Source organism: Benincasa hispida, chromosome 7, assembly GCF_009727055.1.
Source record: "Benincasa hispida cultivar B227 chromosome 7, ASM972705v1, whole genome shotgun sequence".
NCBI lineage: Eukaryota > Viridiplantae > Streptophyta > Magnoliopsida > Cucurbitales > Cucurbitaceae > Benincasa > Benincasa hispida.
The window spans coordinates 45,084,036-45,148,325 of record NC_052355.1 but is presented as its reverse complement, the minus strand read 5'-3'; the positions used below and the strand labels follow the sequence as shown (position 1 = coordinate 45,148,325).

General features: G+C 33.4%; 2 protein-coding genes across 3 annotated transcripts; both read right to left on the bottom strand.

The window, feature by feature from the left end:
* Positions 1 to 4,825: 4,825 nt before the first annotated feature.
* Positions 4,826 to 7,246, bottom strand: LOC120082031 (HVA22-like protein c). Of its 2 annotated transcripts, none has more exons than XM_039037244.1 (5): positions 7,103 to 7,246; positions 6,974 to 7,000; positions 6,731 to 6,853; positions 5,203 to 5,449; positions 4,826 to 5,108 (listed from the first exon to the last, which is right to left on the bottom strand). In XM_039037244.1, the coding sequence occupies exons 1-5, from the start codon at positions 7,156 to 7,158 to the stop codon at positions 5,040 to 5,042; spliced, it is 522 nt and encodes a 173-aa protein (XP_038893172.1). In that variant the 5' UTR covers positions 7,159 to 7,246; the 3' UTR covers positions 4,826 to 5,039. The 2 variants fall into 2 exon arrangements, with proteins under 2 accessions (XP_038893172.1, XP_038893173.1); XM_039037245.1 differs by having other exon boundaries at positions 4,826 to 5,105.
* A 1,516-nt stretch (positions 7,247 to 8,762) lies between these two features.
* Positions 8,763 to 10,526, bottom strand: LOC120082121 (transcription factor TCP15). The gene is given in 2 exon segments (XM_039037358.1): positions 8,763 to 9,273; positions 9,275 to 10,526. Coding segments are annotated over 2 exon segments (1,044 nt in total). The 5' UTR covers positions 10,150 to 10,526; the 3' UTR covers positions 8,763 to 9,104.
* Positions 10,527 to 64,290: the final 53,764 nt, after the last annotated feature.

Here is a 64,290-nt window from a genome sequence, read left to right as displayed (position 1 = left end):
TTTAAACAGAAAGCCATAAATAGAGATTACTACCCCAAAACATCCATCAACAACCATCCACATACATTTACCATTTAAATGCAATGCAGAAATTAAAACCCACCACTATTGTAAACGATTTCAATACAGAAATGGAATTTGGAATCAGAACTACAACCTGGCTCTGATACCAATTGAAGGAACTTATTTTATAGAAATCCTTGAGCGGAAGCGGATCGTCCAAATTCCATTTTAATTGAAAACTAAATTTACAGTAAACATACAAGATATGCATTCAATGTAAATTACAACATGCCTTTTATAAAGAAAAAAGGTTCAATAGATACTACATTTGAAGAACTTTTCTTCTTGTAAATCCCTCGAACAGTCACAAACCTCAAACTCAACAAAAACTTGAAGACCTCTTCAAAAATTCTCGAACCAACAAGAGACACAACCATTGGGAGGCTTTGGTATTCTCAGAGTGAGAGTTCAAGAGTGGTGGGCTCTGACTATTTTGGTTTTGAGGGTTTGTTTAAGTTTGGAGAAGGAAGAAGATTGAGAATTCAGAAAGTTTCTATTCTTCAATCGTATAGTGCTCTATGTTATTCTTGTCAGGAAGAAGAGAAACAAAATTTCTTTTATTCCTTTTGTCATAAAAAACAAATTAACCACCCACTAAGATGGTTGTAGAGAAATTAGGAATTATTATCCAAAATAATATAATTAATATAAATAAATATGATAACTAACTTATCATATCTTATTTATATTAAACTATATAGTATATAAAATATAATACATAACCTATAGTTTTAATATTGTATCATATACAATATAAACTATAGTTCCTTATCTCTATTTTATGGCATTTAATATAAATCATATTTATATTAAATTTAACAACTATGAATCACGTTCATAGTAAATATATTTGAATTCCATTCAAATATTTATTTTCATTAATTAAACTATAATGTATCAAATACATTATAACAAGTATATCATATATAATTGAATCAATTTAATTATATCATATATAATTAAATTCTCTCTTATTAATTTGAACCATTCAAATTAACTCAAAAACTGATTCTTAACTAAATCTTTTTAAGCTACCAAGGGGACCTTATAGACCTGTAGTTTGAAGCTCCAACAGTACGTGAATAATTAATTAAACTCTTTAATTACATTATTCACCATCCGTTAACTATCGAACACTCCACTAAAGACCGACAGCTACACTTTTCGCACTACATATATATTTTTGTGTTCATTGGATATAACCAATCAATAGTACGAAGATTCTTCACAAATTGCTTGTAATTACAACTGGGCCAAACTGTTTTGCCCCTGTAGTTACATCTAACTCCTTAAGTACCACTGATTCCTCTAATGAACAATAAGTCATAGTCCCATTATGACTGGGTCCTCTCTTCACAAGAGAGGGTGTGGTCACTATGTTCAAGACCTGGAATCAGTCCTTAAATGAGCAATTTATCTACTTATCCCTGCTTCGGGGAAGGAGTGAATTCTGTCTTGTGTAGCTGAGTTCCCAGCTCTCCAATTAGACGAATCCCCAAAATGGTAGGTTTGTTGAGTTGCCAATCTGGCCACTCTCACCCATACAAATCAAAGAACCGCCCTCATAGACAGGAGTTCACAACTCACTCAGGATTCAGGTCATGTTACCTACGGTCATCCTGGTGAAATGAAAGTCTCTATTATGAACAGTGTTATGTAATGAGACTAAACATTTTGTGGCCCGGTCTTATACAACCTCCTTTGTATAGAATATCCCCACTCATATGTCTAATATATAAATGATCAGGATCAGATCATTTGTAGCACTTTACAATAATTGTAACACCTACAAAACGGGCCATATTCGTAGTGTCACCAAGATAAGGTACCCAATCTTATCTATATACTACAGACCATTTAGGTTATCACTTAAACATGATCCACCTATATGTCTCCACATACATGTTTAAGTTACAACGATAACCTTGGATGTTAGTTTATTGGTTTGTGGTTAATGCAACTAAAATATCACATATTTTTTAGACAAAGTGAATAAAAATATCATATATTGTTAATCACATAAAAGTTTGTTCATACAAAGTTTACAAACTTTAGGACCCTACGAGATTTCGGGCATCAATCCCAACATAAATTATATAAAATAACCTAGGATCTTAGTTTATTGGATTGAGTGTATGCTCATAAAATAAGAATTATTTTTATTAATAACAATTTGTTTATACAAAGTTTACAAAATACAAGAAGACAAGAGAGATTTAGGACACCAATTCCAACAATCTCCTACTTGTCCTAAAGCTTAGGGAGCCAAATATACAATACAAATAAAGTACAAAATACAATAAACAAGGGCATACACTATACCCAAGTAACATTATGATCATTGAAAGACAACAATGCAAGCTGAACTTAATGCCATGGAACACAACTATACTTGGATTGTTGTCCCTTACCTTCTCAAAAGAATTGGTTCAAAGTGGGTTTACAAAATAAAATACAAAGTCAATGGTTCCATTGATCGCTACAAAGTATGTTTGGTTACAAAAGGCTATACATAACAAGAAGGATTAGATTCTATTGGGACATTTTCTTCCAGTGCCAAAATGGTCACCGTTCGGGTATTGTTAACTTTGGCAGTATCTTCTAATTGGCCTCTTGTTCCATTAAATGTTAACAATGCCTTTCTTCATGGAAATTTAGTTGAAGAGGTTTACAAGGATCTCCCTCTAGGTTATAAGCCGTCTATTAAGGTTCCGAGTAAGGGGAAGCGTCTTGTTTTCTGATTAAATAAATTCATTTATGGTTTGAAGCAAGCCTCGCGCCAATGATTTGCCAAGTTCTTGAATGCTATTTTTCATTTGGTTTTAGGCAATCTAAAGCTTGTTACTCTTTGTTCATTTGAGGTACTGGAACTAATTTTGTGGCATTGTTGGTTTATGTTGATGATATCATCATCACTAGTATTAATTCGTCGGATATTAAGCAATTAAAAGTGCTTCTTAACGAGCATTTTTAGTTGAAAGATCTTGGTTGTTTGCGGTATTTTTTGGGGCTTGAACTTGCGAGGTCTTCTAAAGGCCTCACTATATCTCAACGTCACTACACTCTTCAAGTTCTTGAATATTCAGGCCTTTTAGCTACTCGCCTTGAAGTAGTTCCTATGGATCCTTTGCTCAAATTGAAACATTCTGATGTTGACTTACTATTGGATCCTATTATGTATAGACGACTTATTGGCCGTCTTTTGTATCTTATGATTTCTAGGCTCAAGATTACGTTTGCAGTAAATAAGTCGAGTAAATTTGTTTCCAAGCCTAATAAGTCTCATTTAGTAGAATATCACCTTCTTCATTATCTAAAGGCTAAACCAAGACAAGTTATTTTTTTACCTATAACGACTTCTTTTCAACTCAAGGCATTTGTTGATTCATATTGGGCAGCTTGTCTTGATACAAGGCGTTCAACTACTGATTTTTGTGTTTTTCTTGGCTTTTCTTTAGTCTCATGGAAATTCAAGAAAGAATAACTGTCTCACGTTCATCGGCAGAGGCAGAATATTGTGCTTTGGGATTGGTTACTTGTGAATAACTTTGGTTTTCGTACTTAATGATCTTTAATTTCTTTTTAGAAACCTGCCATTTTGTTTTATGACGATCAGGCTGCAAATTATATAACTTCTAATCCCATTTTTCATGAACGTACAAAGCATATTGAGTTGGATTACCACTTTGTTCGAGAAGGTTTATGATGTTTTGTAAAGTTGTTGCTAGTACGATCAGATTTGCAGCTTGTTGATGCCTTCAACAAGTCTTTGTCGGCAACCCATTTAATTCCTTTAATCATCAAGATGGGAATTCTAAATATTTTATCTCCATCTGGAGGGGGAGTATTAGTTTGTTATTAAGCAGTTATACATTTGTTATATTAATTTGTTATATTAGTTTGTTATTAGGCAGTTACATATTTGTTATATTAGTTTGTTCTTAGACAGTTATTGTTATTTATTAGTGTTGTGAAATATGTCACTTACACCACACAAGTTTAAAGTATAACGGGATTTGACAGTAATATAAAAACATTTGTTATATTAGTTTGTTATTAGATAGTTATTGTTATTTATTAGTCAGACAACAAGAGCGTCGTTCAATTGGCATAGTGTTCATATTATCACTCTCACTCTCATGGTTTATGAGAATCGTATTATTCTCTTAAAGTGTGCAGTTTTTACACTACTGTCAAATCCCGTTATACTTTAAACTTAGTTTAAATGAAATACGTCACTTACACCACACAAATTTATACTTTTACCAAAACCTTTTCTTTTTCAAATTAAAGAGTGAAATGACAATCTTATCCTTGCAATTTTGAAATCTCGCATATTGTTCTTGATTCAAAATTTACTTTCATCATTTGACACAATTTTCTTTCCTTCGATGACAAAAGGAAAACCCGTTGGAAAGAGATCTAGGTGGTTGGAGGAAATTTGAAGAGAAAATTGAGAAAGAGGCTATGTATTATTAAGCAATTCTAATTTTTTTTTTTTTTTTTGGCTTGATACAAACGTTAAGACATATCTCCTATTTATATTAGTTGCCTCCCCTAAATCTATGGCTAGAATTTTGCCAACAGGTCACAAATGTTTATCCGGACTATTCTCGACAATTACTTATCTCCTACTTTCTAGAGAATCCTACAAAATGCTCTAACATTTCCTACATGTAATTTTTCTAGAATATTCTAATGTTTGATATTTCTAGAACTTGGGCTTTTGTTTGGATTAGGCCCAATTACTTTTAACCCAAAATCAAGTTTATATTTCAACAAAAACCTAATAGGTCCTTACAAATTGAATGCATAAACAATCAAACTAAAGATCGAGAGTACATATTTGAATAAAAAAAAAGGGTGAGTTTAAATTTAACACGTCTTGTTCAATGGACGCTAATCTTTTGATATACTAAATCAAAATTAGACGCAATTATTTAGTAGTAGATTATAAATAGATATAGATCGAGAGTTCAATATGCATAATCATCATCGAAAATCATGTAATTGTTGTTCCTCCTCGATCTCTCCCTTTCAGCCTGCTAAAGTTCACAAATAATAATGATATCAGGATCATATTCTAAGAGTTATATATGGACTATAATATAAAAGTATTATTCATTAATTTAGACTGACCTTATACATAAGCCTTTCGAAAGCTTCAGTTCCATGTTCTTCCATGTACTTTTCAGCAGCCGTTAACACATCATCTGGAGTACTGAAAATATCTTTGGTCTTTCGAGGGATGTACCATAGCGTAGAAGTTTGAGGGTTCATATAATGTGGCCTAATGAAGTTTTTGTAAACGTGTGCTGCTCCATTGAAATGTGGTAGAACTAGCCAACTCATTATTATTAGTTTCACATATGGCCAAATGGCAACCCTACAAAACATTTGCATAAACACAAATATAAGGGTCAAATAACATAAGTTTCATGTTAAATAATCAAGTAACCCAACTCATTCTAATCAATCCAAAAACTTATGCACACGAGTCATGTCATGGAAAATTTTAGTTATACAAATATTTGAAATTTTTTTCACTTGTGAATTTAAAAATTTATAAAAAATCTAACTAATAGCTAGAAATCAATATTAATGAAGAGATAAAATAACATTATTGGAGTTTAAACATAAGACCTCTTATTTCTGATACCATGTTAAATAATCAATCAACCCAAAAATATAAGTCGATGAGTGATGGTAAATTTAATTATATCAAACATATCTTAATTAGTGTTATACATAAAACCAAACAATATGACTTAAGTATTATTTGATTTATGTAGGCTCTGTTTGGTAATTATTTTGTTTTTAATTTTTAATTTTAAACTTAAGTTTATAAACATTATTCCTATGATCTATTAGTTTATATGTTTTGTTACCCAGATAAGGCTGTTTTTAAAATTAAAATAAAAAATTGAAAACTAAAAAATGTAGGCCCCGTTTGGTAACCATTTTGTTTTTTTTTTTTGTTTTGATTTTTGAAAACTAAACCTATTTCTTCCCAATTTTTTAAAGTGATTTGTATCTTTCTTAAGCACAATGATCGAATTTTTAGCCAAATTCCAAAAATAAAAATAAAAATTGAAAAACTAATTTTTTTAGTTTTTAAAATTTGACCTGATTTTTTAAACCATAGGTAAAAAGTAGATAATAAAAGAAAAAAAAATTGGAAGTGAAAGTAGTGTCTATAGACTTAATTTTCAAAAACAAAAAATAAAAATCAAATAGTTAACAAACGGGATCGTAATTTTCAAAAACTTGTTTTTGTGGAGTTGACCAAGAATTCAAATATTTATATAGTAAATATGAAAACTATAAGTAAAAAAACAAAATAAAAAGTAAAATGATTATCAAAAAAGACTTTACTCATTCAACTTTGGTTCATTACGTATTTATACTTTTAAGGTAGGAAGTTTACTTTTTTTTGTTTTTTTTTTTTTAATAAAAGGCAGAAGATTTAAAGTAGAGATATCTTATTGGTCACTCACATTAATTCACTATATTTACCAAACAAATAAAAAGTTTTAGATATTTTAAATACTACATGGACTAGAGTAGAATAAGCTTAGAATTCAATTTAGCTAGATTTAATATAATAAAATTTGTTCATATTTGAATGGTTCATGGTTGAAAACATAGCAAGATTAGAACCACTTACACTTCAAGTATTTTGGCAAATGTGAGCTCAAAAAGAGTCATGAGAGAGTACAAAACCCAGTAAGTGAGCCATTGCTGGTCGTCCACTATTGACTTCGTCTCTATAGCCTTGATCGAAGCATAGCTATATATATTATTTTCAAACAAAAAACCAACATCCCCAAATCAAAATTCCATAAAATAATCACCCAATTAAAACACATTTAATGCTTTAGTTAACAATCTAATATTATTTCTCACTTACAGAGGATACACCAACGAAACCACAGGCCTGCAAACGAAAATCAATTAAGAAGGCAAAATAGTAATAATAATGTATTTCATAAATATAATTAAAGATCATAATGAAAGGAACAATCACTAAAATTATTACAGAGCAAGCACATCGAAGTTGTTAGCCACGACTTGAAGAAAATTCCCCGAACCCATAACTTGAAATTCAACTTCTCTATACTACTCTTGGTTTTTGAATGGTAAGGGAAAATAAAAAAAGAAAGAGAAGAGCAAAGTTTGTCAAAAAGCAATTTTTGAGGGACTATCGGCTAATTCTCCGATAATTATGGTACACGATAAAAGAGGCACCGATTTTCATTGGGTTCTAATCTCCTACGCCAATGTACAACTCATTACCCTACACACTCTCTCTCTTTTTGTTCAATTGATTCTCCACTACCAGAAATTAGCCTGAATTTGAGTTGTTTTTTCCAGGTGGTATTTAATTGGTAATTGGTCATATGGTTTTGTTGGTGAATAAATGCTTGATTAAATTATCTATGGAAATAATATGGTCCATCGTCAATATTATTATATATTCAATTTATATAATAGATCTTCAAATGTATAGATGCTTGCAAGGACTTGGGAGTGGGATCGAAATATCTACCTGGTCAATGGTCAACGATATATAATGATGAAGAATTTGTGGCGATGATGACGCCATATATGCGTAAGCAAATGTTAGAGAATGATCGAGACACGAATGCCTAATTAGGGCATACAAATAATGATTGGCAAAGTTTAGCAAAACGTAAACCTTATATTTGCCGCTGCTTAATACTATTTGGAGATTCTAATTTCACCATATTTACACCATCAATTATCATGATAAAAAAATAATAATAATAATATTGAATTAATTGAATAACCGATTTTAAGCTGAAATATAGTCAAGTACTTATGGAATTCCTGAAAATTGCCTAGGTTAAAATAAATCAACTTTTTTTAATCAATAATATGATATTATCCACTTTGAATCCAATCTCACATAATTTAACTTTTCAACAAGTTTTAGCAGAAAAAAAATCATCAAAAGGAAGGATAGAAGAGTTTGAGAAAGAAAAAACTTTTTTCATCAAGTACAATTATTTATAGTACCCCCTTTCCACTTTACAACTTTGAGTTGCTTAAATAACTTCAAAACCAATAGAAATGTATTTACTTTATATATCATAGATCATTTTTTAAACAAGATAGGAAGATAATACATCTAGGTATCTCAAATAGGTTGATATGTCTTTTAGTGTCTTCATCACACTTCTCATCCAAAAATGCTGCATTGATATACATATGTCATAAGTCATCAATCCACTATTTTCATGATGTCAAACAGCTATGAGCCATTTTCATTAGCAATGTAATTAACTTGACTTAAATCTAAATGTAATTCAATTAGTTATAATATTATATATTGATGTGAGCATGGCTTCTATGTTCTACACAAATGAGAACTTAAATTCATCCAATCTTGAGGAAATGTAATATGAGACATAGAAAAATTAATAGAAAGATATAGCAGCAAATATGAATGCAGGATTTATCAGTTAAGTTATGTCGGTGTCTTTCTATCTTGAAGTTGAAAGTTCAAACATTTATATATATTTTTTCTGTATTACCCAATCATATATAGATATATAGATAGATAATTCAAAAACTAAAGTTAGCAATGCAATTTCATTGATATGATATTCATTTATGTTGAAAACATGGCCAGTTGCCTGCTGGTTCTCATGGGGGGTCTCATTCACTTGAGAGGGAAAATACAAAGCCAAATCCAAGCCTTTTTTCATGTTTTCGCTTCTCAAAAGCTTTAATTACTTACCAAATCCATCCATACTACTATAACACTAAAAAAAATTGCACTTTTAAATGGAAACTCAATACACAAACTGCAATAAAAAATAAAAATCACTCCTTTTTTTTTTTCTTCTCAATAACATACCTGTAATCCTATTGTGGTAAAATTGCATAACTCATATTTAATATGATATGTATATTTAGTGAGAAAATGAATGAGTAGAGAAAAAAAAAAAAGAAAGTATAATATTAGGATTGGAAATTCAGCAAGCATACAGATTGTTGAGATGTTGTTGTTGGGTCTATGATTGATTAGGATTATTAGAAGTTGGCGATTCTGAAATGGACAATCCCGGCATCGTTGTTCTATAAGCACTTAGAGCCGCCAACATCCCCAAGTGGCTCTCCGTCGCCGGACCACCGCCACTCCCGATCCCTGTCCCCAACTGTTGCCCACTTGGCAAAGTGCCATTGTGGTGGCAGATTCATGAAATGAAACCCTCCGCCGCCGCCCCGCCAGCCCGCCCCTCTCAACATGCTGCTGTTACCCACCGACGGAAATGTCCACATCGGATCACTCCCCTGATTGCTCGGATTCGTTACCATCCAAAATGTCGCTGGTAACGCACTGCTTTGACTGGCCGGAATCGACCCGGTACTGGTTTGAACTAAATAATTCTCTGACGACGATTCCAACTGCTCCGACCGCCGTTTTTTTCCCGCTTCCATGACGTCAATTCCACCTTGATCTTGCTTGAAGGCGCTCGCATAATTATGAGAGTTGAAATTCAAGAATGTAGACGAATCTTCGATGAGAGTATGATTATGATTGTTGTTTCTATCCCAAAGATCGGATATTGTTCTGACGGCGAATTGGGTGGGACTGAAATAACTCGTCCGTAGATGAGAAGGAGCGGAGATGGTGGAGCCAGAGCTACGAAGAGAGATATTAAGCGAAGTGAAATTAGCTGGAATGGTGCCGGTACCGGTGGCAGCGATAACGGCAGGCTCAGCCTGTTGTAGAAGCCACTCGATGGTTTCGCCGTCGGATTTGTGACCGAGCTCTCTAGTGAGTTGAAAAACCCTAGCAGCACAAAGGGCAGGCATCCGAATCCGACGGCCACGACCGTCAACTTTCGTGTGACGGTCTTTGGTGGTGGCCCTTTTGGGAGGTGGCTTCGAAATTTGAAGATTTGGATTTGGAGTTGTTGTTATTGCCATCGTTGTTGTTTCTCCGTTGTTTGCGGAGGAGGAACATGGCTGTTGTGGTTGTTCTTCCTTTTTCTTCTCCAACAATTGTAATGGAAAATTAGGTCTTCGGATCCCATTTTCACCATCCATGATCATATGTGTAGACAATCTTTTGTCTTTTTTTTTTTTTTCCCCTTCTAGTAGTACATGATCTGTAGTAGCTGACCCTTGGATGGTATCACATAGTGGGTCTCTTTCTTCTCTCTCATATATGGGAATTTCCTTTCAGATGGGAGTTGCCAATTGCCATAGCCTCTGTCTCTCAAAAACTTTTCTCCTTTTCATATCCACGCACAACATAAGGGGATGTGGGCAAGCAAGGCTTTAAGCAACAAAAATAATGAGTGGTATTTCTATCAATAACCCAAAAACAATATTTTTTTTCTTTTCTTTCTTTTTTTTTTTTCCCTTAAAGGGACTTAAATTAGGGTTTTGTCTGAATATATGTGGACTTTTTTTTAGTGTTTGTGTAATTTCAAAGGATTAGAGGGATTAGTTTCTTTTCTTTTTTTGCTAGATTTTAATTTGAAGGCATAAAGATAGGGTGAGAGGTGGGTCCCAACCAACCAAGTCAAAAAATAATAATAATAGAGAGGGACTGACTGGTAAAAGGAAGATCATGAATTATATATAATAAATAAAATAAATTAAACATGATGCATGTGGCTCCCATATCATTCCTATCATCATTGATATAATTTGCGTTTGATACCCTTTTTCCCTTTTCACTTTGCCACACTAGGGCTTCAGCTTTCTCGAAATTCCGCCCCCTTCCCCTTCTCTTTGTTTTCTTTCCCTCCCTTTCCCTTTCCCTGATCCCCAAAAAACATGACAATTGACCCCCCTAGTTCAATGTTTTTTTTTTTTTTTTTTTTAACTGTTTTGTTTTTAACTATGTCCACACAGTCAAAGATGAATATGTAAATATCTCAAGTTAAATCTAATCATTTATCTATCTTAACTTGGGAGAAAATATGTGGAAAGTAAATATATTGTAATTAAAGTTATTCTTGCTCCTTTATCCGATCAATTAGATGTGAAAATAGCTCACTTTTGATAAAAGTGATTTGTTTTAAAGAATCAAGAGAGAGAAATAGGTTCATGATTAAAGTTTTGAATGAGATTGGCTTTTTATTTTTCAATTTTATGTTGTATTAGTCTGCTAGAACATCATTTAAACACTGACTGACAACTAAATCTAAAAGTTTAAGTTGATGTAAAGTCTACGAGACTATGAGAGTATATTTTCTCACATTCATATAGATTAACAAGTGGCAGTAACATAGTTTGGGGAATCAAACAAAGTGCATGCAGTAGAATCAAAAGGGGATGGGACAGGATAATCCTACAGCTCTCTCTTTTTTAATTTTCCAAAAGAAAATAAACATAAAATAAAATTTATCTCTTTTACTTTTTAGCCATACCCCAAAGTGGGCTTTTCCCCGAGCCACCTCTCCACCATCCAATTTGCCTTCTCCTTTTTCAGTGATTCAAAGGGGTTTCCCAGTCTCCACTGTTTTTCCATGTACTTCTTTTTATTTATTATCATAACTCTTTATTTTTACAAATTATTACAATTTTCAATTAATTAATTGATTCCTATTTTCATCTATTCGACAAAATTAATGAAGCCTTAATCATTATGGTTGGCTGCTTTGTTTTAGAAATATTTCATTAATTACATTAAAAATAATAATAATAAAAAAGTTCAATTTTTTAAGGTCTCTATCTTGGAAGCGAGGCACTGTGTAGGAGAGTTATTGTTATGTGGTCCTCAAAAATATCTTAAATGCTTTACGTGCAAAATGTTAAGTTTTTATTACTTTACCTTTTTAATGAAGGGGTTTTTTTTTTTCCTTGTTTATCTTTGCTAATTCAATTCATTATATTTTAATATCTATCGGTTTGAAACTTATACCAAAGTCAGCAAAATTCTTGGGCAGAACACTTCTCTTTTCTTTTTCTTTTTCACTCTACACGTATTTTTACTATGCATATATTGATTTGCAGCTTTGGATATGGGGATATGTGGGAATCATAACAAATACTTCACTACCTTTGAATTCAGTTTCATCATCAGCTTTTTATTTTTAAATGTATTCATACAGTATCTTTGCTTAGATCTGATGATATATTATATTTCCAATACTATACAAACACATTATTTAAAGCTTTAACAAGATATCAATTTAAAATATAGTTTGCATTATTTGACTACGTACTATAGCAATCTGTTCAAATTTTGACTGGAAATTGGAACATGGAATATGTTGATATCCAAGATTCGACGAGGGCAAAACTTATGTAACACCTTTATGTGACAACAATTGTAAATTTGTAATTCGGTGAAAAACATAACTTGCAAAATAGAAAAGTCTGCATACCGACCAATGTTTATCACATAGACTCATATAGACTCTGATGCTTGAATTAAAAAGTGATTAAGTGCAACAAGTTGAGAATTAAGTGTCAAAATGGACTTACCTACTTTCCCTAAAGCTATCATGATGTATTTATATGTGTATAATTGATTTAAGTCCTTCCCAATAGGATTTTGGAGTTACATTAGGATTTTCCTTTAACTCATTGATTAGGTTGGAGCATGGGAGATGGATGTATTCCATTTGGCATTTTAACCAAGTTGGTCGCGGCCAAGCACCTTTCTTTAGGCCTATTAATTTGGTCCTTGTGCATTCCTATATATAGACGCATGCCCCATTAGGTACTTTTTTAGGCTTGACTTTGGTCTTGGTTGAGGTCAAGCAAGCCTAGCTCGGGCCAAGACAACCCTCTTTTTTAGGTGCGATTTGGTCTTAGGGTGCCACTTTCGGTCCTAATCTTGTTATCTCCTTAGTTTTGTTATTTATATTCTTGTTTTTGATGTCGATTATGCTTTTTGATCCAAAATCCCTCTTGATTAAATGAATGTCGATTTGGTCTAATGATTTTATGCACCAAAAGTGATTTTGAAAATTATTTAAAAGAAAAAAATAGTGTTAGAAATGACTCAAAATTCGATCCAACGGCCAACACACAGAAGGTAAAGCCCCATGTGCTTAATATTCTCAAATGTAACTTAAAAGGAGACACATATAAAAGGGCTAAACGAGAGAGAGATATGAAGTGACATTGGTAATATAACATTCCAACAACTAGCAATTAATTAATCATGCCCCAACCCAATGATGAGTGTAGTTTATTATTTTGAAGTCAAATTTACACAAACTAATCATAAGATTAACGGATTTCATTAAGGAAAACTGTACACTGGAAGTACACATTTGTGAGGATATTAATTGAAGTTGAAGAAACACTTTACTAACCTTATTGGGGTTGGTTTTGTTTTTGTTTTGTACTAAACTAAGTTAGTTAGTGTTGTCCTAGAGTTAAGATAGAAGAGATATAATGTGTACTTTGAAGAAAGATGTGATGTTTATTAGACATCACAAAAACTTAGGGTTATAAGATTTGATATATATATAATTTAGGAGTTATTGTAAGGTGAGTAATACCAAAAGCTTTGTCTCATGCATTGTCACTATAGCCAACGACATAATCACGTTGGCTCTGGATACAAACCTAAAAAGGACTCATCACAATCATGCTGTCTGTGAAAAAACCAGCTACTTCCTCCTTCATATATTTTTAGAATCGTGGGTGAGAAGACGTTTCTTTTTCCTTTTTTGAAAAAGCTGCCTTCTGGTACACATTATTTCATTTTTTTTCTTCTTAATTTTATTATATCAATTTCGGAAATTAATTAATATTTCGTTATAGTGATGTGTAAAGAAGAGTAGAACCTCGTTTAGGAGTATAAAAGATTCAGTCAAGAAGATTATTAAATATCTACAAAATTATGCTGATCATTACTTGAATTTTTAGTTTTCAGGAAGAAGTGTGTTCAATTTAGTAAAATTTAATTATTTTCTCCTTCTCTATCTTCCGACTTCTCCTTCTTCCTCTTCTCTCTTTTCCTCATCTTCTTCTTCTTCTCTAGTTAATTACAGTTTTGTTGCTAGTTCAAAACTGTTAATTAGAATGACAATGATAGACGATGGAAGGCCAAATTATAGATCAAGTGATAGTAGATTTTGATAGTTTTGTTGCTAGTTCCAAAATGTAATTAAAATGATAATCATAGACAATGAAAGGTCAAGCGATAGACTACTACCAATTGTCTATCAATAAATAATCATTTTGTTGTTGCTAGTTATTGGTAGTTTTTTTACTTTTAGATAGTTTATGATACATACATTAGACATTATTATCGAAAAATTTGTTCATTTTAGATAGTTGTGATATATATTGTTATCAATGATAGACATTGTTATAGAAATGGATAGAAATTTATCACTGATAGATACCTTAGAGTCTATCGATGTCTATCAGTGATAGAAACTGATAGAAATCTATCATTAATACTATCAGTGATAAAAACTGATACAAGTCTATCATTGATAGAGGTTGATAGAAGTTTATAAGTATAAATCAATATTGTTTTTTTTTGCTATTTCTGTAAATAATTTGATATTTTTTCTATCAGTGAAAATTTCTCTTGAATATTCATTATACCCTATTCTAAAGTTTACTTTTTCAAAGCCTTTCCATTAGAAAAAGAAGACAAATTACAAAACCACCCTTGAATTACAATAGTAGTTATAATTATACTCTTAATTTAATGGTGTTAAAATTAGACTCCTAAACATACAGTAGTTGAAGAAATTGGACATCCAAATGATAAAAATTGAACTCTCATACTTATACAATTGTTCCAATTTCTAAAATTATATAAATTTGATGGTTCAATTCAAACACTTGTATAAGCTTAACGGTTCAAGTTTTGTAACCGAAAGTTTGAGAGCCCATCTTCTTTTAGGTGGTTTTTGCAATTAACCAAAAAAGTGTTTAGAGATTATAATAAACTTGAAATTCGATTTTTTTTGGGGAGAGGGGGTGGAAACGAAAAATTTAAGTTAATCTAGTGAATAAAATATTCATTATTATTGCAAAAATTGACAATTCGATCTTTCACTAAATACTTGCTAAGTTAAAAAAAAAACTTAGAATGAAGTAAATAAAATGGGAAAGAAACACAATAATGTACTAAAGTTGACAGCCAAGAGAATTGGAGAGAGTGTTTGATGTGTGGATTAGAACTTAGAAGATCAAATTTGATTTCCAAGAAATCACGTGCAATGTTGTCAATCTAAATATCTTGAACACGATGGCTTACCTTACATGCATTATGCATTAAAAAAAATCAATTAAAAAAAGTTAAATTTATTTAATTTTGTGGGAATGTTGGTGGTTAACAGGCCATAAATATATCATTTTTCGTACTGTTTTTAGTCAAGTCCACTAACTCCAATCCTTTTTTTTTTCTTCCTATTTATATAGAAAAATCCCAAATCTGTTTTTCTAATTTCTTGTTTTGTAGACTATTTTAATATGAAAGATACTTATGTATCAGTTTAGAAATTCGTTACTATGATTAGGAGAATATTTAGCGTATGATTATTGCTTTTAGATATATTATGATAGAAATTGGAATGACAGGCTGGCAGCCTAACAAGGGCCACAAACGTAAAGAGATTCACAGCTTGTTTTTATTTATTTATTTATTTTCTTTTTCTTTATGGATATCAACATCATTGTTTATTAATTTAATAGACAAGATAATAATAAAAATGTATATTATATTATATTGTCTTTTTTAATTTTTATTTCTTAAATTTAAATATTTGTGGCGTCGATTGCAGCCGACGAACCTTCGCCGGTGATGGTATCTAGTTGAGAAAATTCAATGAGAATTTTCAAACACCTTTCTCTTTCTAATTCCATACCTAATAAGTCAATGTGAAAATAAATAGTTAATTTGTTTGGTCAAATATTATTATTTATTTATCTTATAAATGCCATTTTTTAATATAATATTATTTTAATAAGTAATGATAAAAATAATATTGACAGAAAAACAATGACAAAAATAAGGTTGAAGAATCGTGAACTCGGTATACGAGAATCTAAGTCACATACCAGGTCCATGATTTTAAGCTCCACATGACTTCCACATTCCAAATTTTGCCAGATATTGGAAATTGTGGATAGGGTCCAAGAGTTCCATGTTAGACATTTGCCAAGTTCCACGAGTTCGTGGTCAATCCCAAAACTTCACTCCGCCCCTTAGATCTGTTTCACTGGGTACTCCCTTGCAATTTTCTCTCTAATTCCTTCCGCTCTAGCCACTGTCACCGCTGAGAAGCTTGTCGCATGAGAGGCACGTCTTACAAAAAGACTAGTAGATATAAAATGGAAGAACCACGAGTTTCAAACATAATATGAAAAATTATTAATAGAATTATATTTAAGTAAACGATGGATTATTAATAGAATTATACTTAAGTAAACGATGGGTTTGATATGCTTGTAAACGACGGGTTTGTTGTAGATACAATTGTATTGAATTAGTAGGACAAAGATCCATAATCAACAATGGAATATTATAACCATAAATTAACTACAAAATTAATAAATATTGTGGTTCGATTCAACCACAAAAATCTGATAGTATGTCAAACAATAAAAATTCAAACCATCACTTTTCATTTAACATCCGTGTTTTGAGTGGCGAGCCATCTTATAGCTTTTTCAATCTCAAAAGTAATTGATATGTTATATAGATTGTGATGTCGTCTTCTTCTTGTTATATATATTTTTTAATGTAGAATTTCAAGGAGAATATAGTTCAATCTATTTAAAGAAATAAAAGGGTGAAATGAATATAAATGTGTGTGTGAATGATAAATTGATATCAACTTCAGATTAAGCAAAAATTGACTAACGAACGGACGAAGAAAATTGTCGAGGGAATCGCGAAAATATTAAGGTGTGTCCGAAGCAGCACCATGCATATCCAAATCTATCTTCAAAGGCTTTTGAAATTGACTTCCACTATCTAACAAATTTCATTAATTATCGTCAACTATTTATGGGCTGGAATTATTTCAAACCCAATAATTAATAAATTTTATATATNTATATTTATATTTATTTATTTATTTATTTCATTGACAACTGAGAGTAACAGAGTACAAAATATTTTTTTTCTAAAATAAACCTAAAATAAAATAACATTTCACTATGGTCGTTAATGAACAAAATTCAATTGATATAAAATTTAGTCTATCAACTTTGAGACTATACGTTTGATTCTCCTGTAAGAATTACAAACAAAGGCTGATAATAAAGTCTTAAGAATTTCTTTGTCAATTAGACTCTCAAGTAATCTACCATTTGAAATAAAAAAAATTTGTAACCACTTTTTGATTGTTAATTGTCATTCATTCATTACATTGCTGGCCGAGTACTATATTTTTTATACATTGCTTATCTCCCACTGATATGAAATTGGCAATTTGATGATATATGAAATTATTGAAAAGTATTTACTTCTGTAATATAAATTTAGAAAGTTAAAAGATGATGAAGAAAAATCTAGATACGTGAGTGAATAAATTGACTTCTGGTAATATATTGAACTAGAAAAACTATACTTTCTCACTTAGATTTATATAGAATTCTAATATTTGATTAAAAAAATGGTAAAATAAAAATTAGACTAAATTATAAAAAATATCTATGAAATTTCAAAAGTTTCAAAAATACCTATGAAATTTCAAAAGTTTCATAAATACCTCTAAACTTACAAAATGAGTTAAAAAAAATACTCTTTGCCATTAGTTTTGGATGGAAACCGTTAAAATTTTATTTCAAAAATACCTTTGAGCTTTCAAAAGTTAATGCCCTAAACTTAACAAAAAAAGTTAAAAATAGCCTTCATGTTATATGAATTGGAATCTTTAATATCGTCTTATCTCTCTATTTTTCATCTTTTTCTCCCCCTCCTTTTTTCATTACACTCTTATTCCCCTTTTTGTTATCTAATTGACACTTGTTTATCTAAAATAAATAAATAAAATTGCACACTTTAATTAAGGTATATGAATTATAATATGAAGAAAGATAGTAAAGAAAACACCAAATGATTTTAAGACTTGCATATTTTAACAAAATTGTACGAGAGTAATTGTGTGTTAGTAGCCAAATAATTTTCTTATTTGACTATTACCGTTTTGGTATATTTTAAGAAGAAATTTTTTGTTTTTGAGTTTTATGAAATTTTGTGGGATTTTATGTTTTAACTTAAAATTGTGGTTTTTATTTTGTTGTTGAGAAAATTGGTGTAAACTAAAAATTGGTAAATTAAGAGAAATATGAGAGTATCTATATGAAAAAATGAGGATATCTATATAATTTGTTTTAAATTTGGTTTTTCGAACTTAGGATAACTTTAAACAAATTGATCACCATATTAATGGTAGGAGCATTTTTTTAACTTTTGTTTTAATTTGTAAAGTTATTTTTCTAGAAATTAAGAGTTTCTGTTCAAATACTAAAAAGATATTTTTGAACTTTTATTAAGTTAAGAGTATTTTTTAAACATTTGAAAGTTCAAAGGTATTTTTGAAATAAAACTTTAATGATTTCCATTCAAAACTAACAACAAGGATATTTTTGAATTATTTTTTAAGGTTTAAAGATATTTTTGAAACTTTTGAAATTGTGAAATACTTTTGATACAAAGTATAATATTAGGGATATTTTTTATAATTTAACCTAAAAATTAATAGCCTAAAACCATTAGGAAGCAAATTACATATATAATATAATTTTGGGGGCCATGGCCCTCTTAGTCTACAAGTACCTCTGATTTATAGATAGTCATTTCGTTTACAATGTTCAATATATTAGCCAATGCTTGTTGAAAAATATATTTCAATTCTAAGCTAAAATTTAATTTAAAAAAATTTAAATTAATTAAAGTGCTGTTGAATAACTCATTTGCATTTTCGTTTTTTATAAAAAATTAACAGATTTATTCCATAAATAATTAATTATTTTCGGTTTTGGAAACTCGAAAACGTACTTTTCTAAAATTTGGATTTAGAAAATGAAAGACGACAAAAAAAAAAAATAAATTTTGGATCTAGTTTTATTTGGTCTCTAAGTTTAAAATATTACACAGATGGTTTTAAGTTTTGAGTTTTGTTTCAATATAATTATGAGAAGGGGTCATCCGAGCGTATTTAAATAGATACTATGTTTACATATGGATCCCTACGTCCTTACATTCCATTTAGGATTAGGAATAGGTGTAATCAGACCTGTTTTTTACATATCTCTGGTTATTTGGGACCCTATTCATCTCTTTGGGCTTCTATTGAATCGAGAAATAGGTTTGTAAATAATCCAAGGAACATAACTGGTATAGGAACTACTAAAGGGCCTATATTTCTTGGTTTCAATAGGACTCCTTACGAGCGTTGTTTCTATCTACTATTATCTAGTTTCTAAGTTTCAAAATGTTAAATTTTATTCAAGAGATTTGAGTTTTGTTTCAATTTGGTCTCTCGACTTCAAGATTTTATATTTTTAACCTCAATTTTCATTAAATACACACATTCAATCATTGATATCAATTTCTATTAATTATTATAAATAATTATGAAATGAAAATTTAAATTTTAATAAGTGATAAAAAGTAGTAAAAACTAATTAATTATAATCTTTTTAATGATTTTTAATTTATTAACATAAATTAACATTAAAGATGGAAATAAGTATTTAGTGAATAATCAAACTTAAAAGTGTAAATCTTAAAATATAGAGATCAAATTGAAGCAAAACTCAAATGTTAAGGGTAAAATTGTAATATTTTATGAAACCTAAAAACTAAATTGAAACCAAACTAAAAATTTAAGAACTAAATATATAACATTTTGAAACCTAGAGATTAAATAGAAACTAAATCCAAAATCTAGGGACAAAAAAGTATTTTACATTAAAAGAAAGAAATCGTTCCCGATTTTCATGACTGATCACGCCTCTTGTTTTCACCCTCTCACATTGGCCATGTTTTTTTTTTTTTTGGTGTTATTTGTGTAGCGTCACACTTTTTTGTGTTTTTGTTTATTTTGAAAGAAAAAAAAAAACAATTTACACTTCTTTTAGACAATCAATTTGCACATAAGAGTGTGTTAAAATGAACCTAACTTAACTAGTATAGTATGTTGAAGTATAAGTATGAAGGGTCAAAGGGTACGTGCCCCCCTCAGTTTATCTGTCTTTTGTATTTTTAATATAAATTATATAGGGTAATTCTAATAAGTAGAAAAATAACCAAAGTATTTACAGTCTCTAGCAAAAAAAGTGTCTCACGCTAATCAGGTTTTCCTTTTTTAAAATTTCCTAAAATATCCTTCAAATTTGAACTCCGCGCGCATTTCTTCTTCTTCGTCTATGGTTTCTTCCTCGTCCATGATGTTCTTCCTCGACCACGGCTACAGTTTCTTCCTCGATTTTCTTCTTCTATTTTCTGCGTCACAACGTTCTTCCTTGACCGACTACATCTTCTTCCTCGATTTTCTTCTTCGATTTTCTGTGCACATTGGTCTATGGCTTCTTCCTCGTTCATGGTGTCATCGTTCCTCGACCACACTCTCCTTCGTCGATAAGGGATTCTTTGCTCGTCCACGATTTATTTTCTTTTATCTAGCGACTTCATCATCGGTATGTTTTCATTCTTATTCTTCTCTTCTCTTCTTGGTATGATATAGGCTTTCTTCTTCTTTTTCTTCTCCTTTTCTTTTAGGTTTTCAAAATCTTAGAATTCTATCACTGTCTATCATTGATAGATTGTGATAGAACTCTATCTCTTCTCTAAAATTTGCTTGTTGTATTTGTGTTCTTTTCAATTTTTTCTTAATTTTTATTCTTCTTTGTTTTTTATTTGTTGTTGTGTAGATAGTTTTTGGTGTGAATATGTATGGATGTGAATATTCCTTTACTACTGATAGATAGTGATAAAGCTTTATCACTGTCCATCTGTGATAGACAGTGATTGAGTTCTATCATTGTCTATCACTGATAAAGCTTAATCATTGATAGATTGTGATTGAGCTCAATCACTGTCTATCACTTATATATAGTTATAGAGCTATATACATATTTTCACTATTAGTTTCTTATATAATCTTCTTTTCCTTTATTTTCCTGCAGTAACTTGATACCATGGTTAATGTTCCTGTAGTTGTTTTTTACGATGGACAGTGGACTCACTACAATTCTTATGAGAATTATAGTGTTGCTAGAATTTTAGTTGATGATATGATAGACTTTAATGGTCTAGTTAGTTTGATATTGGGTGAAATTTAGTTGGGTGTTTCTATAGCTTTATAAGTAGCATTGGATTTTGGTCAAATTAATAGTCAATCTGTGTTCCAAATAAAACATGATAAGGATGTTACTTTGTATCTATCTTTGGCTAAAGATTTAGGGTTAGGCATCCTTTAGTTGCTCATGTTAGTCATCATTTTGTAGAAGGATCTTGTAGTGGTATGAATGGTGGAGGTGGTGATAGATTGTTATGTTTAGGTTCTTCTAGTTCTTCTTTGAATGATCAAGTTATACGAGATATTGGTTTTAACGTTGACTTGAAGGAAAAAGTTGTATTTGGAAGTAAAGAAATATTTTCCAAGTGTTTTTATATAATAGCAGTAAATAAGATTTTTCAATTCAGAACTATACGATGAAAGTTGAGATGTGGTGCGTTGGAAAAGGAGAGGAAAATAATATGCATCTTATGTTATTCATTGATCTCCATGCGTTTATGGTCATGCGTTGGACTATAAAATATACAATATGCGTTTAAGCATGTATGCGATGACCATACGTTCCTGCCACAAGTTTTCTCACTTTCTTGCCAAGTATAACGAGAAGACAAGTTTTCCGGGATGATCTAATGTTGAACACAGGGACTTGTAACTCGATGTTTGTGAAGTAATGCGTTTGAGGCAATGAATAAAAGTAAAAAGAAAAAAAAGTAAAGGATTATGCGCTACTCCTACTCCTACTCCTAACTAAATAGATTGAGCAATGGAAGTTTAACTATGAGAATTGATAGAGATGCAGCAGTCGTTAACGCATAATAATGTTCATTATGTTAGGTCACTCGAGTAATCCCAGCTCGCCACACTAATGTTGGGTTTTATGTCCTAAAACTCATAGTTTGTAAAATGATAAACATTTTCTATTATTAATATATTTGTTATTGATCTCATAAATTGTATGAAAGTCTAAATCCAATAAACTAAGACCCATGACTATTGTATGAATATTTGAACTTTATGTGGAGACATAAGAGTAGATCGGGTTCGAGTAAATAGCCAAAATGATCTATGGTACATGAATGAGATTAGATACCTTATTCTGGTAACACCACTGGATGCGGCCTACTCTGTAGTTGTTACAAAGAGTTGTAAAGTGCTACGTACGATATGATCCTAATTCGTACATGCTATGACATGAGGAGTGGGGGCGTCCTATGCAATGAGTTTGCATAAGATCAGGACCAAAAAATAAATCACTCTTATTTTATAACGCTGTTTACTGTTTAAGACTGACTATTTCACTTAGATGACCTAGGTAAGTTGATCTTAATCCTGAGCTAACTATGAATTCCTGTTTATTTGGGATTGCTCTTAGATTTGCATAGTTGAGAGTTGGCTCAACAGCGCCGGCTCAATAAGACTCCCATTTCAAAGGTAAGACCAGATAGATAGCTGGGGACCTAGGGTGCAAGACGGAGTTCACGCCTACCCGATTTAGGAATAGGAGAAAGGTTGTTCTTTCAAGTACTGAATCCAGGTCTTGAACAAAGAGCCCCACCCTCTCACTGGGCTGAGAGAGTTTGGTTTGGTGATTGGATCACAAGCCAGTTGTTCATTAGAGGATTAGTAGGAACTTCAGGAATAAGACGTAATCTCGCGGGTAAAACAAATATTTGACCCAACCGTTATTAGGAACAACCTGTGAAGGGTCGACTTGCTGATTATGGTTAAATCATGTGGACTTAATATATCTATAGTGAGAGGAGTGCAACTATGGGTTTTAGTGGAATGACCCATTAGTTAACAAATAGAGATTAGTTTGGTTTAATGAATTTAGCCAATTAATCTCGAATCATTGGAGCCCATGATCTGTAGGTCTGCGAGGTTCTTCTACTAGCTCGTAATGGACTAGCTCTAGAATAACGTGATAAGTTAATTTGAAACGTTCAAATTAGAATTAAGGGAATTAGTAATTATATAAGATATAATTATGTTTAATTTTAGAATTAAACAGAATAGGGAAGAATTTATTATATTTAAATATGATTTAAATATATAAAAGATGGATATGTGTTAAAATTAATTTAATATTTGATATTAAATTAATTAAATTTAATTAATTAATTTATTTATGAAATTAATTAATTTTTATTTTTTTAAAATCAAATAGTTTTTTTTTAATCAAAATTTGATTTTTGGATAAAATTGAAAAATTGGAAAACTAAAATACTTAAATGGAAAAATAGTTTTTTCCATTATCCATCTTTGAACTAGCTCACACATGAAGCAATATATTTGCCTTGTCTTCTCCAAGCATGAGCTGCATCACATGCAACTCTTCTCTTTGCATGTTGATCTACAATATAATGAGAAGATTAGAGTGAAAATCGGGCATGCAATCTACAGAATTTTGAGAGAAAATTTGGTTTGAGAAAAGGTTCTTCAACAAAGGTTGCTATAGTGAGTTTTTCTCCTTTATCCCTTGATTCAAGCTTGTTTTGAGTCCCACAACTCAATTTAGAGTAACAAGAGAATAGTGAGGAATATCTTGAGGTGGTCTACAACAAGATATGCAGAAGATTGTAGCTGGAGAAGGGGCTTTGAAGAAGTTCTACAAGAGGTATGTCTCGAAACCCATTTTTCTGCAGAAACATGCTTTATATTATGCCAAAATTAGTGAATTTGAGTGCTTAGATGATCCTTGTGCTTCCACTACTGTTGATACAATCCTACAACTAATGCATCATACACCTCTCGATGGTTAGCCGCATGCTTATATCTCTATAATGCATGGTTGTGTCGAGCATAAGATCGCCTATCTTTAGGAACAATAAATACTTTGCTTTAGTGTGTTCCACTACTCACCCTCTCAGACTATTAGTTGCGACTAATCTGCTCATAGACAAGTATTGCAACAACCCATAGACAAGCGTTGCTACAGCCTCACACCAAGCGAAAAAGATTAACTCACTATACTCGCATAGCGCACACCTCTCAGTGGGTTGCTACATGTGTCCTATCTCTAGGTTACATGATTGAGTATACGACCACCTTTAATAACTAAACGATAAAGGTAAACGATGACAAAGATGAAGAAGATGACGAAGATGGCGTTGAAGGAATTAAGATATGCATTGATTACAAAATATATTAATGTCTTAAGCCAAAATGTAATACAATACAGAGACAAGAGGAGAAATGAAAGGCTAGATGAAAACAATCTCTTGCTTTTCATCCGAAATGCATCAAGGTTGCTGGTGGCGCCATGGATGGATGATGGAGAAGTATCTCTCGAGCTCTATCTCCGGTGAAAACTCCGGTCGTCACTCGGAATGGGTTGTGGATGTGAATAATCCTCAAAGAAAATCTCGCTCATGCTCTCATCTGTGATCATAAGGATTTGCCTTAAGGCAGAAGCTCAGATGCCTTGAATTTGGGCTCTAAGCCTCTATTTATAGAGCTTAATCGTTGACAGCATTGGTGTTCCCGCTCTGAATCACTGCCATTTTTAACGCGGTATGCGAAATGTCAACATCATCTTATCCTTTTTGATACTCCTAAGGTATGTGTTCATTCTTGTTTTTCTGAAGTACCAATGCATTCCACCCACCTTGCGATCAATCCTCTATCACGGTTATTACTCTATAGCCGCAACATCCATGTGATGAATGCATGCGATCGACTTTACGATGGTCTGGGATTCAACGCATGCGACCGATTCCCGTGATAGCAACAAAAATAGACATTTTGACGCATCATAATGCTAATATTGGGTTAGCAGAGATTTTTAGTGCTGATCGACGCAAGCTCATTTTTCACATGAATTCTTAGTATTATCAACGCATATTCTACTTGTTAGCCCTCATAAATCTAAATAAAAGTGTAACAATCCCACCTCCTAGGACTACTAAAAAGGATATCGCTACTGCATGCATGCATAAATATTCTCATTTAGGAAAGATAAAGTAAATTAAAATAGAATAATCATGATTTTTAACTGCTTTAGGTATATAAGAAAATGTTCTGACATCATCTCAAAATCTTAAATCGTTCAACCCGGGCATCCTTTTTAACAAGAAATAAATTATATAAAAAGAATTAAATTAAATTATAATAAAACCATGAATGAAATAAAAAAAAAACATGCGAAAATATAAAGGGTCAAATGCAGAAGCGAAGTTTTGGTTCCTTTAACACTGTCACGGATTCCTCTTGTCAGTTGCCCGATTGTCCTTACCCTTATCTGAAAAAAAATAAAGATAAAGGTTGAGTATAAAATACTCAGTAAGTGATCCCATTACCGGGATCAGACTATGTATCCACGAGCAAAGAAAGATAGCCCGTGGTTTATACAGTTACATCGGTTTTTTATGATTAAAGAAAAACCCAAAGACGTACTATCTTGCATTGAAACGTATGTCTAGTGGCCCGTAAGCACATCGTCAAACATGATAATAACATGAAAGTAAACCCGTCGACCCACGAATGTCTAGCGGCCCGTAGGCACACCATCAAACATAATAATAATATGAAAGTGAACCAATCGACTCACGCATGTCTAGCGGCCCGTAGGCACACCGTCAAACATGATAATAACATGAACGTTAACCTGTCGGTTCACGCATGTCTAGCGGCCCGTAGGCACACCGTCAAAACATGAAACATGAAAATAAAAGTAACATGAACGTAAACCTGTCAGCTCACGCATGTCTGGTGGCCCGTAGGCACACCGTCAAACATGATAATAACATGAATGTTAACCTGTCGGTTCACGCATGTCTAGCGTCCTGTAGGCACATCGTCAAACATAATAATAACATACGTCAAGGTGAGACAATAAACCGCTCTACTGGTCTATTCATGCATCGCATACATAATATCAGTACTGATTTGAAATTTTAACATGCTCATAATACTTGTAACTACCATGCAACTAGCAAAACATAATGTCAATCAAATTCAGGCTCCAGAGTCCACCAAGTAACTTGATAGGTCTAATCTAGGTCGTCTGGCACGAAGGCATCGGTAATAGTATCACTTACCTCAACTTGGTCTCAAAAGTCTGCACAAATAACTCCTTAATAGCCCTTGAATAAAACTCCAATCAACCCTAAGACATAACCACAAGTTTAGTTTAAAACTATGGCCTACGAAGTGAGTCAAAATTAAGTAAATCCTCGGGGTCCAAGTCTGAAGGATAACCAACCAACTTACACAAAACTTACCCAAACTAAAACACTCCGCTGAAGAGAATGGTCTTTTCTTTGATAGGAATGCCCTGAAGTCTTCAAAAAAAAAAAAAAAAAAATCCAAATCCTGAAAGTTGACACAATGGGTAATAACTACAATTGTTTCCAACACCAAAAGACACTTTAAAAAGACTCAAACACCAAACCTTGCCCAAAATAATCCATCTCTTACCCAAACTCCAAAAAGGCAGTGGCGGCGAACGGTGAGGCTAGCAGTACTGCTCACGGTGGCGATAGAACGGCGAAGCTGGCGACACTGATCGTGGCGATGACGGGAGACGAAGCTGGCAGCGCTGCTCGCGGCGACGAGGTGCTGGTGGCGGTTGGGGTTGGAAGGAAAAGAAGAAGAAAAAGAGAAAAAGGGGGGGCTGCGCGTGCGTGGTTGAGGGGAGAGAGAAAAAATAAATTTTATTTTTTTCTTTTTTCTTTTCTCTTTTCTTTAACCCTTTCCATAAATATATATAACAAAATTAAACTCTTCTTTTCCCTTTTTTAAAAAAAAATAATCCTTAATTATCTCCCAAAATATATATACTTATATATATATTTTTCCTTTTCCTCTTAAAAAAAGAATCTAATATACACATTTAATTATCTCCATAGACAATCAAATCTCCCAAAATATATGCCAAAATAAACTCAAATTATTCCAAATAATTAAATCACATTTTAGCTTAAAGCCAAAACATAAATCTCTATATTTATCCAAGTAGCTTAACAATGAAAAGAAAAAAAACTTAATTATAATAGCTTGTTTTCTACCAGCTATCAAGATGTTTGTAAGAAAGGTTGTCAGTGTATGTTCGGGATCTCGGTATAAAGAAGAGTGAGTTTGTGGATGCTTTTGGAAGTACATTTTTTTACCATAATTGTTCAATAAATACAACTCAAAGTTGTCAATAGGCAAGCTTCTTGTTAAGGGTTGATGCCCTAAAGTCCTCGTGTCTATAGTGTAAAACAGTTTGTACGAACGCTTGTGTTGTTAATATATGATATTTATTCACATCTTGTATTTTTTGCTTAGTTACTTGTTTTATTTGCTTTACTATAAACCAAATAACATAAAATCCCTGGTTATCTGTATGTGACTCAAGCATGTATGTGGTGAACATACAAGTGGATCATGTCTTGAGAGATAACCAAAATGGTCTGTAGTAATGGATATAGGAGCGAAACCCTATCCTGGTAATGCTACGGATGCGGCCCCGCTTGTAGAATGGTCATAATTGTTTGTGAACTTGTCACAGATCATTCGTGTTGGGGACATACGAGCGGGGGCGTCTTATACAAAAAGTTTGTATAAGACCTGATCACGAAGTGTTAACGTCTCGTTATATAAAACCATTCATGACAGAGACTTCACTTCACTAGAATGACCATAAGGTAACATGACCTTAATCCTGATGAGTTGGGAACTCCTGCCATTGAGGGTGGTTTTCTTTGATTTGTATGGGTACGAGTGGCCACGTCGCTGATTCAAACCTACCATTTTAGGGATTCGTCTGATTTGGGAGCTGGGAACTCAGCTACACAAGATGGAATTCATTTCTTCCCCGAGGCAGGGGTAAGTAGATAGATAACTCTCTTAAGGGCTTGATTCCGAGGCTTGAACGATGTGCGCCACACACTTTCTCTTGGCCCGAGAGGTGTTCACACATAGTTGGACTATGTTGTATTGTTCATTAGAGGAATCAGTGGCACTTAAGGAGTGAGATGTAACTACAGGGGCAAAATGGTAATTTGACCCAGCTGTACTTACGAGCATCTGTGAAGGATCATCGTACTCATGATTGGTTATATCCGATGGACACAAAAATATATTCTGTGGTAAGAAGAATTCAGCTGTTTGTCTTTAGTGGAATGCCTGACAGTTAACGGATGGTGGACCTCGTAGCTAAAGAGTTTAGTCAGCTATTCACGGACCGTTGGAGCTTCGAGTCATAGGTCCATTAGGTCCCTTGGGTAGCTTGAATAAAGTTGAGAACCAGTATTTGGGTTAATTTAAAAGGTTCAAATTGACAAGTGGAAGTTTGTTTATATATGATATAATTGGACTGGTTAATTATATATGATATAATTGGCTAAATGTATGAGATACATTATTTTGGAAGAAATTAGATATAAATATGATTTATATCAAATAGAGGAGAAATACTATAGTAGATATGTGATATCAAACAATAGGATAAAAATATAATATAATTATATTAATTAATTGGTTAATTATATGATAATTAAGCTAATTTTCAGGTTCGGACGTGGGTTACTGGGGAATGTCGGTTAACGTAACCGATGAATGAAAATGAAAAAGGTTTTCATTTTGATCGTCTGTCGTCAGATCGCCTACAAAGAATTCGTAAAGGTTCACGTTGGTAGAATTCTAAGCGATCGCTTAAGAAAATCGAGAGACTATACGATAACACTCTCCGCCTAAACGATCGTCTACCTTGCGGCTAAACGATTGCACACTGTCGCCTACACGATCGCTTCGCTTCTCTAAATGATCGTATATTGTGCCATTTATACTATATGATCGTGTACCTTTTCCTAAACGATCGTTCAGTAAATCTTACACGATCGTGTAGCTCCTCCTAAACGATAAGCATTTCTGCTATGCGATAGCGTTTTTTTCCTCCCATTTGCTTATTGCCTACACGATTCATGTTTCCTCCTTCCTCTACCAAATTCACCAAATACCACATTTTGGGTTTTCACTCCGAGAATACTCGGGGCTCTTTAGTGGTGGTGTCGTCCCTGTTGCGGTTGTTCGTTTGCGTTGTTCGTACTGCTGAAGTCGACGTTTCCACTGGGCGTTGGTAGATCGCTTGGAGGGTTCCGCTGCATTAGAGTTCTGAGGTGTGAAGAACGTCTTCAACTAGTATAGAACTCTCTCACTTGTTATATACCTTTGTCTTAGCATGCCGATAATTAATGTTTGTTTGCATAACTGTATGTGTTGAATGTATATTGTTGTATTTCAGTCACTGTGAGATCGGAGCGATCCGAACGCGCTCATGGAACTCTTAGATATGAGATCCTTCAATTGGTATCAGAGCCAGGTTCTGATACTCCGATTTCATCTGTTGCAACGAAATAAGATTTACATTCATGGTGGGTGCATTTCTACACTAATTTAATGGTTAAATTTTGTTGTGGATGTGTGGATTAATGGATGTTTTTGGGATGATTAGCCTCGGTTTGATTTAAATCCTTTTACATTTGTGGTTGTTTGTAAAGGCCCCTGTATTTTTGGGCATTAATAATCAAAATCGAGTCTGTATTCAAAGTTTGTTTGAAGTTTTGAGTCGTTCGTCGAAGAGCAGATCTGTGCAAGCGTTGCATATGAGTGGTACGCGATCTGGGCAAGCATTGCAGTTTTTTGTAGAAGGAGGCAATCTAGGGTTGATCGCATTGTGCAGAAGATGTTCTACGCAATCGCTGTTGATCGCATCGTAAAGATGAAGGAATACGCGATCGTTGTTGAATGCATCGGTTAAACGATGGGGTATGCGATCACAAGTTGATCGGGTACGCGATCGTTGAGTATTGCATCGTGTAGATGATGAGATGTTCGCGGATCGCTTAATGCGCGCGCACTAGACGATCATTTAGGTCAGCAAGCTTCATTGCTTAGTAACTGACTAAACAATCGCTTAGTATCGCAAGGTAAATCATTTACCTGGTTGCACGCATCATGTAGACGATAAGATGCTCGCATATCGTTTAAAGCGTGCGCGCTAGACAATCATTTAGGTCAGCAAGGTTCATCGCTTAGTAACTTACTAAACGATCACTTAGTAACGCGAGGTAAATCGTTTACCTGTCGTCACGCTACACGATCGCATAGACGATCAGGCATCATAGCCTCGTCGTCGTCTACACGATCGTTTACTAATGCTTCTATCGTCTAGTGTGCGTTGAACGACTGTCTACCTACTGAAGTTTACTACACGATGAAGACCTCCTGCGGTTCAAGACCCGGTTCGTCTGTGAATCGGTTTGCTCGATGAAAAATGTAATAGATAGGGTTTTTTTTTTCATTCCGGTTTTTGTAAAGGCTCATTTCGGTCCATTAATCCTTTATTTATTATATGCGATGTATGTTTTTTTATGTCATATGGTATGCACATATAGTAAATCCCATCTTAAGTTATGCAATGGTCATGCATCATCTCTTTATTGTAATTGTTATAATTTAGAGAAGCATGAGTTAATTATGTAAGAGCATGCTCATGAATCATATAATATAAGAGTTATATTTATGCATGCATAAAAAGCATTGATATGCATCATCTTTATATTATAATTGTTATAGTATAAGGGTGAATGATAACATGTTTGCTTGGTTGTTACGCGTTATATAAAAGTTATATGTAGTAATGACCGGACAATGCATGAAGCATGACACATAGGTTATTTTATAAACGTTATAAACGTCTCGTTGTGCGCAATGGTTTTAGTTGTTTCTTTTTAAAAGTTAAAGAGAAATTAGAACTAAAAGGAATAAGAAAGACATGCATGCTGACTTAGGTTTAATTCATGGTTTTAAAGTGTTTAAAACTTGGATCACATAGACCTAAGATCACGGTTCTAATACGATTAGCAACCCTAAGGCTTTAATCTTTTAATCAGTTTAATAGGATTAAATTGGTTAATAAAAGGTTAAAGTGTAGCGAATCTATCTATAAGGGACCTTTTGTCTAAGGTGAGTTTTGTCTGGGCTGGGGTATTTAAGTTGACGGAAACATAACACCTCTACTTGAGAACTTACCTTGAAAGGTGAATTAGATAGATTTGATGCATGCATGGAAGTTAAGGACAGTCCATTAAAGGTTTTAAATGTGACTACTTGAACCTGTTCATATTTCATAGACAAACATTGTTTATGAGCAGAGTTTAAAATGACGACTTAGACTAAAATCAGTAGCCGAATTGTCTAGATTAATAAACCCTTAGGTAAAACATTCAGTGGGAGGTACTTGGACCAGAAGACACTTCACTAAAACCTTTCACGTTTCTTCTATATAGTCCACATCGTGAGATCTATCCTCGGCCTTAAGACACCTTTGACGTGTCCCCCCAACGTATGGTGTTTGGGTAGGTCAATATCAAGGTGGATGGAGAGAGTGTTCATAGTAAGTGGGAGCGGGAAGTCCGACAACATATCCCTCGGTCTCACTCGTTCGGTTGAATAATGTTACTGTGTATCGCCTTGAGGCACACTGGGAGTGTCCCCTTAAAGGATGACAATTTTGTGCGTTTCTTTATTTGATCTCCTGTAAGAGGATAAGGTAAATTAGTCTCTTGTCCTAATCTGCTTCTTCCCTACGATGGGCTCATTAGGGCGGGACTCTGGCACCAAAAGAAAGGGGTAACATTTACGTGGAATAATTAAAGGTTAACGATTCTGGACCGAAAAATGGTGGCTGTCACGTTCAGTTCCAAAAGGTGGTTCTGCCTAATGGTTGAGAATGTCTCATCTCAGCGAAGAGGCAACTGATCATCCCACCGATGGCGTTTGTCCTGCCTCACTGGGGCATCATTGCAAAATAAAAGTCTATAACTTAGGATACTTGAATCTGTTTCGCAAAACTGATTGGTTTAAAAGTGGTTTAGCAAAATTCCAATAAAGTTTTGTTCGTATTTTCAGCAACATTTTCAAAATGGCAACAACCACGTTAGCATTGCTAAGCCCTGAAAAACTTATTGGCGATAACTTCGCAATATGGAAACATATGATCACAACGATCCTGATTATCGAGGATCTCATGTTCGCTCTCACGGAGGCTTGTCCTCCTATTCTAGCTCCGAATGCCACTCGAAATGTTCGGGAGGCATACGAGTGATGGACAAGGGCGAATGAGAAGGCCCGAGCGTACATCTTGGCTATTCTTTCTAAAGTCTTGGCCAAGAAATATGAGTCTATGGTCTCAGCGCGTCAGATCATGGAGTCCCTGTAGGGGATGTTTGGACAACCGTCTGAACAACTTATGCATGAGGCTCTTAAATACATATTCAATTCCAAAATGGAAGAAGGTACCTCTGTTCGTGAACATGTGCTTAACATGATTGTCACTTTAATGTGGTAGAGTTGAATGGGTCTACCATCGATGAGGGCAGCCAGGTTAGCATAATCCTACATTCTTTGTCGGAGAGCTTCCTGCACTTTGTTAGCGATGTGATTCTTAACAAAGTGAAATATAACCTTACAACTCTCCTCAACGAGTTGCAGACATACCAATATTTACTGAAAAGTAAGTGGAGGCAGAACGATGAGGAAAATGTTGTTTCATCCTCCAAGGCGTTCCATAGAGGTTTGACTTCAGGAAAGAAGTCTGCACCTTCTACTTCTAACTCTGTAAAGAGAAAGAAGAAGAAAGGTGGTAAGGGAAAATGGAAGACACCTGTTAACCCACCGACTATCGCCCCAAAGAGGCGTCCATAAGTTGGTAAAGAAAAATGTTTCCACTGCAACCAAGATGGACAATAGAAGAGGAACTGTCCTTAGTACCTGAAAGAGAAGAAAGCAACCAAGACTAAGGCCAAGATCGATAAAGGTAAATATGATTTACTTGTGTTTGAAACTTGTTTAGTGGAGAATGATGATTCTGCCTGGATAATTGATTTGGGCGCCACTAATCATTTTTGTTCTTCTTTTCAGGGGATTAGATCTTGTGAACAGCTGAAGTCTGGAGAGATGACGATGCGAGTGGGCACCGGGCACGTCGTCTCAGTTGTGGCAGTGGAAGGACTCCAGTTAGCTTTACAGATTAGGTTTCTTGTTTTAAATGATGTATATATAATTCTTGAACTAAAGAAGATCCTTATTTTTGTAAAGTGTTTATTGCAATGTAAATATACTATCTGTTTTAATGTGGATAAAGCATTTATTTATAAAGATGGTGTTTTTATTTACACAGCAAATATGGAATCGAATTTATATGTGTTAAGGCCGTTAGCCATTAATTCCCTCCATAATACTGAATTGTTCGGAACTGCTGTAACTCAATCAAAACGTCGACGTATTTTTCCAAAGGAAAATGTCCAACTTTGGCATCTTCGTCTAGGGCACATCAATCTCAATAGGATTGAGAGATTGGTGAAGAATGGACTTCTAAATGAGTTAGAAGAAAATTCTTTACCATGTGTGAATCTTGCCTTGAGGGTAAGATGACTAAACGACCTTTTACTGGAAAAGGTTATAGAGCCAAGGAGCCTCTTGAATTAGTACATTCTGACCTTTGTGATCCTATGAATGTGAGAGCCCGAGGTGACTATGAGTATTTTATCAATTTTACTGATGATTACTCCAGGTACAGGTATGTTTATCTTATGCAACGGAAGTCCGAATCTTTTGAAAAGTTGAAAGAGTTCAAGGCTGAAGTTGAAAATGCATTGGATAGATGGATTAAAACACATCGATTGGATCGAGGTGGAGAGTTTTTGGACTTGGCATTCCAGGCCTATTTGATAGTACATGGAATCGTTCCCAACTCTCAGCGCTGGGTACAGCTCAGCAGAATGGTGTAGTGGAAAGTAGAAATAGGCCCTTTTTAAACATGGTTCGCTAGATGATGAGTTATACTTCCTTACCGGACTCCTTGGGGTTTTGCAGTGGAAACTGTAGTATACATACTCAACTGTGTTCTCTCCAAGAGTGTTGCAAGAACACCTCTGGATTTGTGGAAGGGGCGTAAAGCTAGTTTACGTCACTTCCACATTTGGGGTTGCCCTGTACATGTGCTTAAGGCTAATCCCAAGAAGTTGGATCCACGGTCGAGGTTATGCCTCTTTGTAGGCTACCTCAAAAGTACACGAGGGTTTTTTTTTTTTTTTATGATTTGATGGAAAATAGGGTGTTTGTTTCAACAAATGCTACTTTCCTAGAGGAGGATCATATAAGGGAGCACATTCCATGAAGCAAAGTCGTGTTGCGTGAGGTTTCCAATGAAACTACTGAAACTTCAACAAGAGTTGTTGAAGAGCCTGCTACATCAGCAAGAGTTGTTGATCGGAGTTCATCCAATAGGTCAGTTCTACCTCAAGAGTTGAGGGAACCTGAACGTAGTGGGAGGGTTGCGAACCTACCCGTTCGCTAGCTAGGTTTCATGGAAATCCTTGCTATGGTAACAGAAGGCGACGTTGAGGATCCGTTGCCTTATAAGAAGCCAATGGAGGATGTTGACCAGGATGGCGACGTTGATGAACCTTGTGTTTACAAGAAGATCATCAACGCTTCAGTAGTTTTCTTCGTGTTGTATGTAAACGTTATCCTACTCATTTGGAATGATGTAGGTCTACTGACTGCAGTTAAAACTGGCTAGCGATCCACTTCCAAATGCAATATTTTGGAGAAGCTCAGTTTGTTCTAGGTATACAGATCTTTCGAGATCGTAAGAACAAAGTGCTAGCACTGTCTCAGGCATCGTACATTGACAAGTTGTTGCTCAAGTACTCGATGCAGGACTCCAGGAGGGGCCTACTGCTGTTCAGGCATGGAGTCACTTTGTTTAAGGAAATATGTCCTAAGACGCCTTAAGAGGTCGAGGAGATGAGATAGATCAGTCTAACCCAGGTTATTTTAATGTTGCTGACCCGTTTACGAAGACTCTCACGGCTACAGTGTTTGAGGGTCACCTACAGAGCATGGGTATACAGGATATCCCGCGATTGGACTAGGGCAAGTGAGAGATTTTATTGTACTGGGCTTTTATTCCCTATTTTATTGTTTTGTACTAAGTTTTTTGTACACCCTATTCGCTCTAGGACAAGTGAGAGATTTTTGGGGTTGATTCCCTAAAGTCTCGTGTCTTGTAGTTTGCAAAAAGTTCGTACGAACGTTTGTGTTATTAATATATGATATTTACTTCAAATCTTGCATTTTTTCTCAGTTACTTGTTTTAATTGCTTTACCACAAACCAATAAACATAAAATCTCTGGTTATCTGTATGTGACTTAAGCATGTATGTGGTGACATACAAGTGGATCATGTCTTAAGAGATAACCAAAATGGTCTGTAGTATATGGATATAGGAGGGAACTTTATCCTGGTAACATTACAGATGCGGCCCGCTTTATGGAATGGTCACAAGTGTTGTGACTTATCACAGATGGTCTGATCCTAATCATTCGTTTTAGGGACATGCGAGCAGGGGCGTCCTATACAAAAAAGTTTGTATAAGACCTGACCACGAAGTGTTAACATCTCGTTATATAACACCGTTCATGACAGAGACTTCACTTCACTAGGATGACCATAGGTAACATGACCTCAATCCTGAGTGAGTTGGGAACTCCTGCCATTGAGTATGGTCCTTTGATTTGTATGGGTACGAGTGGCCAGGTCGCCGATTGAAACCTACCATTTTAGGGATTCGTCTGATTTGGGAGCTGGGAACTCAGCTACACAAGATGGAATTCACTTCTTCTCCGAGGTAGGGGTAAGTAGATAGATAGCTCCCTTAAAGGCTGATTATATTAATTAATTGATTAATTATATGATAATTAAGCCAATTTTCACGTTCGGACGTGGGTTAGTGGGGAGCATCGGTTAATGTAACCGATGAATTAAAATGAAAAAGGATTGTCTGCGTTGGTTAAGGTTTTCATTTTAATTGTCTGTCATCAGATCGCCTGCAAAGAATTCGTAAAGGCTCGCGTTGGTAGAATGCTAAGCGATCGCTTAAGAGAATCGAGAGACTATATGATAGCACTCTCTGCCTAAACGATCGTCTACCTTGCACCTAAACGATTGCACACTGTCGCCTACACGATTGTGTAGCTTCTGTAACAATCGTATAGTGTGCCGATTTTACTAAACGATCGTGTACCTTTTTTAAAATGATTGTTCAATTAATTCTACACGATCGTATAGCTTCTCCTAAACGATAAGCAATTCTGCTATGCGATAGCGTTTTTTTCCTCCCATTTGCTTATAGCCTACACGATTCATGTTTCCTCCTTTCTCTACCAAACTCACCAAAGACCACCCTTTGGGTTTTCACTCCGAGAATACTCGGGGCCCTTTAGTGGTAGTGTCGTCCCTGTTGTGGTCGTGAGTTCATGTTGTTTGTGCTGCTGCAGTCGACGTTTCCGTTGGACTTTGGTAGATCGCTTGGAGGGTTCTGCTGCGTTGGAGTTTCGTGGTATGAAAAACGTCTTCAACTGGTATGGAACTCCGTCACTTGTTATACATCTTTGTCTTAGCATACCGATAATTAATGTTTGTTTGCATAACTGTATGTGTTGAATGTATATTGTTGTATTTCGGTCACTTTGAGATCGGAGCGATCCGAATGCACTTATGAAACTCTTAGATATGAGATCCTTCAGTTTCTTCATCTATAATTAGGTACTGTTTGAAAGAGGATTTTCGGTTTATCTCTACTGATCACTCCCTGCCTAGAGATATTGTTTATAAGGCTCATACTAAGCTTGGTGTTAATATTAGTTATAAAAAAGCTTAAAGCGCAAAACACATATTAAGATCATTCAATGGTGATGCAGTTGAATTATATAGCTTGACTCCAAAGTTTTCAGAAAGGTTGAAAGAAATGAATCTAGGTATTACTATAAATGAAATATTCTTCATATAAAATTTCTATCATTGTCTCACATCTACCACTATCTATCAGTGATAGTTGTGTATCATTGTCTATCACTGGTAGATTATGATAGACATCTACCATCGTCTATTAGAGATAGTTTTGTATCACTATTTATCACTGATAGACTATGATAGACATCTATCGCAATCTATCAGTGATAGTCGTGTATCACTGTCTGTCACTGATAGACTGTAATAGACATTTATCACCGTCTATCAGTGATAGTTGTGTATCACTATCTACTACTGATAAACTGTGATAGACATCTATCATTGTCAATCTACTAATGACAAACAATGATAGATTTGTTACCATTGTCACTGGTATAACTGTTTTCAATAGTTTTTCAGGAACGTACATTGCTTTAGAGATTAAAGAAAATTGACATTTTAAATTATGTTTCATGACTATTGGTGTATCTATTGAAGGGTAGAGGTACTATAGACCTACCATATCTATTGATGACATGTTTTTGAAGTCTAAGTTTGGTGGTACTCTACTATTAGTTTTAGCACTAGATGGTAACAATAATATCTTTTCCCTCGCGTTTGCTATCGTAGATTTTAAAAATGATGTGTCTTGAAAATGGTTTTTTTTAAAAAAAAAAAAATTATACAAACTAGCTTAGGAGATAGAGAACATTTGGTCATCGTCTCTGATCGACATTTGAGCATTCTAAAGGGTGTGTTAAGTGTGTTTAGGAATGTCGAGTATTGTGTGTGCATTTAGCATGTTCCGCGAAATTTGAAGAAGTCGTTCAAGGATCCTTTGATTGACCAATTTTACTTTAGTTGTGCTAAATCTTACACTTTTGATGACTTTGAGTTTAATGAGATATATGGAGTCAATTTCTCTAAATATTTGAAGTTACCTTAGTAATGCAGGATTTCAAAAGTGATCTCGTGCATATTCTCGAAGAAGAAGGTTTGAAATGATGACAACAAACCCTTCAGAGTGCGTAAATTCTGTTTTGAAAGAGAATAGAAACTCACTTGTTGCAAGTTTACTCGATGCAATTAGAGATTTCTTGGAAAAATGGTTTCATGACCGAAGGAAATCTAGTTTGTCATTAAAAACAAATTTGACTCCTTGGGTTTAGAATATGTTACGCAACCAACATGAAGATTCAAGAAGTTTCATGGTAAAAGTTCCTTATTCTTTTTAATTTTTGTTTTTTTTTTAGATATAGAAAATTGATAGGAGAATGATAGACAATGATAGATTTCTATCACTGTCTATCAATGTTAGGTAGTGATAAAAATCTATCGTTGTTTATCAGTAATAGACAATGATAGAGTTTTATCATTGTCTATCACTGATAAACAGTGATAGACTACCATCATTGTTTATATTTTGTATGTTTGTAAATTCTAATTTCTTTTTCTATTTTTATTTATTAAGTTCATCCTATTAACAAATGTTAAATACACAGTAACAGATGGTGATAGACAATTCCTAGTAAAGCTGAATTTTGGATCTTGTAGATGTCGATTATGGGATTTTGATGAAATTCCATGTTCTTATGCATTTGCTATTATTCGTGTTGGGATTAGCGTCCTAAATCTCTCTTGAATTTTCGTAGTTTGTAAACTTTGTATAAAAAAATTTTTATTATCAAAATAATTGTTATTTTATGAGCATACACTCAATCCAATAAACAAAGATCCTAGGTTATTTTTATGTAATTTAAACATGTATGTAGAGACATATAGGTGAATCATGTTTAAATGATGATCTAAATGGTTTCTAGTAGATGGATAAGGCTAGGTACCTTATCCTGGTGACACCACGGATACGACCCGTTTTGTAGATGTTACAAATGTTGTAAAGTGCTATAAATGATCTGATACTGATCATTCATGTCGAGACATGTGAGTGAGGGTATTCTATACAAAGAGTTTGTATAAGGCTGGACCACAAAATGAATAGCTCATTATATAACACCGTTAATAGTAGAGACTTACATTTCACTAGAATGGCCATAGGTGACATGATCTAAATTTTGAGTGAGTTGTGAACTTCTGCCTGCGATGGCGGTCCTTTGATTTGTATGGGTGAGAGTGACCAGATCCCCGACTCAATATGCCTACCATTTTGGGTATTTGTCTAATTGGGGAGCTGGGAACACAGCTACACAAGATGAAATTTACTCATTCTTTAATGTCGGGGTAAATAGATAAATTGCTCCCTTAAAGACTGATTCTGAGGCTTGAACAATGTGGCCACATCCTTTCTTGGCTTGAGAGGGATTCGGTCATAGTTGGACTATGACTTATTGTTCATTAGAGAGATCAGTGATACTTAAGAAGTTAGATGTAAATATAAAGGCAAAACGGTAATTTTGTCTCAACTGTACTTACAAGCAATTTGTGAAGGGTCATCGCACTATTGATTGGTTCTATCCATTGGACACAGAAATATATCTATAGTGCGAAGAGTGCAATTGTTGGTCTTTAGTAGAGTGACTGACAATTAATGAATATTGGAAAATTTTATTAAAGGAGTTCAATTAATTATCCAAGTACCATTGGAGCTTCAATCTACATGTCCATAAGGTCCCCTCTATAGCTCAACATGGATTATTAAGAATTCATTTTGGGTTAATTTGAATTGTTCAAATTAATTGAGGAAATTAATTATACGTGATATAATTAATTAAAATAATTATATATGATATAATTAATATAATGTATTTGATACATTATAAGATAATGTTTATTCTGAGAGGAATTTAATATTTGAATGTGATTTAAATACTAATATTATGGATGAGATTCATATAATTGAATTTAATATAATTTGGATTTATATAAATGTCACGATTGATTGAGAAAAATTCAACTATAGATTATATGTTGTATTTGATACAATATAAAACTATAAATTATGTGTTATATTCGATATAACTTATAATTTGATATATAATTTATGATAAGTTGGTTATTATATATATATAATTATTTTAAATTAATAAATAATTCAATTAAGGAGGGAGTTATAACTCCCTCCCCTATTTTTCTCTAACTCAATCATGTGGCTAAAAAATAAGGAAGATTTTTTTTTTTCACGTCTTAATCTCCTTCATGAGAAGGCAGTGAATTGCTCTTATAGTGTTGGCCACTTGATTTTGTTCTATTTAAGATTGAAGTATGAAGAGAGTTCGTGACCGGAATGAGGGAATACGTGAAAACTTCTTGGCTTCAAGGGTAATTTTTAATTCTTCCCTTCTTCCTCCCTCGATTAGCATGCTGTAAAATTTGTATAATGTATATTTTCTACATTCTGTAATTTTAATTTTGTGAAAAACTGAAAAACTAGGACCGTTCCTGCTTCCGTTGCAGACCTTACGGTTCCCTTCAATTGTTATCAGAGCAACGTTCTTGGTCTCAATTTTATTTTTCCAGAATTTAATTTACAGTGTTTTTGTGGGTTGCATTATGTTCATGTTGAAGAATGTTGAATGGTTTGTAATTTGTAGATATTTACACGATTAGGCTTTAGATTTACAGCTTTCTTTACAATTGGTTTGCAAAGGCTCGTTGGTTTTGGGCGTTAATTGTTCTAGAGTTTATCAATTCATAGTCTTGAGTTGTTAGTGCGGTTTTTAGTGTTTTTTTGGTGAAAAAATGATCCAAATCGAAGAAAAATTAAAGGTTTTCGCATATGTATAGTGGCTATTGTATAGTAGCATTGCAACGCTGTGAAAGGCGAAACAGAATTTTTTTTCATAGTGTTGAAACGCTAGGTCACAACCTTGCAATGCTCCGAGACGGATTTTTTTTTGGTTTGCATGCGATTCGATTTGTGGTTCAGCTGGTTCGCGTCTGATTTGCTTAGTTCAAGTAGTTCGCCTGGGTTTGGGTTTTGGGTGGTCTGGTTTGTGCGATTCAAGGTCTGGTTCACCTTTTTTGAACCAATTAAGCTTTTATTTTATGTAATAGTTAGTTTTTCATTAATCAAATGAATATAAATGTAGTTTTTCATTAATCAAATTAATATAAATGTTATATTAACTTAATTAATGGTTTAGGAGTCCAATCCAGATCTATAAATTGTTGTTTAAATTATGTATTTGATGTGTGGTTTAATTGTAATTATATATGTCATAATGTATGCCATATAGTAAAATCCCATCATAGATTATACATAGTTGCATGATTTATTTTATTGCATGCTCATGCATCATATATATAAATGTGATACTATATGTTTGCATGCATAATAACATTGTCATGCATCATTTATATTATAAGAGTTATAATATATAGTTGGATGTATGTACAAATGTTATTTTATTTCAGTACTTTAGTATATATAAATGTTATGCATGTTGAGTAATGAAATGGAGATTGCATGAAGCATGTCATTATTTTAGGTAATTTTATAAATGTTTTAATTTTACAAAGTATGATATCAAATGCAATGAATGATTTTAATTTGTTTAATTTATTTTATAATCGTTATAATTAAATGAAAGTAGAAACAAAAATCAATATTTCAGAATTGCATGCAAACTTAGGTTCAAATCATCTTTTTTAAATAGTTTTAAAATATGATTCACATAGACGTAAGTTCACAAATATTTCTAATGAGATTAGAAATTAGTTTAATATTTTAATCAGATTAATAGGATTAAATTGGTTTTAATAAAAGATTAAACTTGTAGCAAACGTATATATAAAGGACCTTTGTTTATGGCTAGTTCTATCTAGGTTGGGGTATTTAAGCCGATAGAAACAAAACATCTCTATCTGGAAACTAACATAGAAGGTGAATTAAATAAATTTGCTACAAGCATGCAATTGTTGATTAAAGTTTGTTAAAATGTCTAACAAACATTAATAAAAAAATTTTAACTATCCAAAGTAAGTGTTACTGTTGGGCAAACTTAAACAATCACTTAGTAAAAGTAATTAGCCGTATTTTTCCTAAGTTAAATAAACCCTAAGGATTTTAAAATACTTAGTGGGAGGAAAAAGATGTATACGATACGTCAATCTTCCACTCATCCATCTCCCTTAATATTCAGAATGTGAGACTCATGCTTGGCCTCGATGCACCCTGTGAACGTCCCTCTTCGGATGGTGTTTGCATGGGTCAATATCAAGGTGAATGGAGAGAATATTTATAGTAAGTGGGAAGGGATATGTGTCAATATGTCCTACAGTCTCCTTCATTAGTTTGCAACGCGAGATCTTTTTGCATGGCCTCGAGGCGCCCTAAGAGCGTCCCCCTACAGATGGTTTGTGTATTAGGTCAATATCAAGGTGAACTCCAGAAATGGATATGATTGGTTGGCTCATTGGGGCAGAACTTTAGGGCCTAAAATGAAGGGTCACACTTACGGAAAATTATTAAGATAGTTAATGATTTCTTGACCAAATCAATGATGACTAATTGTGATAGGAATAAGAGTTATTTTAGTGTAATAATTGGTTGAGAGTATCTTAGTTTAGGGAAGGGACAACTGACTATCCTTCGGTAGCTTTTGTCCTAAATAACTGAAGCATCATCGTAAAAATTAGATGCTAAATGAGGTTCATTTAGTTTTTGCTAAAATTGATTGGACGTTTTTGAGATATGTTAACATCTAATGTAGATCAATTTGTTTTTTTCAGCAAAAATGTCAACTTGTATATATTTTTTTTGTTATTTGCCTCTACTTGTTTGACCGATTTTAATTATTCAACTTGGAATGATTCGATTAAAATTTTTTTCGTGATTAACAACCTCAACATCATATTGATTGAGGATTGTCCTCGAGTGCCAACTCCTGATGCAACATGAAATGTTTGTGATGCATATAAAATCTGGATGAAGGCCAATGATAAAACCCGAGTTTACATTTTTTAAAGCATACCTGATGCATTAGCCAAAAGATTTGAGAGCATGGTCACTGCATATCAGATCATGCAATCAATGCGAGAATTGTTTGAGCAAAAATTCTTACAATTCAAGCAAAATGGAATTGATGACGAAAAAATCAGTAATGTCAGCTCCCTATATAAACTCTAGTTCATATTGAATGTCAAATGACAAATAGAGAAAGCAAATGTTGCCAAATCTTGTGAAGTTAATCAACAAAGATTGTCCTCTGAGATGAAACTTGGAGTTTATTATAGGGGTTATGGAGCTGATACCACTACTATCTAGAAAAGGAAGAACTCCGAAGAAAATAAATTTGATTTATTTTTCTTGGAGACGTTCTTAGTAGAGAATGATTATTCTGCATAGATAGTTGATTCAGAAGCTACTAATCATGTATGTTCTTCCTATTAGAGATTTAATTCATTGAGACAATTGGTAGCTGGAGAGATGGCTCTTAGAGTCGGTATTGGTGAGGTCATTCTAGTTGTTGTCGTAGGTAGGCTTAAGTTATTTTTGGACAAGAAATTATATATGTTATTGGATGACGTATATGTAGTTCCTAATATAAAGAGGAACTTAATTCCTGTTTCTTGCCTGATTGAACAAAAGTATTGTTGGATTTTATGTCATAAAACTCGTAGTTTGTAAATTGATAAACATATTCTATTTTGTTTTTCGATAAAATTGTTATTGAAATTGTAATCTTGAATCCAATAAACTACGGTCCTAAGGCTATTTAATGTAGACTTAAACTTTATGTGATGACATAAAACATGAATCAAGTTCGAATATATAGCCTAAAATAGTCTGTAGTATAGGGATAAGGTTGGGCGCCTTATTCTGGGGATACTATGGATGCGACTTACTTTGTAGTTAGTACAAACGATGTGATCCTGAATCATTCATATAGAGATATGTGAGTGGGGGCATCCTATGTAATGAGTTTGTATAAGACTGGACCACAACTTAGTCACTTTTACTTTATAACACCGTTTACTGTTTAAAACTAACTAATTCAAATTTGATGACCCAGGTAACTCGATCTCAATCTTGAACTAACTATGAACTCTCGTTTATTCGGGATTATCCTTAGATCTGCATGGGTGAGAGCAGCTCAACAGCGTTGGCTCATTAAGCCTCCCATGTCTGAGGTAAGACCGGGTAAATAACTGGGGATATAGGGTGCAAGACGGACTTCACTCCTACCTGTCTCTAAGGGAATTACATAGGATGTTCCCTTAAGTGTTGATTTCAGAAATAGAGAGGGACTGGATTTGTTGGTTGGACCACAAATCAATTGTTCTTTAGAGGTTCAGTGGCACTAAAGGAACAAAAAGTGTTCTCGGGGGTAAAACGGTATTTTGACCCAGCCAAGACCACGAACAACCTGTGAAAGATTGAATTACTGGTTATAGTTATATCAGATAGACAGAAATATATCTATAGTGAGGGGAGTGCATCTACAAGACTTTAGTGGAATGACCTGTTAGTTAACAAATGTTGATTAATTAGGTTAAAGAGTTTTACGGTTAATCTCGGATTTTTGGAGCCCATGATCTGTAGGTTCATTAGGTCCCCCTACTAGCTCATATGGATTAAACTTAGAACAGTATGTTGGATTAATTCGAATTGTTCGAATTAGGAAAAGGGATTAAAACCGACAAGTATATGCGATATCGCTATCGGTTTTTTGTATGGCGCTCTATATTCAAATGTGATTTGAATTTCAAAAATACGAATGTGGATTCGAGAGGTCAAAATTAAGTCAAGAGGGTCAAAACTGTAAAAAGTCATAAGTGGTTGACTTTTTCGCTAAAAGTCAAAGTTTGACTTTGACCAAATAGAAAAAGACCATTTTGCCATTGACTAAGAGTTAGTGGAATTATCCAACATTTTTGTTGGATAATCCTACTAACTTAAATGGACTATGTGTAAACATTATAGAATGACACATAGCCCACTTTGGTTTAGTGCTTTGTGAGGTGTTGAATTTTGGTGAGTTTTTACATGCATTAGGTGCATATAATTGTTTAATAAAAAGTGGTTTTTGAAATCTTTTTCTCTTCTTCTTGGGAAAAATTTTCTACTTTTGGTTTCCAAAAATTCTCACAAAAAATTCTCCTATCTTTCTCACATTAACCTTGAACCACCATTTCTTACCCTTTTCTTTCCTTCATTCACCGGGTCCCACAACCCGGTTCTGAGTCCAGAGAATAGTGGGCAAACTCTAGTGGTGATCCGGAAGAGTTCGGGTCGAGATTCAGCGAGGAAAAGTTTTTTTCGGGAGCTACAAAGGTTGTACTCTACTCCTTTTTAATTTACTATTTTTCCCATTTTTTGCATGTTTTTTTCCTTTTAATTTAAAACAATTAGAGTATAATTAGATCCTTATTCCACTGCGTATGTCTCGTGTTCTATCAAGTATTCTTGTATGTACTATCCTTCTCTAAAAATAAAGTATTATTTTTAAGAATAGAATGGAGCTAGGCTTTGGTTCAATGGAAAGTAACTTGTATGTACTAAGGTCGTTAGTTACAAAAGCTGTGCTAAATACTAAAATATTCAAAACGACAACAATTATTAAAAGACCAAGAATTTCTCCTAAAGAAAATGTTCATCTTTTGCATCTAAGGTTAGATCACATTAATCTCAATAGGATTGAGACATGTGAAGGGGTATCCTAGACAAAGAATTTGTATAAGACTGGACCACGAAATGAATAGTCTCATTATATAACGCTGTTAATAGTAGAGACTTACATTTCACCAAGATGACCATAGGTGATATGACTTGAATCCTAAGTGAGTTATGAACTCCTGCCTATAAAGGCGGTCATTTTATTTGCATGGATGAGAGTGGCTAGATCGCCGATTCAATATGCTTTCCATTTTGGGATTCGTCTGATTGGGGAGCTGGGAACACAGCTACACCAGACGGAATTCACTCTTTCCCTAATGTTGGGGTAAGTAGATAAATTTCTTTCTTAAGGGCCTTCTGGAGCTTGAACAAAGTGGCCACACCCTCATTTGGCTCGAGAGGAACTTGGTAATACTCGGACTATGACTTATTGCTCATTAGAGGGATCGATGGTACATAAGGAGTTAGATGTAGCTATAGAGGCAAAACGATAATTAGCCCAGCTATACTTACGAGCAATTTGTGAAAGGTCATCGCACTGTTGATTGGTTATATCTAATGGACATAGAAATATATCTGTAGTGCAAAGAATGCAGCTATCAGTCTTTAGTGGAGTGACCGATAGTTAATGGATATTGGGTAATTTAATTAAATGAGTTTAATTATTTATCCAAGTACCATTGGAGCTTCAATCTTCAGGTCCATAAGGCCCCCTCTGTCGCTCAACAGGATTTATTGAAAATTATTTTGGATTAATCGAAATTTTGTAAATTAATTGAGGGAGTTAATTATATGTGATATAATTAATATAATGTATTTGATACATTATAAGATAACATTTATTTTGAGAGAATTAAATATTTGAATGTGATTCAATTACTAATTGTATGGATGAGATTCATATAATTGAATTCATATGAATTGGATTTATATTAAATACCCTGATTGATTGAGAAAAATTCAAAGTATAGATTATATGTTGTATTTGATACAATATAAAAACTATTGAATTTATATTGAATATAATACATAGTTTATATATATATATATATATATAATATATTTCAATTTAAACTATTTCAATTTAATAAATAATTCAATTAAGAAGGGAGTTATCTATTTTTCTCTAACTCAATTGTGTGGCTGAAAAATAAGGAGGATTTTTTTTTTTTCAGGTCTTAATCTCCTTCACGAGAAGGAATACAGTAAGTGCTCTGAGCGTGTTTTCCTTCTGAGAAAAAACAATTTCTCTCCTCTCAAAATCTTGTCATTCTTCTAATAAAAAGATAACAGAGCCCACACCTCCTGCTAATTCTCAATCCCCTACAGAAGGTTCACTTGTGGTGGTGGCCACTTGATTTTTGTTTTGTTTGAGATTGAAGTACGAGGAGAGTTTATGATTGGATCGAGAGAATATGTGAAGAGTTTTTGGTTTCAAGGGTAAGTTTTAATTTATTTTCCTTCTTCCTCCCTCGATTAGCACGCTGTAAAATTTGTATAATGCATATTTTTTACATTCTGTAATTTTAATTTTGTGAAAAACTGAAAATTTGGAATCGATCCTACTTCCGCTTTGGATTTCATGATTCCCTTCACTTCAGATACTTAACGTGGATACTGCAGGGATCAAATCCTGAGGGGAAGCGTGAGATTACTTTGCATTTGGTTTTTCCATTTTAAAGGAACAAAATATAACAAACTAAAATAGAATAGAAGAAGAAACGTATCGGGTATGGGATACTGAATGGTAAACCATGGGTATGGAATACCCTAGTTTATTGTATTTCTCTGTAAAACTCAGAAACTCAATTTTATATATTTCGATATATAAGTTACAACTAGAGTTTTAGTTCAAGTGGGAGTTTGTTAGGTTTTATGTTCTAAAACTCGTGGTTTGTAAACAATAAAACTTATTTTGAAAATTCAATAAGTTGTTGTTGAATATATGTATTGCTTATTTCATTTTAGAAATCCAATAAACTAAAAGACCCATGACTAATTGTAGGAGTATATCAACATGCAGCAGAAGTAACAAGTATCAATAAGTATTCTAATTCATTAATTTTTGTTGTAAATAAAGCATGCTCATACAATAATAAGAGGGTTTCAAGTAATACCTTTGTAGAACCTTTAGAATCTCAATTCTCAGCTACAAAACTTCTCCAAATCTCGTTGTGAACCACCTCAAGATATTCCTCATTATTCTCTTAGAGCTTTAGATTGAGTTGTGGGATTCAAAATAAGTTTGAATGTAGGGAAGTTGGAGAAGAATTCACAACAATAACCCACTTGAAGTATAACTTCTTCAACTTGAATTTTTTAACAAAAACTCTATTGATGCATGCCTCAGTTCCACTTCCATCTTCTATATATACTGCAGAATATTATGCATAGAAGATGGCTGCCTGAGATGCAACTCATGCTTGGATATTTGAAGCAAAACTTAAGTGGGTTTAGTGTGAGCTAGTTGAATGAGTAGGGGAGAAATCCCACATTTCAAATTTTATGTTTTTACAATTTTGATTTTCAAAATTATTTCTAAAAATCAATTTTGTTTTTCAAATTTGAAAACATTTATTCAAAATTAATTTTCTAATAAAATTAATAATAAATAAATAAATAAATAATTTAATTAATTTTAATTAATTTAATATCAAATATTAAATTAATTTTATATAAATTTCACCTTCATGAATATAATATTTAAATCATATTTAAATATTAATTAAAATTTTCAATTCCATTTAATTTGAAAATTAAACGCATAATTATATCTCATATAATTACTAATTCCCTTAATTCTAATTTGAACGTTTCAAATTAACTTATCACGCTACTCTAAAACTAATCCATTTACGAGCTAGTAGAAGAACCTCGCGGACCTACAGATCATGGACTCCACCAATCCAACATTAATTGGCTAAATTCTTTATACCGAATTATTCCCCATTCATTAACTAATGGGTCACTCCAATAATGCCTATAGTTGCACTTCCCTCACTGTAGATATATTATGTCATCTCGATATAACCATGATTAGTAAGTTAACCTTTCACAGGTTGTCCGGAATGAAGTTTTATTGAGCCAACACTGTTGAGCCAACCCTCACCTATGAAAATCTAAGTATAATCCCGAATAAACAGGAGTTCATAGTTAGCTCAGAATTAAGGTCAAGTTACTTAGGTCATCACTTCTGAAATAGTAAGTCTTAAATAATAAACAACGTTATAAAGTAGGAGTGACTGGTTTCGTGGTCCGATCTTGTACAAACCCATTGCATAGGACACTCCCACTCCTTATGTCATAACATGTACAAATTAGGATCATATCATTTGTAGCACTTTACAATTCTTTGTAATAACTACAGAGTGGGCCGCATCAAATAGTGTTACCAGAATAAGGCACCAAACCTCATTCATATACTATAGATCATTTTGACTATTTACTCGAACTTGATCCTCTTTTATGTCTCCACATATAGTTCAAGTACTCATGTAATGGTCATGGGTATTTTAGGTTATTGGATTTCTAAAACGAAATAAGCAATACATATATTCAATAACAACTTATTGAATTTTCAGAATAAGTTTTATTGTTTATAAACCACGAGTTTTAGGACATAAAACCCATCAAACTCCCACTTGGATTAAAACTCAGTGGTAATTTATATATCCAAATATATAAAACTGAGTTTTTGAGTTCTACAGAGAAATACAATAAACTGAGGCATTCCATACCCATGGTTTACCATTCGGTATCCCATACCCGATATTTCTCCCACTTGCCTAAGGTTATTAACTTGATATTCCTAGTCTTACTAGGTAATTCTCAAACACTATAGCCGAGAGAATCATTATAAACATGTTAGTATACAATATACTTCTTATTAAACTATATGGGAGTGCATCTTATTCTAAATAATGATTAAGAAGTCATACTTTTCTCCCACTACATTGAGGTACTCTCAACTCTTTGAGTAAGACGCATCTGACCTGTTTAAACAACTCTTGTTAATAGTGTTAATTCAATAATTCTGTATTGATTTATGCAAGTTTTATGAAAATAAATAATACAAGGTGATCTGGAATATCATTCCAATGATGTTGAGAAACAAATTTAAGGTAATTAGAAAGTTTTTCACTAGATTTCAAGTTCTATCAAATAGATCTAGAAATCTTTAAACTTTCTATACTTTGATCTAATCGAAGTATTGTGGTTTTATTTTATCTAACAAGTTTTGTACACTCTGAACGTTTCAAGTGTTCTAAACTTATCACTTAGGTTAAATAACTACTTGCCTTAATTGATTTCTAACCATTTTAAATTTCTGAATATTTGCAAATGGCTTTCAACTAGGTTGGTTCAACAGAAGTTGCTATGCGATAGAACAAATATAATTTTCAAAAATGAACATTTCATTTACAAGAAAAATATATACAATTTGTTCTTTACATGATAACAAAACCAGGTAAGATTATCATCAAACAACAACATGTCCTACTGGTTAAGTTGAGCAAACGGTCCTCAGGAACTAGTTTGCCTGTTTTTCTTTCTCTGCTCTCTTCTTAGCAAGGTACTGGGGGCAGTTCGTCTTTTAATGCTTTTCTTCGTTGTAGTGGAAACATTTTCCTTTGTGTGCAACGTTATTCTTGCCTTTCTTCCCAACAGGTTTCTTCTTCCCTTTCCCTTTACTATTCTTAACAGGAACACTCTTACTCTGTGAAGAGGAAGCAACATCATGCATTTTGGAGGATGTTCCTCTCTTCTCAACGATCGTAATGTGTACTTCTAGTCCCAGACCTTTAACTCTCATCATTGTCTGGTAAGCTTATAGCTCATTCAGAAGAGTAATCAAGCTGTATTCAATTTTATTCATTAACACATTCATACAGAACTGTAGAAAACTCTTCGGAAGAGATTCTAAAATAAAACTGACTTTACTTCTCTCATCAACGACAATGCCATTTACTTCCGCCACATTAAAGTAGACCATCATGTCCTGGATATGTTCACAGGCCCCCTCTTTCGTGCAGTAGTTGTAAATGTACTTTATAGTATCATACCTTAGGAAGAAGGACAGTTGCCCGAACATCCCTTGTAGAGATTCCATAATCTCTTTGGCAGTACTTATATCTTCATGTTTCTTAGCCAAAACATTAGATATGCTAGCGAGGATATAAGCATGAGCTTTATCATTCGCTCTGATCCATCTATCATACGCATCCCGAACAATTCGGTTTGACTTGGAATGGGAGGACAATCCTCTGTTAAGATGAACCGTAAATCATCTATCACCAATATAGTATTCAAATTTGATTTCCAGGTTATATAATTATCCCCTATCAGTTTATCAGACACCAACAATTGTACTAGTGCACTTGTCATTCTGAAAGATATAAACAAATTTTATAAGTGAATTGCTTTTCAATCCAATCAAGTTTTAGCAAAGTAATAATATACCCAAGATTATTTTTGCAACAATACTACAACAAGATATTCTTGACTAAATGCTATCTCCATAATAACTCATATTCCAATAGTCATTTAGCTACTATTTTTGGTAAGAAATTACTAACTCTTTAGTAATCTTGTAAGTGTAACCTTCTATTTTCAGACTTCAGAAGTCTGATCCCAACGATGCTCTTGAAGTTGGAAAGTCAAAGTTGAAATCAATTTTAGAAATCCTATATATTTCTAGAGTTTAAGTTATTCCGAATCCTATGTTAAAACCCTCCGAGGGGATAGTCATCGATAAACGACTAGCAAGGCCAACTTAAAGATGACAAGCAGGAGCAACATAGGAATCTCACGGTTCAAACCAATAGAAGAGACCGTAGGATATGTTGACACATATCCTTCACCCACTTACTATGAACTACTTCCCTCATTTGCTTTGGTCTCGATCTATGACGAGCACTTTTCCGTATGGAGGTCACTCCCATGGTGACACGAAGTACTGCACGGATCTCACAGTGGGAATTATGTAGGGACGTGAGAATGAAATCAATATATCATATATCTGATTTTCTATTGAACAACTTTCCCTCATTCACCATGATCAATTCACGTAACACTTTCCGTATGGAAGTCACTCCCAGGGTGATACAAAGTGCCGCATGGATCTTTTGGTGTGAACATCTTAAGAACCTGAAAATTTTGAAATTGAAACGTCATATTTGATTTTAAAGTGAATAACTTCCCCCATTCACCATAAGCTTGATTTAAGTAAAAACTTTCTGTATGGTGGTCACTCTAGGGTGACACGAAGAGCCACATGAATTTTTTTATTGTGAACTCTTAGGGACGTGAGAGCTATAAATAATCATATCATATCATATACATTATTTGAGTTTCACTAAAGTGTTCTAAAAGCATATCGTATATGTTATTAAACTCCTACTGAAGTGTTCTAACAATTAAACGGGGTATTCGTTTCTTAGGCTTGTTTTAGCTAATTAAACAACCTAAGTCTAGGTGTTTATCTAACTATAATTTTTATAATTGGATTTAACTTAGATGTCTAGGTGATAAACCAGTTTTAAAACATCAAATTGCTCACGTATTGTTCATAAAGCCGGTTAACAATACTCAATAATTCGGCCATAATCCCCAAGTAGGAGGTGTTCCATAGACCGTCAACTTAAATACCTCCAGCCTTTGATAGTTTTATATACCAGTTGAGTTTGTAACCTGAGTTTTACAAATTTAACGACCTATTTTAACTATTAAAACGAGTGGTTAACTTACGTGAGCATGCAACTGCTTTTCGTTATGAATTTTAAATGTCTGGTCCAATTTTATAACAGTTTACAAAATTTTAGACATGATAAACATCCACAACGAACATCAAAGGCATTCAATATTTAATATAATAATTATATTTAACAAAAGAGACCCTAACATGCATACTATATATTATAACAGTTTATAACATACTTTCAATGCATATAAGATGCTTCCTATGGTGGAATCTTAAATCTACATGGCATATTGTATGCACATACAAGATTTATTTAAATATAACATATATCACATGCATAAATAATTAAACAGATACTGATATGATTTTAGTTTTGGCATAAACAAGCAAATAAAAGCCCAAATATTACAAAATAACAAGAAACAGCTTCAAAAACCGCTTCCGAATCGCTCGAACCACTCCAAACCGAACCCAAACAACTTGAACGGGACCAGAATTGCCTAAATCGGACTAGCCAAAAACCATTTGAGGCCAAACCGGACAGGACCTAAAGAAAACTGGTCGAATCGGCTGTTCTCGCTAGTTCTGGTGTCGCTTTGTTCATCTCTCGCTATCTCCTTTGAAATCTTGCTCCAGCTCAATCTTTCACTGAAAACTGATTCAAGAATCTCGCTTCAAATTTGATTTCTCACTCCATGCTCGAAATCTTGCTCGAAATTCCAATAGAATCTCGCTCGAACAAGAAATCTCACTTAAACTTGATTCAGAATCTCGTTTGAACTCGATATCTTGTTTGAAAACTCTATCAGAATCTTGCTCGAAACGAAATCTCACTTGAATCTTGATCAAATCTCGCTGCTTGTGTACGATCTCGCTGGAATTGTGAGTAGCGTTGCAACGCTCAAGGGCAGCGTCGCAACGCTACCTGATGTAAATCTCGCTGTCGCTGGTTTTGATCAAGAATCTTACTTGACCTTCAAATGAAAATCTCGCTCTCGCTGGAATTTTTTAGCCACATCGCAACGTTCAAGGGCAGCGTTGCAACCTAGGCAGAAGCTCACGATCTTTAAACAGCAGCTCGACCTTATTCACTTGTTTCTTCAATTACATCTTAGTTTCAACTCTAATGACTCCAAATAAATTACAGACTCTTGAGCACACATATAAACTTATCAAACAATCAATAAACCATTTTCATATATCTCATGAAAAACACTCACCAAGCCAAAATTAAACCAAATTGAATGTTTAAATGATGTTCTGATACCAATTGTAGGAGTATATCAGCATGCAGCGGAAGCATTTTTTTCCATCAAGAACGTTTTATAAAACTCTTAGACTCCCGAATAGGATCAATAAGTATTCTAATTCATTAATTTTGGCTGTAAATAAAGCATGCTCATACAATAATAAGAGGGTTTCAAGCAATACCTTTGTAGAACCTTTAGAATCTCGATTCTTAGCTGCAAAACTTCTCCAAATCTCATTGTGAACCACCTCAAGATCTTTCTTACTATTTTCTTGGAGCTTTAGATTGAGTTGTTAGACTCAAAATAAGTTTCAATAAAGGGAACTTGGAGAAGAACTCACTGCAACAATCCACTTGAAGAACAACTTCTTCAATTCGAATTTTTTAGCAAAAAGTTTATTGATGCATGCCTCAATTCAACTTCCATCTTCTCTAATTTCAGAACATTCATGGAAAGAAGATGGCTGCATGAGATGAGCTCATGCTTGGATATTTGAAGCAAAACTTAAGTGGGTTTAATGTGAGCTAATTGGATGAGTAGTGGAGAAATCCCACATTTCAAATTTTGTGTTTTTGCAATTTTGATTTTCATAATGATTTCTAAAAATCAATTTTGTTTTTTTTAAACTAAAAACATTTATTAATTTTATTAAATTAATATTCTAATAAAAATAATAATAAATANAAATAATTTAAATAATTTAATTAATTTAATATCAAATATTAACTTAATTTTACACAAATTCCACCTTCATGAATTTAATATTTAAATCATATTTAAATATTAATTAAAATTTTCAATTCCGTTTAATTCCAAGATTAAACACGTAATTATATCTCATATAATTACTAATTCCCTTAATTCTAATTTGAACGTTTGAAATTAACTTATCACGCTACTTTAAAGCTAATTCATTTACGATCTAGTAAGGGGAGCTCGCGGAGCTACAGATCATGGGCTCAAATGATCTGAGATTAATTGGCTAAACTCTTTACACCGAATTAACCCCAATTCATTAACTAATGGGTCACTCCACTAAAGCTCATAGTTGCATTCCTCTCACTGTAGATATATTATGTCCACTCAATATAACCATGATTAGTAAGTTAACCCTTCACAGGTTGTTCATAATAACGACTGGGTCAAATGTCTTTTTTACTTCCATGTTTGGAACCTCTTATTCCTTAAGTCTCACTGATCCTCTAATGAACAATTGATTTGTGATCCGATCAACAAATCGAGTCCCTCTCGGGCGAATGAGAGGGTGGGGCCCCTTGTTCAAGACCTAGAGTCGCACTTAAGGTAACATCCTCTCTACTATCCCTAAAAACGGGTATGGGTGAATTTCATCTTGCACCCTATGTCCCTAGTTATCTACTCGGTCTTACCCCTGGAATGGAGATTTATTGAGCCGGTGCTGTTGAGCCAACCCTCACTTATGCAAATCTAAGGATAATTCTGAATTAACAAGAGTTCATAGTTAGCTCAAGATTAAGGTCAAGTTACCTAGTTAGCTCAAGATTAAGGTCAAGTTACCTAGTTCATCGCTTTTGAATAGTCAGTATTAAACGGTAAATAACGTTATAAAGTAAGAGTGACTGATTTTGTGGTTCGATCTTGTACAAACCCATTGCACAGGACGCCCCTACTCCTCATGTCATAACATGTACGAATTAGGATCACATCGTTTGTAACATTTTACAACTCTTTGTAGCAACTATAGAGTGGGCCACATCCGACAGTGTTACCAGAATAAGACACCGAACCTCATTCATATACTATAGATCATTTTAACTATTTACTCGAACCTGATCCACTTTTATGTCTCCACATATAGTTCAAGTACTCATGTAATAGTCATGGGTCTTTTAGCTTATTGGATTTCTAAAACGAAATAAGCAATACATATATTCAATAACAACTTATTGAATTTTCAAAATAAGTTTTATTGTTTATAAACCACGAGTTTTAGGACATAAAATCCAACAAAACATGCATTATAAAGGAGAAATAAAAGGGATGAACGATTCTTACTTTCATAGATTCCCAAACTTTTTGAAATTCCTCTTGCTCTTCACACGAACGTCTTCTCAACGATCATTGACACCACCACAAGAATAATCTTGTTATTCTCTCGGACTCCAAGAGTTAGATGAGTGGTCTCCAACACTTGGAAGAGGAAAAGGTAGAGAGATTGTAGAAAGGGTGTAGAGAGGAATTATCTTAGAGGCTAGTGTGTATTTTTGCAGAAATAAATGCTTGCCCTAAATGGGCTAATAGGATGAATTTATATGGAGAAAAGGTTTACTCATTCTCCAAGTATTTTCTTTTTCATCCTTAATGTCAATTAATTAAATAACCCCTAATTTAATAAATGTACGACATATTAAATCTAATAATATATAGTTAATTAATTAATTCATATATAAACAACACATGTTTATATGCCTCCACCTCTCTAACATAATAATTGATTAATTCTTCAGAAATTTAATTCACATGAGTTAGATATTTGAATCTCATTTAAATATTTCTCTCTAACATAATTTAAATTATAAATCACATCTATAATTAATTATATATTAATCACATTAATTGTATTTCCTCAATTGATTTGAACAATTCAAATCATTCCTCATTAATATCTTTTAGTGAGCTAACAAGGGCACCTGGTGGACCTATAGATTAAAAGCTCCAACGATATGAGATTAATTGGCTAAACTCATTAACCAAATTAATCAATATTCGTTAACTATGGCTTCACTCCACTAAAGCTCCACAATTGCACTATTCTCACTGTTGATATATTTCTGTGTCCATGGATTTATACTAATAATAACAAGTTAGTCTGCAACTGGATCAAATATAAACTATAAGTTAGTTTGCTGTTATTGGTCTATATCCAAGTGTTTGTAACACCAACTGGGTCAAATTACCATTTTACCCTTGGGTTACCTTTGTATTCTTAAGTATTAGTGCTCATCTAATGAACAACCTGTTTATGGTCCAACCTTTAAACATAAACCCCTCTCGAGCCAACGAGAAGGTAGGGCTCTTTGTTCAAGTCCCAAGACACCACTTAAGGGAACACTCATCTACTTACCCTAAAGTTAGGAAGGAGTGAATTCCATCTTATATTATTATGTTCCCAGCTTTCTACTCGGTCTTGTCCTCTAAATGGTAGGCTTATTGAGTCAACAAACTAGCCACTCTCACCCATACAAATCAAAGGACAATCCCTCGTGAACAGAAGTTCATAATACACTAATGATTAAGACTAAATTGTCTTGGTTATCCTATTGAAATAGAAACCTAACTAGTTAACAGTGTTATATCTAGTGGTTACTATTTTGTGATACGATTTTACGCAAACTCATTGCATAGGATACCCCCACGCATATATCAACTATACGAACGTGTTGGATCATTGCGTTTGTATCAAATACAAAGTGGATCGTATCCATAGTATGACTAGGATAAGGTACCCAACTTTATCCTTATACTATACACCCTTTAGGCTGTATCTTAAACATTATCCCTATATGTCTCCACATACAGTTCAAGACTTATAAGATAACCTAGGATCTTAGTTTATTGGATTTAGGGTTATTAAGACAAAATAGAATACAAGACAATCAATAACATTTATTGAAATAATATTGATAACTTTTTATTGATGACGGTTAATTAATTACATTTACTATCTACGAGTTTTAGGGCATGAAACCCAACAAACTCCGACTTGAACTAAAACTCTAGTTAGTGGGCAGTACATAATATCAAAATCCAGAATAATGGGAATGTGGTAAATAAATACAATAAACTAGGGCATCCATATACTCATTACACATTTTTCACTTGCCCTAGATTATACAATGTACATGTCTCACAGACCTAGATTCTCTAGATGACTCTGAAACACTTTAGCCAAGAGAGCTTTTGTAAATAGATCAGCAATATTGTGCTTCGAAGTGATTTTTGTGACGATCACATTTCCTCATTGCACAATCTCCCGTATCAGATGATACTTCCTCTCAATATGTTTTCCTCGTTTGTGGCTGCGATGTTCTTTGGGTTGGCTACTGCCTTACTGTTGTCACAGTATAAGATGATAGGCAAGTCCATGTTTGGAACCACTTCCAAATCAGTAGAACTTCCTTAGCTAAACTGCTTCCTTTGTTGCTTCACAAATGACTACATATTCAACCTTCATAGTTGAGTCTGCAATGCATCCTTACTTGATGCTATGCCATACTACAACTCCTCCATTTAGGGTAAACACTGATTCTAACATTGATTTCCTAGAATCCTTATCAATTTGAAAATTAGAGTTAGTGCATGGATCAAATCCTTAGCTCTGTACATCAGCTTGTAGTCTCTCGTTCTCCTAAGATACTTAAAGATGTTCTTAACCGCAGTCTAGTAGTATAACCCTAGATTGGATTGGTACCTACTGACTATTCTTATTGTATAACAAATGTCTGGCCTAGTGCAGAGCATAATACATTAAGTTGCCTATAATTGAGGCATAGGGAATACGTCTTATATCCTCAGCTTCTTGAGGTGTCTTAGGACACTATTCCTTAGACAAGTGAATCTCATGTCTGAAAGCTAATAAACCCTTCTTAGAGTTCTGCATCAAATATCGAGTCAACGTTTTGTCAATATAAGTTTCTTGAGATAAAGCCAACGTTCTGTTCTTTTGATCTCTAATAATTCGGATCCCAAGTACATATTATGCCTCTCCTAAATCTTTCATTTGGAATTGGGCTACCAGATATATTTTTTTATATTAGTAAGGTATCCTACATAATTCCCAATGAATAGGATATCGTCCACATAAAGTACTAAGAAAGCTACTTTCCCATTGATGATTTTCTTGTAGTCACAAGCACTACAAGAAAAATAGCTTTCAGTGACGAGTAGAATGCGTTGCTAAAAGCAAAAAAAAAAAAAAAAGTCATTAAAAGTATTAGCAATGCGAAGAGGCAAGTTGCTGTGAATGTCGCGATAGTCACGTAGTTGAAAGTTTTAGTGACATACTCACTACGCACCACTAAAATGTGACTTTTACTGACGCTAACATGTTACTAGAAGTGTACTTTTAGCAACATATGTTTTGCCGCTATTTGTGTTATACAGTGACGTTGTAAATTCATCTCTAAAAGTTAAGTTTTAAAACATATAAGATTGTTACTATATGTGGATCAATGATCATTGCAAGTATATTTTGCAACATATGTAAGTGTCCGTAAAAGTATTTCATTAATTAAAATATAATATTCAATTTAATATATAAACCTGTTATCACTAGTACAAAAACTAGGCTATAATGTCAGTTGAAAACCGACATTATAAGGGTACTGACCGATATCGAAGAAGGTTGACTAACAAATATTTATATGGATATAATAAAGTAATAAGATATTTATATACACAACTTTCAACAAACATAACAATAAGTAATTCACTTTAACAAAATCAATATAACTATTTGTTCCTCCACAAGCTATATTCAACTTATAAAATTAAATAAAATTGGTAACTCTAATAAGTACAAGACTTTAAACCTTAAAATTACTTGTTGACCTTTAATATAATTGTCTTTTTTAGATTAAATACTTCATGAAATCTCATCATCAGTTTCATCACACCTAGCTTTTTTCTAATGAAGTTGTCAGCATCACCACACCCAACTTGAACTCAAGTAAGCAACTTGACCTCTAATTCTTTAGACTTTTGGTAACTTGTTCCATACCTAGAATATTTTTTTTCTTAGAAGACACTATTTAAATTTAGTCACATGTTTTTCAACACTTAATCTAATCCAATACTTCGAACAAGCTAGTATTTTTTTTTTTTTTTTTATATATAGAAAAGAACAAACAAGAATTTTGATGGATATCATTACATTGGCTCATGAAACTAAATTAAAAGAAATCAGTAATGCTATGCATGTAATAACGAAGTTTTTTTTTTCAAGAATGAAAAGTCATATACACCATTAAGTTATTGCAGGGATATAAAGACGAGTAAAATGCAAGAAGAATAAAGATTAAACGGTTTAGAATTATATAAGAAAAAATAAAATCTTACATTGAAATTTTTTTCGATAAAATGGCACCAATCATTTTATTTAATGGGTAAATGAAACCAAATTATTACTTTAAAGATCAATATCAAAGAAGGAAACATAGTCAATATTCTCAAAGAAGGAAGCATAATCACCAATGGAGAAAACTTTTGTGAAAGTAGAGAAAAAAATCATCATGTGAAATTCAATCAGCTGTGAAAGGCAATATTGGATTAATTGATCTTCATTGGGATAGATACCATGTATGAGAACAGTCAAACGCAACTGATCTTCATCAGCAAAAATGGAAGAGTACAATGTATAAGAACAGTCAAGTGCAACTAATCTTCATTAGGATAGATACCTACAAATCAATTTAGACTAACTTGTGCCTCTAAGTATGATTGGGGATTTTAAAGTTATAGTTTAATAAATAACATAAGTCAAACTCTTTTAAGTCTCTTTTAAAGTTTAAATATATTGATTCAGGAATTTCACCATTGAAATTACAAGAACTAAGGTCTAAGTACCTCAAGGCCCAAACTTCAACAATGAAACTAGGAATCCCTTCTGAAAAATTAGTTTCATGGAGACCCAAAATTTCAAGGAATTTTTATTCACATAAGAGAAACTCTAGAAACAATCTACTGACATAACAAGAGAAAACCCATCATTGTCATGCCAACAAATTCTAAGAATACAAATGAAATTCTTTACAAGAAAAAAAAATAGAGGTCTTACAGAGAGAGATTAGAGCTTCCACTTTTCAAATTCGAATCTCACATATCATTGAAGAAGAAGATCAAGCTACATAATGGTCTTCAATGGTGCCCCTACACTACAATAAATAAGTTGACTTCGAAGAAAAACAAATGAAGAACAAACACGAAGGACTCCATGATCAGAGAGGACGGTTATTCAAATATCTCCTGGAGGGACTCCATGATCTGACATGCAGTGATCATGGCCTCGTGTTTCTTTGTAAGAACGTCAGACGGACATGCCAAGATATAGACTCAGGCCTTATCGTTGTCCTTTGTCCAGTGGTCATAATCATCCTTTAATGCTTCGGATGCATTACGAGTGGGGATTGGAGGACATTCCTCCGTTACGACGAACCGTAGATCATCTATAACTAGAATCGTATTCAAGTTACATTTTACCATCACATAATTTTCTCCAATTAGTTTTTCTTTCATAATTTAAGAAATTATTGTGGAAGACATACTAAAACGAATAACGAACAATTGACCGTATTAGTTATATTTGTCTTAACATATTACACAAAAACAAGTATTTAATAAATTTAGCAAAAACAAGCAATCACATAACCCTAATTAAACTATTAATTTAGTTTTTGCAACGATACTTCAGAAATTTAGAGCAACAACCACCGAAGCTTGATCAGCTACCTTTTCTCTGAATTGAGACAATCTCAGATAATTACTAATACTAGAATAACTCTTATTCCTATAGTTCTTAGCTATGGTTATTCAGTCAATGATTCATTAACTAGCTAAATTGATCCCGTAAGTGTGATCTTACCATTTTCAAATCCTAGAGGTACGCTTCAACAAGCCACCATAAGGAAAGACAACTGTTGAAGATTAACCTAAGAAACCCTATCCATTACTGGAGTTTGCTTTGTTCTGAATCCTATGATCAGACCCTCTGAAGGGATGGTTGCTCCAGGACGACATGCAAGCAGACCATAGTGTTAGTTTAAGAAAACACATAGTGGAAGAAAACAAGATCATAAAGCATTCTAGTTCATTAATTTTGGCTTTTTATTAAGCATGTTCATAAGATATTAAGAGGGTTTCATACATACCTTTGAAGATCTTCTTCAAACTTGAAATGCAGCTGCAATCTCTTTTTCTTTTGGTCGTGAACCACCACTAGGATTTCTCTACTATCCTCTAGGAGCCTTAGATTGAGTTGTGGGACTCAAAACATGTTGGGATTAAGGAATTTTTAGAGGAGAAGTATACAGTTTTTCCAAAAACCGAAGAATCCTTCTTCAGTTCAAAAACTCAACAAAAACTCGGTGTTTGTATCAGAATTTCCATTTAAATCTGAGTGTTTCATACTAACTTTATGCAAGAACTGATTGCCTGAAGTAATTCTAGCTCCTACTTCAATTGGAGTTGTAAGTTGGGAGTGGAAGTGTGACTAAGATGGTAGCTTAAAAGTGAGAAAATCCCACTTTTCAATTTTGTCCAATTTTTACTTTTATTTTAAATTTGAAAACTATTTTCAAAATTAAAATTAAATTTCAGTTTTTAATTCTATAATTAAAACTAAAATTTTATTGATTTACAAAATTGATTCAATAATTAATTTTTCTAATAAAATTAATAATTAATTTAATAATTTAATTAATCCTAATTTATTTAATATCAAATATTAAATTAATTTAACACAAATTCCACCACCATGAATCTCTATTCATGAAATTAATATTTATATCATATTTAAATATTCAATTGATTCTCCGATTTCGTTTAATTCCAAAATTAAACATGTAATTATATCACATATAATTACTAATTCCCTTAATTCAAATTTGAACATTTCAAATAAATTATCATGCTATTCGAAGGCTTATTCCGTTTGTGAGCTAGTAGGGGACCTATCGAACCTAAAGATCATGGGCTTCAATGATCCGAGATTAATTGGCTAAACTCTTTACACCGAATTAACCCTCATTCGTTAACTAACGGGTCACTCCACTAAAGCCCAGTAGTTGCACTCCCCTCACTATAGATATATTGTGTCCACTCGATATAACTATGATTAGTAAGTTAATCCTTCATAGGTTGTTCGTAATAACGGCTGGGTCAAATGGCTATTTTACCCACGAGATTATCTCTTGTTCCTTAAGTCCCATTGATCCTTTAATGAACAATTGGTTTGTGATCTGATCAACAAACCGAGTCCCTCTCGAGCTAATGAGGGTGGGGCTCCTTATTCAAGACCCAGAGTCAGCACTTAAGAAAACAACCTTTCTACTATCCCTGAAAGCAGGTAGAAGTGAATTTCTTCTTACACCCTATATTCCCAACTATCTACCCGGTCTTGCCTCTGAAATGGGAAGCTTATTGAGCTGGCGCTGTTAAACCAATCCTCACCTATGCAAAAAGGATAATCCCGAATACATAGGAGTTCATAGTTAGCTCAGGATTAAGGTTAAGTTACCCAAGTCATCGTTATGAAATAGTCAGTCTTAAATCGTAAACAACGTTATAAAGTAAGAGAGACTTATTTTTTGGTCCGATCTTTTGCAAACTCATTGCACAGGACGCTCCCACTTCTCATGTCAACATATGAATGAATTAGGATCACTTCTTTTATAGCACTTTACAACTTCTTGTAACAACTACAGAGTGGTTTGCATCCGATAGTGTTACCAGAATAAGGTATCCAACCTTATTCGTATACTATAGATCATTTAGACTATTTACTCGAACCTGATCCACTCTTATGTCTCCACATAAATTTCAAGTACTCATGTAATAGTCATGGATCTTTTAGTTTATTGGATTTATTTCTGAAACGGAATAAGCAATTCATATATTTAATAACAATTTTATTGAATCCACACTTCAATAACTACTTTATTGATTTACAGAATAAGTTTATTGTTTTATAAAACCATGCTTTTTAGGACATAAAACCCAACACATAGGAATCTCACAATGCAACCTAATGGAGAAGACCGTATGATACGTTGACATGCATCATTCTCCCACTTACTATGAATACTATCTATCATGATATCATCAACTATGTACATAAAATCTATCACTATCTACCATTGATAAATAGTGATAGTAGTCTATCACTCTTTATCAACGATAGACAGTGATTTTCAACTATCACTTTGTCCATCATGATATCAATAACTATGTACAAATATCTAGTGATAGATTTAGCAACACCAACTATTTACATTTATCTAGCAAGAAATATATGAACATAATATTAACATACAACTTTATTTATAAAAAAACCTCACTATCTACTATTCATAGACAGTGATAGTGGTCTATAACTCTCTATCATGATAGACAATGATAGACCACTATTACTCTATCTATCATGATATCAAATATCTAGTGATAGAATGGACAACTATTTACCTTCTTTTCTCATGGTTGTTTTCTTTTATTTTCAAGTCTTCTATTCTTTTCATTCTCATTTTCTTCTTCAGTGTTTTCCTCAACAACTTACTCCTCTTCCTCAAAAACATGCTTTTCTCGTTCAACAACATTCTCTCCTTCTTCTACAGGCTATAATAAATAAAGTAATAGTACAGCGTTAGACATTGATAGTATTATATAAATATCATTAATTAATTATATTTACCTTTTTCTCTATTTTTAAATTTTGATCTCCTCTCTTTTTTTTTTCCTTCTTTGTCAGATATCTCTATATCATATTCTTCTTCGATTCCTTCAATTTCTTCAAGCTTAACTTCTTGCAAGAGATCCAAAATTCTAAAATAGTTAAGAAAACAACATATCACTTTATTTTCTTTCAGTGTCTAGATATTTACCTTATCATTTTGTTGAATATGATCAATTTTTTTCCATATGTTCATCAACTTCAAATTCATTTTGCT

Bases quoted from the DNA above. Each gene is read 5' to 3' on its own strand.
- LOC120082031 (XM_039037244.1), bottom strand. From the start codon at position 7,158: ATGGGTTCGGGGAATTTTCTTCAAGTCGTGGCTAACAACTTCGATGTG. The intron at 5,450-6,730 runs GTAAGTGGTTCT...AATGTTTTGTAG, and splicing joins TTTGCCAAAATACTTGAAGT to GGTTGCCATTTGGCCATATG. The intron at 5,109-5,202 runs GTCAGTCTAAAT...TGTGAACTTTAG, and splicing joins TCGAAAGGCTTATGTATAAG to CAGGCTGAAAGGGAGAGATC.